Below are 70,880 nucleotides of genomic sequence, written 5' to 3' on the forward strand. Positions count from 1 at the left end.
CCCACATCAGTGGACCCCTGAGTCTTATCCACTCAGAGGTAGGTCACATTTCACGTGGTCATCACCTTCTATTTTGTAACTGAACCCCATCCCACCCCCACCCCACAAGCCACAGAGGAGCTACAAGGAACCTGAAAGAGTCTTCGTTCTGTGTCTAGAGGCTGCCCTGCTGCCCTCAACTCTCAGACAGCCTGGGTTCCAGGTGACACCGTGTTTCCCTAAGCCCCATGTCATAGATCTATCCGTGCAGAGCACATGGCTCTTGTGCCTTAGCAGTTCTCAACTTGTGGGTCTTGATGCCCAAAAGACCACTGGAAAACACAGATATTCACATTACAGTTCATAACAGTAGCAAAATTACAGTTATGAAGTAGCAACAAAAATAATTTTATGGTTGGAGGCCACCACGGCATGAGGAACTGTATTAAAAGGTCTTAGCGCCAGGAAGGTTGAGAACCACTGGCTTAGATGTTACAGGAGTTGGTTGGCTTGGATCCATGGCTTCCTTTTTAAATTATTTATTTATTTTGGTTTTTGGGTCTTTTGAGACAAGGCCTCTCCATAGTCCTGTCTGTCCTGGAACTTAAAATGTAGAGGATGTGACTGTCCTTGAACTCTTAGAGATCTGCCTGTCTCTGCTCTCTGAGTGCTGGGATTAATACATGTGCGTATTAACACATGTGTACACCATGTTTTTGTGCATGCGTGTGTGTGTGTGTGTGTGTGTGTGTGTGTGTGTGTGTGTGTGTGTGTGTAGTTGTTTCACCAGATCCATGTCATGCTTTGTCCCTGAACCTCAAAACAGCATGCTTGTGAGTTTCTCTCTAAACATTCCTCAGGAAAGATTGCTCCCACGGACTCCGTCAGTGGCTCCTCTTTCCTGTCTGAAGCTCTGACCCAGGCCCGGGAGCTAGGCTGGGAAAGGTCATGGTCTCCTCCATCCTCCTTCTGCCTCAGGCCCTTCTGTTGTCAATGACACGGGGGCGGGGGGGTGACATAGCTGACACAGTTACACTTTGAATCCTGATGCGGCTTCATCCAGAGAACCCTTTACCAGAAGTTCAATTCCCCTGAGAAGATGTCTGGGTCGGTTAGAGGAGACATGTGGCAGGCACTCCCCTTCCTCCACCATGAGTTCATTAGTGCCCTGTCACGGAGGTGGAGACCATCGGCCTTGCTGAGTCTGTAACTCCATGGGGTCCAGGGTTCCGGTCCTGGCTGGTGGTACCCGAGTGTCAGGCTAGAAAACAAGGGTTAGGGAGACTCATCACTGCAGAGACAGGGAGACCTTAGACTTAGAACAGACATAAGGCTAATGAGTGTGAGTGTCCCGAAAGGCAGTGTTTTACCTGGACAGTGGCTGTGTGTATGTGTGTGTACGTGTGTGTATGTGTGTGTGTGTGTGTCTACCCCCCTGAACATGAAAGCTCAACTTCCTCCCACAGGACTCCTACCACTCAGCCACTGCCATAGTTGCAACACTTGCTCTTGCCAGCAAGCCAAACAAATAGGGAAGTCTATCTCCCTATGTTGGGATATTTTGAGAATTTTCTTCCTGGGGGATGGAGGGACAGTAACATCCTCCTTTTCTTCTAAGGTCCCAGTGACAACCCATAGCTTGGTCCTTACTACAGTTCACCCTAGGGATGCAATGAGTTTATTAGGCTTACTGACAGGACAGTGGGTGACCCTAAACCTGCTTCACTAGAAGGTTTTCACACAGCATGGATGATGACTTCCCAAGGGTTGCACAGATGGACCCCCTTTTCTTCCAGTCTTTCCTGGCCATTGTACTCTACCTTCTCCCAGAGAACCCCAAGGCTGTATGCAGTTAGGGCAGAACTGCGTAAGGTTGGCTTGGGGGGGGCTGTATACTCAGATGAGGGGGGTGGTGACCCTTCCTGCCCCTCCTCCTATGAGGGAACCTCAACTAGTCCAGTGTGATGATTTATTGAAAACAGACACAGCTAGTGGCTGTTCTGCTAGAAGGATAGCGTTGGACAACATGAGGCGATGAAAAAGCAAACAAACAGGGCTGGAGAGATGGCTTGGAGGCTAAGAGCACTGACTGCTCTTCCAAAGGTCCTGAGTTCAATTCCCAGCAACCCACATGGTGGCTCACAACCACCTGTACTGGAATCTGGTGCCCTCTTCTGGCCTGCGGGTGTATGTGCAAGTATAATAAGTAAATCAATCTTTTTAAAACAAACAAACAAACAAACAAACAACCACTGCAACTACCAAACAGAAGTAGACCATGAACTGTCTAATGGTGAGATGGGTAGAGCAGGTTTAAAGACAAGTACTCTAAGCAGTGGCCATGGAGAGAGGGACAAGGACTGAGCAAGGGGAGGGAGGAAAGGCTAGCCTACGTCATGGTGAAAGTCACTTGGGGATGTTTGGACTCCTCCGAAAGGGACAACCTTCCAGGGTCACTGTCCCTGAATCCTCCCCCTTCCACTCCCACCCCGCTTCCTGGGAAAGGCCCTCAGTGAAAGTTCTGGCTGGTCACTGAGTCCTCCACCAAGTTGTTGGCACCCAAGGGAACACTCGAGGTGGTGTCTTGGGGGACCAGACACGGTAATAGGGGAGCAGTTGGAAGCTGCTCCAGCAACATTGAAGCTGAAGGGTTCCCAAGGGTGTGGGTGTTTGTGACACCAGTAGTCTCTCTACTTGTCTGTCACTCTAAGACAAGGAGGTGGCCAGCCGGTCTGGCTGTGTGTCTGTCCAGCTTTCGGTTCCCAGGGAAATGCACACAGAACCCAAGATTAGCCACACAGAGACGCGCCACCATTCCACCTCAACACAAACAGGAACGCTTGCGTCTACACACAGGCCTGGGCACAGACGTGCCACTCCCTCCCATCTTTGGCCACTTTGGTGTTGGAGAGAGTACAAGATGGCTTGTCCCCTCCTCCTCTGCCCTCACCCCCTCCCTCTGGCAGCCCCACCCCTGAGAAAGTACAGCTCAGGGGTCCCCAGGGCTGCACAGGAAATGCTTTGTATGCTCCGGGTCAGCCAGGCTATTTTCTGTCCTAGGACTGGCGGGAGGTTGGGCCAGGAACAGCCAGGACCGACATACTCAGCTGTTTTTTTTTTTTTTTTCTCCTCTACAGTTGGCAGTCAGTGTTACTTGGTCCTTCAGTGTCTCTCTCCTATCACTGTATTCCTCTTTGAGGTGTCAGGACAGTTCATTTGATGGCAGCTTCTAGATCTTCCAAAGTTCAGTTCAATGCCTTCTCTTCAGCGAGTTTCCCTCAGCCCTTCCTATCTGTTTTGTATTCCCCACCTCTGAGCACTGTGCTGATGTGGATGAATTGTCGGCCTGGCTTCCCCATAAAGCAGACCGCAGCCACCCTGATTTAATGATGTGTTTCTCCCCTTGGCCGAACACTGATGCTCACTGTGTTTTGGTTGAAGAATATTAGTTGTTGGGAGAAACACTTACGAGTGTTTGGAATCTCGTTTGTGTGGTGTTGCATCTCCTCTATGGAATCTTCAGAGCTCGGAGCATGGGGTTTGCTTTGGGGGAAAAGATGAATACATCAGATTTCCTTTAAGTGTCGGTAGAAGACAAAACCTGAGATTGCCGTCAGTGCGGAGAGATGAGAGCTGGGTTTCATATTTACGCTGTGCCAGGCTCTGCCACAGACGACGGTGTGTGTGTGTGTTGTGTGTGTATGTGTTTTGTGTGTGTGTGTGTTGTGTGTATGTGTTTTGTGTGTGTGTGTTGTGTGTATGTGTTTTGTGTGTGTGTGTTGTGTGTATGTGTTTTGTGTGTGTGTGTTGTGTGTGTGTTTTGTGTGTGTGTGTTGTGTGTATGTGTTTTGTGTGTGTGTGTTTTGTGTGTGTGTATGTGTTGTGTGTATGTGTTTTGTGTGTGTGTGTGTGTGTGTGTGTGTGGTATATGATCTACTTGAAAAATCTTTCAGGGTCTTAAGTAGGAAAAGAGATGTTTTTAAAAAAAATTTGATGTCTAGCTCTATCGGTGGCTTGTGATGGTCAAAATGTCTCACAAGAACTTCTCTGCTCCCAGGCATGAGTCCTTGGGCTTCTTACCTCAGAAGCGCAGCAGCCGGCATTGTGGGAATGTGTAGAGCTTTCCCAAGGATGACCCTTCCAAGCCGCTTCACCTCACAGCCTTTCTAGGCTCCAAGTCTGGCATGATCCGCATCGTCCGGGAAGTCGACAGGCCAGGATCTAAGGTGAACAAGAAAGAAGTCCTGGAGGCTGTAACCATTGTGGAAACCCCCACCCATGGTGGTTGTGGGCATTGTGGGATATGTAGAAACATCACAAGACCTCCGGGCCTTCAAGACAGTATTTTCTGAGCACATCAGCGATGAGTGTAAAAGGCGCTTCTATAAGAACTGGCACAAGTCTAAGAAGAAGGCCTTCACCAAATACTGTAAGAAATGGCAGGATGCGGGCTGGAGAGATAGCTCAGAGGTTAAGAGCACTGACTGCTCTGCTGTTCTTCCAAAGGTCCTGAGTTCAATTCCCAGCAACCACATGGTGGCTCATAACCATCTATAATGTGATCTAATGCCCTCTTCTGACCTTCAAGCACTGTATACATAAATAAATAAATAAATAAATAAATAATATAAAAGAAAGAAATGGCAGGACGACATGGGCAAGAAACAGCTGGAGGAGGACTTCAACAGCACGAAGTACTGCCAGGTCATCCGCGCAATTGTCCACACTCAGGTGCGCCTGCTTCCTCTGCGCCAGAAGAAGGCGCACTTGATGGAGATCCAGGGGAACGGGGGCACTGTGGCAGAAAAGCTAGACTGGGCCAGAGAGAGGCTGGAGCAGCAGGGTCCTGTGAACCAGATGTTTGGACAGGATGAAATGATTGATGTCATTGGGGTGACAAAAGGCAAAGGATATAAAGGGGTGACCAGTCGTTGGCATACAAAGAAACTACCGCGAAAGACCCACGGGGGGCTACGCAAAGTTGGCTGTTTCGGAGCCTGGCACCCTGCCCGTGTGGCCTTCTCTGTGGCTTGAGCTGGGCAGAAAGGCTACCACCATGGAACAGAGATTAACAAGAAGATTTACAAGATCGGTCAAGGCTACCTCATCAAGGATGGTAAGCTGATCAGGCACAATGCATCTACTGACTGTGACCTGTCTGACAAGAGCATCAACCCACTGGGTGGCTTTGCACATTACGGTGAGGTGACCAATGGCTTCGTCATGCTCAGAGGCTGTGTGGTGGGAACCAAGAAACGAGTGCTTACTCTCCACACGTCCTTGCTGGTGCAGACCAAATGGCAAGTTCTGGAGAAGACTGACCTGAAGTTCATCAACAACAACCTCCAAGTTTGGCCACGGTCGTTTCCAGACCATGGAGGAGAAGAAAACATTCGTCGGACCACTCAGGAAAGACCGCATGTCAAGGAGGAAGGTGTTTAATGCCAGAAGCAATTTGTGCAGCTGGTGGGGTCTCAATAAAAACTTTTCCTGTGGAAAAAAAAATTTGATGTCTAATATGATAATAACTTTACATCTAAAGAATGCTTGATACCACGCCGGGCGTGGTGGCGCACGCCTTTAATCCCAGTACTTGGGAGGCAGAGGCAAGCGGATCGCTGTGAGTTCAAGGCCACCTGGTCTACAAAGCGAGTCCAGGACAGTCAAGGCTACACAGAGAGACCCTGTCTTAAAAAACAAACAAACAACCCAAAACAAAATAAAAAAAGAATGCTTAATACTTTATTGGATTTTTATTTGAAATGAGTCAACTGATAGGCTATAGCTTTAAATTTTTTTTTTCCAGCTGAAGAAACTAAGGCTGAGAGAATGTAGCTTTCTCCGAGGTCACACAGATGTGTGTGTGTGTGTAAGGACTAACAGTAGGTGTCTGCAGTCCACGTCACATTGGGGACTGTGCACCTGCAAAATGCTGGGTCTCCTGTTCCTTCCTTTGGCCTTGGGGCAGCTGGACAGCTGGTCCAGTCTCCCAGTGTTTCTCATGGTGCTGTCCCTCAGTCGTGGTAGGGGTTTCCCTGAGGGTGGAAGTGAGACCTGCAGACACAGAATGTGCATTGTCCAGCTGCACCTGGAGGGTGCTTGTGTCAGCAGGCAGCATTGGGACGTGGTGCCAGGCTGGGGAGGGTCTGATTGGTCCCTTGGCCTAGGTCCTGACCTCCATCTCTCTGACTCCTGCTGGGAACTGGTCCTTTCCTGAGTCCTGGGTTGCCTGTCAGAGGCCATGAGAGCAGGAAAGCCCCTCACTTTCCCTGTCTGATAATGGAGGATAGATTTCTTGGGTTTAGTTCTACAGAACACTCTTCAAGAAAAGGGTTGCGTGACCACTAGAGGCAAGGATGTCATGGGTCCCTGGGTAGACACAGTGCACATCACACATTAGAAGCTCTGACAGCTCTTGAAGATTTTTAAAGCAGTGTTTCTCAAATGACCCCTTTGACCCCTGAACCCTCCTCATAGCCACCTGCCTACTGTTCCACTGATTACATTTTGGGAACTGTTCTAACAGGTGTTCGAGGCTCCTCCTCACTCTGCTCCAAAGCGTGAGCCATTGTTGACCTCAGCTGTGTAATACTGGCTGCCCAGTGCCCCGGCCACTTCCTCATTTTCACGGACTCTCCTTGAGTCTTATGGGGGAGGGGTGGAGAAGAACTGTGTCTCATTCCTTCAGAGGTCAGTGGAAGTAGGGTACTCAAGGACATGTGACCTAGGTTAGGACTTTGAACCCACAGAAACATCTAGGGCTTCAGAGAGGTCATTTAGAGAAGCCATGCCCATAGGCATGAGTGGACATCTGTGGTGTTATTCTGCATGGATTCTCTGCCTATAGGGTCAGCTCAGCTAGACCTCCAGCGGCCAAAGACTCCTCGGCGCCTACGTGTTCTAAGACTCACTTTGATCCTTCCCGCAGATACTGCACGCCCCTTCAGTGGGTTCCTACTGAATTGTTACTGTTGTTTGTAACGGGAGTCCTGACTGACTGACATGGGGTACTCAAGAAATGTCGCTTGAGTGGCACTGAGACGTGGCTGAGTTGGTTGAAAATTTGCCTTGCATGCACGAAGCTCTGGGCTTGAGCACCTCCCCCCTCCTCAGCCAAGTACTACAGAGGCTTGACTTGGTGGTGCACACTTGTAATGCCAGCACCCAGGAGATGAGGGCAGGAGGACTAGAAGTTCAAAGTTTGAGGTCAACCTGGGCTACACAAAGAGCTCTCTCTCTCTCTCCCTCTCCCCCCTCTCTTTCTCTCCCTCTCTCTCTCTCCCTCTCTCTCTCTCTCTGTCTCTGTCTGTCTCTCTGTCTGTCTCTCTCTGTCTCTCTCTCTGTCTCTCTCTCTCTCTCTCTCTCTCTGGTTGAATGAATCTAAATAACCAATTCTGGTCCCAAGATTGTGTCCACTGCCCTATTTTGTCAATATTATAGTCCGAGTTGTCCGGCCTCACTGATAACTGAGTGTTGGCCCTGTGTGGGGTGCAACATGGGTACCACCTCAATCTGTGTTTCTGCACACCTCTATATCTGAGGTGGGAGAGTGACTGGCCTGGGCCAGGGGAAGTCCTGCCAAAGTGCTGTGGGAACACAGGAGAGTCCCAGCAGAAGACTCCAGAGTGGGTCTGAAAGGGAGTGAGACATCCTCGATTAGAGAGCATCCAAGGCTCTGAATATAGGAAAGCCTGGAGAATGCTGGCTTGGTGTGAGCATAACAATAGGAGAGTCCTCAGACGCCATGCAAAAAAAGGATGCTTTTTATTCCATTGTTGGACTCGGGGGAGGTGTGTGACATCACAGAAATTTTGAATAGGAGAGGTCAAAGGCAATTTGGTGTACAGGGAGAGCCTGGGCTTTGGACTGATGTCTAGATGTTACTGTGTGTAAGCTATAACTTGGGTAAATCATGCGAACTTTGGGGGCCTCAGTGGTAGAACAGAGGACCTGATTAGTCATACACACACACACACACACACACACACACACACACACACACACAGGAAGGAAGGAAGGAAGAAGAAAAGATAATAAAACTTTAGCATTTGTGGCAAGAAGATACTACATGATATAAAGTATCTTGATGTAAAACAGTGCGTGATATAAAATATCTTGATATAAGACAGTGCACGATATAAAGTACATAGCACAGCAGCTGGTGAGGTAGCCCAGCGGGTAAAGGTGCTGGCCGCCAAGCCTGACCGTCTGAGTTCCAATCCTGCCTAGAATCCACATGGTAGAAAGGAGATACCTGACTTCTGCAAGTTGTCCTTTGACCTCTTGGTGCATGCTAAACAGAGAAATGTAAATAAACCACCTGGTATGTACAATGCATCCCACGAAGGACGTGTCATCACCACTGAGGTCCCTGAGTTAGATCATCAAACGCCTTCACTAGCTGTATTCCTGGAGAGCAGGGACTGCGCCCTTCATGTCCTTATTCTTGACACAGTTCCTGGATCAGAGCACACGCTCGGTGACACGCTGAACGGGCTGGGTGTTACGGTATTACAGCTGCTGTGGAGGAAGGAATAGAGAGGTGTGACTATTGGCAGAGAGGCAAGTGCTGGAGGGAGTCAGGCCAGAGATGTGGAGCCAGCCCTGGAGAGAGTGAGGTCTGACCCGGAGGAAATTCAATCTTCATCTTTTGGCAGCTTTTCAGTGTAGAGGACCAGGAAGAGGAAGGCTCCAGAGAGCCAAGGGGTTATTGTCTTATACAAAGTAAGAGAGAAAACAGCCTTTCTTTGGGGGTCTTTTTAAACTCAAAGGGCCCAGTAAACATGAAAATAGACTTGGATAGACTGGGTAGGTTGACCAGTTCATCCTCAATGTTGGAGTACACAGACAGAGGCTTTAAACTCAAAATATAGACACTGTTTTTGAAATGGGCTGCCTATAGAGGTAATAAGGTTCCTGTTGGTAGAGAAGGTATGAGTAGATGATGGGCCGCTGTGAGGAAAGAAGCTAAAACAAATTAACCCAAGAGCTGCCTGGAGAGTGCACGCATTAGCTTCCGCTGTGTGAGGAGCACAAAACCTCAGTAGTACACATCAGAAAAGATGTATGGCTCCCAGGCCTGGAGGGAGTTAGTTGAGCTTGGCTGAATGGCCCTGTTGACTTTGGATGGGACCTTTAGTATGGAAGTTATTTGGTTGTTGACTCATCTAGACTATTTTGGCCAGGGAGATGGCATGGTCACTTATCTTGCTTCTTGCAAGTGGACCCAAGCTTGTGGTCTTGGTGGGATTGGAAGTAGGACAGACAGACACATGAAGGCCTCTGAAGGTCTTGACTCAGAACTAGTACCTAATTATCTCTGTTTCATTTTGTTGGGCAGAGCAGACCTCAAGAGGAGGGTGGACAGATGGCACCTTGTAAGTGGGAAATGCTACAAGGTCATATGACAAAGGCTGTGTATGGGTAAGGGTAAGGAATTAGGGTCATTAGCACGATGAGTGGTGGCTAGGACAGCATTTCTCAGCCTGTGTAGACCTAAGTTCTGTTTATTTTCCTCTAGATCTTTGCGAGGCTTGGAGTGAGCCTGAGCAGGCTGGGATTGTTTTCCCAGACAATTGTCAAAAATCCTCTTAATATACACTTAGTTTTTAAATCACATTTTATTTATTTATTTACTTATGTGTGTGCGTGTGCATATGCATGTCATGTTGCACTTGTGGAGGTCAGAGGGCAACTTTCAAGGGTCAGTTCTCTCCTTCTACCATGTGGGTCCTGAGATCAAACGCAGGCCTGGTGTTTGATGTCAGGTTTGGCAGCAAGTGCCTTTGACTTCTGAGTCCTCTTTCTCTTCCCCAGATAGACCATTTAAAAAAGTATGGAAAGCTCCGTGAATTTGCATATCAGTCATTCTCGCATATCGGCCATGCTAATGTTCTCTGTACTGTTCCAACTTTGGTATATGTGCTGCCAATGCGAGCACCAAATAGGCTAACTTTAATCTGCTCTTCTATACATATTTATTTGCTTATGAAATGAAGATAACACTCAAGCTGGGTGGTGGTGGCGCATGCCTTTTATCCTAGCACTCGGGAGGCAGAGCAGGAGGATCTCTGTGAGTTCAAGCCCAGCCTGGTCTACAAAGAGAGTCCAGGACAGCCAGGGCTCTGTTACACAGAGAAACCCTGTCTCAAAACAAACAAACAAACAAACAAACAAAATAACATATCAAAACTTTCTTTTTACTGAAAAAAAATCAAAGTCAGAAAATCTAATTCCATACCTCAATTACCACAACCTAATTATCACCACCTAATATCTCCTGCACGTGTCTTCAAAGTTGTTGTATTTGATCTCCAGGCTTCTGAGGGTCCACGTCTTGAGACTTACTGGTGCTTCTTTTGGGTCAAATCCAAAAGTAGAAATACATCAGAGTTGTTCATGCACCTGCAAGTCATATCAATGGCTAGTGACAAGGCAAGCGAACTTAGATATTCCGGAAGGGAACTGCATCCTGAGCCTGCATTGTCATTCTAATCCTATTCAAACTCAGTGTTCCCCCCCCCCCCCCCCCGCTCCCCGCCCCCGGCCTTGTAGGGGACAGGCTATATGGCCAATGTTCAGCCATCTTGTCAGAGCCTAGGTTCCTATTTCTCCAGCAGTCTGCCATTTACCAGAAACCAGCTGACCCTGTCATGGTTCTGCAGTTAGACTAAAGATAAGATTTAGATGGAGCCACCCTGTTGTAGTTTAGCAGTTAGATTAGATAAAGATAGCGAAATATTCGGTATGGCAGAAGGTTGTGACCTGCTTGGGATTCCTGAGATAGCCTGCAGCTGGGTTGCCATAGCAATATGCTTCCCTGCCCCTTGCCTTATAAAAACGCTGTGAAATTTCTCAATAAACGGGGTTTGATCAGAATCCAGACTTGCCCTCATTTCTTTGTGTCTCCTGTCCCCCCACTTGTCTGCCCCCTCCACAGGTACCCATTGAAGACCCCAAACGGATGGAACACTGCCTTTCACAGTTCTCTCTCTCTCACTGCAACAAATCATCGTCAGGAAAGAACAGGGCGAGAGTTTCGCCTCAATCAGCTCTACCACAGTGGACTCTACTCTAGCATGCGCAGGAAGGTCCCATCTGTGACATACGTAAAAGCTACCGGTACAGCTGAAGAATACTGTTCTTGCTTTCCTCTGCTCTCCTCTGAGGCCATCATCACTCTTACCTTTTTTTTTTTTTTTTCAAGATGAGGTCTTGTGTAGCCCAGGTTGGCCTTGAATTACGTATCTGAGGATGACCCTAAACCCCTGATCCTCCTGCCTCGACCGCTCCAATGCAGGGATTACAGGTGTGTGCTCCGTGCTTGACAAGCAGAATTTCTTTAAAGCTGGTAATATGAGTGCTTATTGATCTTGCGGAGGGCTAGGATTTGGTTTCTAGCTCCCACACTGAGTGACTCACAAATGCTACAATTCCAGGCCCAGGGAATTCAATGCTCTCTTCTGGACTCCAAGAGCAGCTGTGATTATGTGCACACACCTACACCTACACACACACACACACACACACACACACACACACACACGCCCTTAAGAATAATTTTTTTCCTGGGGTAGTGGGCCAGCTGGAGAGGTGGCTCAGCAGCTAAGGGTGCTTGCTGCTCTTACAGAGGACCCAAGTTCCATTTCCATCTCCTGCTCAATAATCATCTGTAACTTTACTTCCAGGCGATCCAATACCCTCTTCTTGCCCATGTGGGCACCAGACACACACATGGTATATAGACATATGTGCAGGGAAAGACAAACAAACAAACAAAAAACACTCAAACTCATAAAATAAAAATAAAAAATATTTTTAAATAAAGTAATTAAAATTGACACCTGTTTTGTGTGTGTGTGTGTGTGTGTGTGTGTGTGTGTGTGTGTGTGAATGGACAACAATATTGGGGCTCTTGTCCATCTATCCCCTGTCACATGACTACTACTGACCTGAAACTTATTTCCAGCTGAGGAGGGGGGCAGACACTAAACCTACAAGCCAGGCCACGATATAACACCAAAGGCTAGGTCCCCCAGCTGGGGATTTCCTCGCAGGTTTGAGGCCGGATTGATGGCATGCAGCACAGGTGAGAAGTCACCCTTCCAGGACTCCCTTGGGGGCTGTGCTGGCTGACAAAAAACGGGGAGCTCAACCCACAGCTAGACCGGCAGGAGGCCAGGCCTCTTTGGACTGGATTCTCAGGCCAGGACCTCAGGGACAGGAAGCAGGTGTGTAGATGGATAAGCATAGAACAAAAATAGAGCTCTGGACAGTAAGGGAAGATGAGTGAGGGCTGTGGAATTGGAGGGCTGGGCTGGGTAGGTTTGTTCAGTTTGAAAGCATGAGATTCATGCTAGACACCTCCAGGCCAGAGAGCAGTCCACGAAACAGATCTCAAACATGGCCCGGCTAAGACCCGTGGTCCTGGGATCTTAGGTTCCAGGACTCCTGTGCGTGGTGATGGGTTTTTATTTCTGCTTTCAGTACTGAGGCCTGAACCCAGGGCCTTCCTTATACATAGTAAATTCTTTACCACAGCTATGTTCCCAGACCTCTTCAGTGTTTTTCACTTCGAGATAGGTTCTTGATTAAGTTTCCTAGGCCGGCCTTGGAGTCAGTCTATAGCCCAGGCAGGCCTTGAATTTAACAATCGTTCTATCTCAGCCTCCCAAGTAGCCGAGATTACCAGCATGCACTGCCAGACTTAGACATAGAATCGGTTCTTTTCTATTTTTTTTTTTTTTTTTACAATTTAATTTTTATTTGCTATTAAGATGTCAGGGCCCGGGGGAAGGTGTGCTTGTGTCGCAGCAGGAGTGTGGAGGTCAGAGGACAACTTTGTGGAGTTGGTTCTCACCTTCTCTCTCTAGGTGAGTTCTGAGGCTCAAGATCAGGCCATCAAGCCTGTATGGCAAGCTTTTGACTCATTGGGCCATCTTGCCAGCCCTGGGGATCAGTTCTGATGTCAGCTCAGAATGTGGGTGCTTTAGAGAAATGTGTGGAGGCAGATTTTGAGGCAAGGCATCCTACTTTGGGACGGTCCAGGGCTGAGCTGAGGGGTGTGGTGGGACAGCCCACAGGAGTGGGGGGGGGGGAGCGCACATGTTTTATCACCAGGGTTCTCTCTGTGTGTGGTGAGAAGCTGACTGAATCAGTCTTCTCATTCTTCCCAAAGTGTCTCATTGTGGCGTCCCCTCATTGCCCACATCTGGGCAGCACAACTCCCGCCCTCACTGCAGTATGTATGTACTCCAGCACCTCTGTGAGTGGTGGCCCACAGGCAGACGAGAGCCTCCCACTTAGCTTCTGCTAGAAGCCTCCACCAGTGCGGATGCTCACTCTCTTTTTCCCCCACAAAAAAGTGAAATCAACAGACAGTTTGCTCTGTCAAGTTGACTGGTAGAGCTGTTCTGGGTTCGTGCACTGACACGCAGGAGTGGCCTCGGTTGAGCACTCTCAGTACTTGGGTGCACAGCAAGTACTGAGCTGGTAGCTACTGGGCCTCTAGTTTACCCTGTGGTCCCCGACTTGGAGGGAGAGGTGGCAGAGGGCGTTTGCACACTGAATGCACATCTTCTAGATATTATATGAACACCCGCCCTCAGGGTCTGGGGACATAGCTTAGTTGGTGGAGTGCTTGCCTAGCATGCTGAGGTCCTTGATTTGGTTCCAGCAATGTATACACTGAGCATGGAGGTGTATGTTTATAACCCCAGCACCGATGGAGGCAGAAGGATCAGTTGCAAAGGCAGTTTGAGTCCAGCCTGGACTACATAAGATCCTGTCTTGGGGGGGGGAAGCATCTTTCCCCAGAGGGACATAAAAAAAAAAATTGTGCATGGGGTTGGAAGACAGAGGGGGACCCAAAGGATGTGAGTACTTTCTGGATAGGGTCAGAACTGACAGACATAATGGACAGTGAATTTGTAGTCCCACTGCCACATGTCTGTGAGTAAGTGATGTAGTCTCTCTGAACCTGGTTCTTTGAAGACAATGGGCACCAGTCTTTGTTTCTCCAGAAGCACTGAGGGAGGCTCTGCTGGTAAGCAGGAGGCAGAGGGGTGACACAGAGAAGGGGGAGGGAACAGCAGGTGCCAGGTAGAACATCCCAGCTCTCAGAGCTCGCTGGGGTCTTCATCTCAGTAAAGGAGAACTTCCGTTACTTGGTCAGGAAGTCTCTGTTAGATTGTCCAGACTCCTAGACCTGGCAGGCTGGTCTGAGTGACCCTCAGGGTCAACCTGGCTCTGCCCAGGAATGCAGCCCTAGCTGCTAGCCTGCCAACCCCAGTCGGTCCCTTGCACTTATCAGCACCATATTTGCTCAGGATGGGTACCAGCCACCCCTGCCCCCTCAGAAAACAAGAAAACTTGTTTTGTCAGTGGCAGGGTGGAGTGGGGTGGCCTCTCTGGCTCCAGGCTTGCCATCACCCTCGCCCCCCCCCAACCACCAGTGCACCTACCAGTGGGGCAGGCAGCCTGTTATTGTTGGAATGGAGAGCTGGCTCGCTGGTCGCCTGTTTCCTCCAGCTGTCCAAGCAGGGAGCACTGGGGAGGAAACCCTCAGTCCTGTTCATGGGCCTCAGACAAACCCCCTGTCACAACAAGCGAACAATGGCCTGGATGGGCTGGTGGGTGGATGGAAGGGTAGCCTCTCTGCTCTCTGTTTCCACCACCTAGAGACAGGTTGTAGAGGTGGGAGCAGGGGCTGCTCTCCCCTCGCCTCCCCCATCCCACGCCTTGTTTTCCACCCTGTTGGGCACACTGTCTCCCATCTCAGGGGCCAAGGAAAACAGCAGCCTCAGGAAGCGTGTCTGGTCTGGGGTTCTGCAGCCTGGAGCAGCAGCAGGGCTGGGGGGAGGGGAGTCGAGCAGGCCTGGGACTGCAAGGCTTCCATCTGCAGGGGGTTGGAGCCCAGGCGGTCACAGGTCTATTTCTCCCTTGGAAGCCCCAAGGACTTTGTCCTCCTGTGTCTCTGGGCCTTCAGTCCTAGCATGTGGCTAAGCCTGGAACAGGTGTCTGGAACAACTTGTTCAGTAAATCAGGGATAGGTCAGACAGAAGAAGTGCATCATCTCGCGCTGCTGCCTGGCAACTGTGTGACATTCAGCAGGTCACTTAGCCTGTCTAGTTTAAACTTTGCTTTTCTATTCTATAGACTATGCAATTCATGGAACTGCAGTGCAAGTGGAATGTTTTTGGGCATCTTGACTTTGTCTTGGGGAGTAGATGACACGTCATAAACCCAACAGATTGTTCATGAGGGTCAGTATGCAGTTGTCAATGTTGGTGGTGTCATTGACAACATGTGTTTTGGACCAAGCGGCCATAGTACTTCCTAGACTTTTGTTTTGTTTGTTTTTGTTTTTCGAGACAGGGTCTCTCCACATAACCTTGGCTGTCCTGGACTCACTTTGTAGACCAGGCTGGCCTCAAATTTTGGGAACCCTTGGGAATAAGGAAGACGGTTTGGGGTCTACTGAAATGTTCATGTGCGTCAGAGGCTCTGTGGGCTAATACATTTACTGTCTATCTTAGTCTTCACAGAAGCACATTCTTACCCTGTCTTAGAGAAGGCGACACATTCTTACCCTGTCTTAGAGAAGGCGACATTAAGCTATAGAGATGGATTCACCTGGGCAATGCCACAGAACTGAGAATTCTAATCTTATCACGTATGCGTGTATGTCTCTATGTGCATATGCCACATGTGTATGGATTCTCACAGAGGCCAGAAGAGGGCCTTGGATCCCCTGGAATTGGGATTACAGTGTGTTGTTGCCTGACACAGGTGTTGGGAGCTGAACTTGGGTTCTTTGTCCCATAGGTGAGATTACGTTCAGGACTGTGGCAGGAAGTCCAATCATAAGGCCAACTATGGAAAGAGAAGGGTTGGACAGTGGGTCTGACCTGCACGAGGGCATTGGGGCATAGTGCTCCGAGAAGGGAAAGACAGAAAGCAGCATCGTGTGTGGTGAGCATGCTCGTGGGTCTACGGGGCTGGTTATACCAACGCAAGAGCGACAAAAGCCCAGCCCTTGTCACAGTGGACCAAAACACAGAGAGGCTGCATGATGCCCAGTCCCAATGGATCCCTCTACACACAACTCCTGTACATAAGCTTCGGGGATCATTGTGGGAGAAGGGGGTGGGCAGAAGAAGTTTGCTGTGAGATTGTGTCTCCTAGAAATGTCAGAGAAGCTACGGCCATGAAGTCTCATCAACATGGCCACCTACACAAAACCTGAACAAGGGTGACACCGGTAGCCATGGTAACATGGAAGGGGAAAGTTTACAAGGCCTCAACCTTAGACAAAGAATTACGGGCAACCAGGGAATGCTGAAAAGGGGAGAAATAGAAACAGTTTTCCCCGGGAAGGGCCTACCCAATTGGCCAGTCCTGAATCACACACATACAAGTAACATTATATGGACTGAGGTTGTATTTATATATTAGAGGAGAGAAAGAGAGAGAGAGAGAGAGAGAGAGTGAGTGATTAAAGAAAAAAGGCTCATGGATTTGAGAAAGCAATGGGAGGGGTTGGAGGGAGGAGGGGGAAAAAGGAGGAAATTACATAATTACATTTATTTTTAAAAGTTGTTTTAAAAAATCAAACAGCCCTCCAAGACCACATGATATAGACTTGGTTTTGGCACATTTCTTTGTGCAGGGCACTGGTGATAGCCATGCTCCGTGTTCAGGTACCCAGGTTCTGCCATCCTCTTCTAGGGTCTCAGATCCTTCAGTCAGGCCTCTCCATCCGCCAGCAAACAAAGGGAACACTGAGAAGGCAGGACACCCTCACCTGCTCTGTCCAGGGGTCACACATCACACCCAGCTCTACCGTCACACGAGCTGCAAGGCATATAGAAGCAGAGTCCAGCTGTGTGTCCAGGAGAACGGGAAACAATGGCATGAAGTCATAGAGGACCTCCCAGACTCCGTCACAATAGCAAGGCTTGAAAAACAGATAGCATGGGGCTTGAGAGATGATGGCTCAGCGGTTAAGAGCACTGACTGCTCTTCTGGAGGACCCAGGTCCAGTTACTACCTAGCACCCACATGGCATCTCACAATTGTCTGTAATTCCTGTTCCAGGAGACCTGACACCGTCACACAGACATACATGCAGCCAAAACACCAATGCACACGACATAAAAAATTAATTAAAAAAAAAGAAAAGAAAAGAAAAACAAAACAACTAGCACTTACTGAACTGGGATGCAAACAGCATACTCCATGGAAGTGATTGAGTCTCCGGAATATTTACTGAATCCAACGACAACCTCATGAAGTAGATAGGCCCCAGGGACATGACCACCCACCCCCACACATGTTCTGTCACCAAAGTGTTATCTTCATAGATCCCAAAATAAAATCACAGGGTGTCTTGCCTTTTGCGCCAGGCTTTTTCCCACTTAGCATGCCTTTGAAGCGCAGGCCAGCACTTGCTAAGATGACTCCTCTCAACCCTTCGAGAAGATTTTGTGGAGGATCTTCTTTGTAAGTTAGCCTTTCCTCCGTGTCTTTCAGTTTACTTCTGTGAGGTCCCACCTGCTCTGTCCCTGCCTCTCCAGCCCCTCACAGGCTTATGTTGTTGTGTTATGTGAACCCAAGGTCACATGTCTTTACCTCACTCAAGAATTTCTCTTGCCTCTATTTCAGCAAGGTTTTCTCTGGTCGGCAGCGTTTGTGAGTAGGGTTCTGGGGCTTAACTTTTGGGTGAGGTATGAAGTGGGGCCCAGGGTTCACACTTTTCCTTGTTCGACCATCTCTGTGCCATGTAAAACAGAAGATCTTTTCCCATTGATGAACTTTGGTGACCTTGTTTCCAGAGTCTATTGTTGTGTGTGTGTGTGTGTGTACACACATGCTCCTGTAGAGGTCAGAGGACAACTTGAAAGGCTCTGTTTGCTCTTTTTATCTCATGGGATCTGGTATAAGGATCTTGTCCACCTGGCTCACTAGCTCTGGCCTTGTTCTTTTTCTAGGTCAACTTCTTTGTTTCTCTCTTTTTGGAGACAGGGTCTCAGGTAGCCTAGCCTGTGACTGAACTCACCACACAGCTGAGGTAACCTTGAATGGCTAACACAGATGGGTCAGTTTCTATCTGAAAGCTTGCTGAGGTAAGCTTTGGGGTTGCTTTTAATCTATAAACCAGCTTCAGGGGGAATCGGTATCATAAGATGTCGCATCATCTTATCTCTGAACATTGTATGGCTCTCACTTGTTTAGTGCCCACACTAAGGCTTTTTCTACCATGGGTTGTATATCTCATGGTAGAGAGCATACATTTGATTAAATTGATTCCTATTTCCCTTTTTGCAATTATCTTTAATGGTATTTTTTTTTTTTTTTTTTTTTTTTTTGGTTTTTTTCGAGACAGGGCTTCTCTGTGTAGCCTTGGCCATCCTGGACTCTCTTTGTAGACCAGGCTGGCCTCGAACTCACAGCGATCCGCCTGCCTCTGCCTCCCGAGTGCTGGGATTAAAGGCATGCGCCACCACGCCCGGCTTTAATGGTATTTTAAAATGTTAAGTTGCAAGTGTTTTTTTTTTTTTTTTTCTTTTTTTTTGTTTTTTTTTGTGACAGGGTTTCTCTGTGTAGCCTCGACTGTCCTGGACTTGCTTTTGTAAACTAGGCTGGTCTTGAACTCACAGCGATCCGCCTGCCTCTGTCTCCCAAGTGCTAGGATTAAAGGCGTGCGCCACCACCCGGCTGCAAGTGTTCTTTCTATGCTATGTAAAAATAGTTAATTTGTGGACGCTGACCTTGTAAGCTATAACCATGCACTGGTGCTAGCTATACCTCAGTGACAGAGTGCTGCCTAGCATGCATGAAGCCTAGTACTGCAAACAAAACAGAACAACCTTCCTTGCTTTCCTGGACCTAAGACGGCAGGACTGGAAACACAGCTGTAATAGTTGGAAGGCTGAGGCAGGAGGATGGAAAGTTCATGATCTGTCTGGGATACAGAATGCATTCAAATCCAGCCTGGGCAACCTTGTGAGACTCTGTTTTAAAATAAACATTACAGAAAGAGCCAGGCATGGTGGCACGCATATATTTAATCACTGTGCTCAGCAGACAGAGACAGAGGCAGAGGCAGGCAGATCTCTATGAGTTCAAAGCCACCCTGGTTTACATGGTAAGTTTCAGGACAGACAGGGCTACACATCGAGACTCTGTCTCTAACTAACTAACTAACTAACTAACTAACTAACTAACTAACCAGCTAACTAACTGACTAAAATAAGAACTGTGAACAATACAGAAGGGCTGGGAAGATCGCTCAGTGGTAGAGGTAGAGTTCTTGCCATGTGAGATCCTGCATTCATTCTCCAATTAAAAAGGAAGGAAGGAAGAAAATGTCTTTGTGTTGCTTTCTCACTGTGCCTAAGGTAATAATTCAGGCACCACACAATGCACTCACGGACAGTGCACCCGCTACAATGGTTCCCGCAGCCCACCCATGCTCTGCTCAATTGCTTTGACTGCTTTTCTTTTTGTAATTTATTTAAAATAGTCTCTAATAGCATTTAAAAAAAACTTTATCTGTTAATATTATTGTGCATGTAAGTGTGCACCACAGTGAGTGTGTGGGGGCCAGAGGGCAACCATGGGGAGCTGGCTCTCTCTGTCCTTCTCTTAAGTGGGTTCTGGATCGGACTTGGGTCTTCTGGCGCTCAGGGCAAGAGCTTCACTGGCTGAGCCATCCTGTTGGTCCTTGACCGATAATCTGCAGTAATTTTTTCCTGCAGCATAGTCATGTTTTTTTTTTTTTAAATATATTCTCAAGAAGATACTTTATATTTCTTTTTTTTTTTTTTTTGGTTTTTCGAGACAGGGTTTCTCTGTGTAGCCTTGGCCATCCTAGACTCACTTTGTAGACCAGGCTGGCCTCGAACTCACAGCGATCCGCCTGCCTCTGCCTCCTGAGTGCCGAGATTAAAGGCGTGTGCCACCAAGCCCGGCTGATACTTTATATTTCTAAAGCAACTTTTTTGTGTGCGTGTGGCCCTGGCATGGAGCCCAGGGTCCAGTTCACACTCAGCGCTGGTCTACCTCTAAGCCAGTCCATCAGCCCCGAGAAAGAAACGTTTTAGAATCCACTCATCTGATGACTCCATCATCTTGATCACTGTGGGATTCTATTACTTTTTTCCCTGCTTCTTTGCATGTATGTTGAGTCTTTTTTTTTTTAATCAAGTGTGTGTCATAATAAGTTGACATTTTAGGGTTCTAGATTTTTTTATTGTATTCTTTAAAAATGTTGGAATTGTGAACCACCCAGTTGAGTTACATGGGGTGTTAGAGACATAAAAAAAAAGTCTTTGATATGATTTTACTTTCTCTCTTTGCCCTGATTAGTTTTTAAAACGTATTTATTTATGTCAATGTGCGCCCGTGTCTGTGTTTGTTCATCTGTGTGTGTACCACATGTGTTTAGTGCCTTCAGAGACCAGAAGACGGCATTAGAGTCTAAATTGGGGTTACAGACAGTTGTGACCTGCCCAGTGTGGGTGCTGGGAACTGAACCCTGGCCCTCTGCAAAAGAACAGCAAGTGCTCTTAACCTTGAGGCATCTTTCTAGGATCCACCCCCAATTAGTTTTTATTGTCAACTCAACACAACCTGTGGTTACCTGAGAAGATCGAATCTCAGCTGGACAATTGTCTTGATCAGATTGGCCTGTGGCCATGCCTGTGTAAGTCCCTTGGCTGGTGATTGTGGGTGGGTGGCATCATCCTTAGGCAGGGAGGCCTGGGCTGACTAGTAAATGTCCATTCCTCTATGGTTCCTGCCTTGAGTTCCATACTTGACCTCTGTCAATGACAGATTGTGACCTAAGCCCTGTCCTCTCCAAGTTGCTTTGGGTCATGGGGTTCATCCCAGCCCAAGAGATCAAACTAGAATATCTTCTGACCATGATACATGTATCCAAAAATTGTCTTAACTGGAGGGTCTGAAGACAGAGGCATGCCCATCCTACTTACAGGCAAGGCGAAGGTTTTCTGTAATGTGCCCACTCTGGTCATGTGACTCAAGCTACCGCCTTGTTTGGCTCTATCATCACTGTATTGTGTAGTTACAGTCACTAAGGCTCATCCCAGACTTTGACTTTTCCATGTCTTCTATGATATTTCAGTCCTTTCCACACAGACTGTGACTGCCATCTTTGAGGGTCCCGGGCCTTCTTTTCAGCACCATCCCTCCCAGAGGCTGCATCCTCTTCCTTCCTATTCCAGAACCACTTTCTACTTTGGGCAGCATATTCTAAACCTTCCTCCTCCCCGCCCCTTCCCTCCCTTCCCTCTCTCCCCTCCTTGCCGCCCTCCCCTCCTCCACCCCCCCATCCTTCTTGACAGAGTCAAAAATTAGCTGAGATAACTGTTGGAAGGTTCCTTGGGAGCATGAGCTGTTAGACTCACTCCAAAGGCTGTAGACTCAGCAGGCTGACTATGTGGCTGAGGATGACCTTGAACTTCTGCTCTTCCTGCCTTCACCTCCTGAGTGCTGGGGTTATAAGCATCCCAGGAAGCTCAGCTACGATGTGCTGGGGATTGAACCTCAGGCCTTCTGCCTGCTCAGCAAGCACTGTATGGACTGAGCTCCATCTCTAGTTAGTAGTTGGTTTTGGTTTTGTTGGGCAACTCCAGAGCATCCTTTGGTTCGAGGCGAACAGCTCAGTGCCACGCGACGCTCTCACGGGGGGGGGGGGGGGGGGGTGTCGCGGAGTTCATCTAATCCCCAGGGATTATCAGAATTCCCACGCTGGAAGGTGAGGACATGAACTATGTCTGACCCCCTAGGGCACTAGGATTTGTTCAGCTACATCTAGTCATGGAGTTTCATCTCCCACCTGTAATGATCATTTAGCTACATGATTCCAGGGAGCCTTATGGCAATATCTTAACCTATGATCATCATGTTGGACAGAATGGCATCAGGCAGGCATGGCACTGGAGCAGTAGCTAAGAGCTTATCTACTAATCCACAACCATGAAGGAGAGAGAGAGAGAGAGAGAGAGAGAGAGAGAGAGAGAGAGAGAGAGAGAGAGAGAGAGAGAGAGAGAGAGAGCGCTAACTGGGAATGGCATAGGCTCTTGGCATAGCCCACCCCCCAGTAACACACCTCCTCCACACTCCTAATCCTTCCCAAACAGCTACACCAACTAGGGACCAAGCACCAAAACATATGAGTCTATGGGGGGCCAGCCTCATCTAACCACCACAGAGTCTCCAGAGCTGTGGACATGTGTGCGTGCATTTGTATGTGTGTGCAGCTCCATCTTCTGCACTAGTGTTCCACAAGATCTAGACATTTTCTTTCTCTTTTCTTTTTTAAATTTCATGACATAAGCTTTTTTTTTTTTTTTTTTTTTTTTTAGATTTATTTAGTGTCATGTGTATAGTGTCGTGCCTGCCTGTGCATGTGTGCCTGGTGCCCACAGAGATCAAGATAGGTCACTGGCTCCCCTGGAACTGGGGTTACAGCCAGTTGTGAGCTGCCAAGCGGGTGCTGGGTATTTGACCTGGGACCTCTGGAAGAGCAGCCAGAGGTCTAACTGCTGAGCCACCTCTCCAGCCCTGGCTAGGCATTTTCAACCCTAACTCTGAGCTCTTTCCATTCCACAGCAGATCCCTTGGTCTACATTTGGGTCTTCTAATGCTCTGCAGACGGGGACTATTTCCATGTGGTGAAATAGCAAGATGGTGGAGCCAGGTCAAGGATATGTGTGTGTGTGTGTGTGTGTGTGTGTGTGTGTGTGTGTGTGTGTGTGTGTGTATTATCTGAAGAGAAGTTTTCACAGTAGTTAGTTGTTTGTGAGTTAAAGCACAGGTCTTTGTCAGTTTTATATTCCAATAACTCCTAAAAACTATGACTATTTTCCTTACAAGTGTTTTTTTTTTCCATTTCTTTCCTTCTTACTTCCTTCTCTCTTATTTCCTTTTTTGGTGGCTTGAACCCAGGACCTTGCACTTACTAGCAGATGCTCTACCACTGACCTATATCCTCCAGCCCTACTTTTGCTTCTTTTTGGTTATTTTCCTACTCATTTTAAACATGCTTGTTCATAGCTATGGCTTTTTCCACAACAGTGTAACACCCTACCCCACCCCTCCAAACAACCCGTGGCCTAAAAGAGAAACCACCTGTTCCCCAAGTCTGGGAATTAGCTAGAACAGCTGCAGTGAGCACCGGCCATCTCGGCTTAACACTGTGTGAGCATGTCTCCTTCTCCCTGCTGGTCTGCAGTCGGCTCAGCAGCTCACTTCTGGAGGAGTCTTTGCAAGATTGCCGAGGCACAAAAGGACAAACTGAGGCACCTGAGGTGGCTCCTCCTTTTTCTTTTTCTTTTCCTTTCTTTTCTTTTTTCTTTCTTTTTTTTTTTTTGGTTTTTTGAGACAGGGTTTCTCTGTGTAGCCTTGGCCATCCTGGACTCGCTTTGTAGACCAGGCTGGCCTCGAACTCACAGCGATCCGCCTGCCTCTGCCTCCCGAGTGCGGGGATTAAAGGCGTGCGCCACCACGCCCGGCTCCCTTTCTTTTTCTTTCTTTTTTCTTTCTTTCTTTCTTTCTTTCTTTCTTTCTTTCTTTCTTTCTTTCTTTCTTTCTTTCTTTTGGGACAATGTGTTGATATATAGCCTCAAAGTCATGGTGTCACCACATTGGCACCCTCAGTCCTGGGCTCCAGGCGAATGAGTGCTACTTGCTCATCTGCGGCCGTGATTCTCAACTCGTGGGTCTCGACCCCCCCACGGGGTCCCATATCAGATATCCTGCATTTCGGACATTTATATCATGATTCATAACAATAGCAAAGTTACAGTAGCGACAAAATAGTTTTATTGCTGGGGTCACCACAGCATGAGGAGCTATATTAAAGGGTGGCAGCGTCAGGAAGGTTGAGAGCCACCGCTCTAGAGGCTTGTTACAGCTTAGTCTAGGAGAGGCTCTTGGTCACTTTCTCCCGGTGTCTTTGGCCTCAAGCCTTCCTGCACTGGAATTCATGAGTGTAAGCAGCCAGGTGTGGTGGTACATGCTTTTAATTCCAACACTCTGAACAGAGACAGGTGAATCTTGGTGAGTTTGATGAAAACCCGGTCTACGTGGGGGAGTTCTAAGACATCCAAGGGCTACACAGTGAGACCCTGTCTCAAAACAAGAACAACAACCAAACAAACAGTGTGACCGTACAGTCAAGCAGAGAGTGGTGTACATGTTTGTAACCCTTGTGCTCTGGAGGTGGAGGCAGAAGGATCAGGAGGTCCAGGCCATTCTCACATTGTAAAGAGCGCCAGGTAGGTCTTGGCTACAGGAGACCTTGGCCAAAAGCAACAACAAGAACAGAAAAGCAACAATACCTTGGCATATTCTGGCACGTGGGAGGCAGGGCTGACTATCTCTGTTGAGTTCAAGGTCAGACTGCTCTACACTGGTTTACATAAAAGCAGGAGGATTTGGGGTCCTGTCGCTAGCTGTTACATCACTGCCCCCCTTTTCTGAATCTCTCTTTTTTCCTATCTCAGAATCACCATATATATCAGTCTTCATTTCTTAAAAAAAAAAAAAAACAAACAATAAATCTAATAACCCTGTTTCTGTCTCCTTTGAAAGATTAATTTGAGGGGCTGGAGAAATGACTATCACTGTTCTGTCCTGCTGTGTTCCTGGAGTCTGTAGTTCCTGGCCGTGCGCCATCATATTCCTGACCTCTCTACCTGCTCTGTGCTTTTGCACTTCCTGGATAGTCTAGGTGTGGACGTACTGATTGGCTGAGCAGAAGTCATAGTCACACCTAGTTTGCTAGGTTCCAGGGAAAAGGTACGATTTTTGGCTTCTGTCAGAGGAGGTCTACCCTGTCTTCAACTTCTTTCAGAACCACCTCCCCGACAGGAAGGAGCTTAGATGTCTCACTGACAACTGCCACCCCTGGGATGGTAATTCTCTTGTGTGGGATGGCCCCCTGTCTGCCCCCCCTTCCTTCCCCGACCCATTTCCTGTGTCCCTGGCCTGTGCCTCCTGCAGTGCCTTGAAGCTCTGGTCTAAACTGGCCGGGGATAGAGTAGGGCTCATCTGTCCTCTCCTTCTCTCTAGTCTGCAGAGCCAAGCTCACAGACTTCATTCTTTTGCAAGGCTTTCCCCTGGGCTCTGTCAGAATCTAAAGCCCAATTCACTTAAATTCTACTAACTTTAATGGACTCACGTTCTTGGGTCAGAAGATGTTGCCCCTGTAGGGATTGATTCTAAGTATTTGAGATGCACAGTGGGCTCCTTAGGGGTCTTCAGGGAATTCCTGGACTAGAAAACAAGGCCTGGACACCTAGGACATCAAAGTCTTGTTTGCAGGCTCCTTTCAAAGACTTTTAGCTGCCGAGAAACCCAAGCGACTTGCATTTTTTGCGGCTTGTGGCACAGTAAATAGCAAAGAATTGGTAGGGTTGCAAAAAGGCTAAGGAGTGTGTGTGTTAGGCCTTGCACTTGCAGAGCAAGAACTCTGTATCACTAAGGGATATCTCTAACCCTGTGGAATTCTTTTTTTTTTTAATTAAAGATTTTATTTCATTTTAAAATTGTGTGTGTGTGTGTGTGTGTGTGTGTGTGTGTGTGTGTGTGTGTACATGCATATGAGTGCAGTGCCCAAAGAGGCCAGAAGGCCAGAAGAGGGCTCATATCTTCTGGAGCTGAAGCTTAAATTGTGAGCTGTCCAATGCACATGCTGGGAACCAAACTTGGGTCCTCTCTTAACCACTGAGCCATCTCTCCAGCTCCTGAATGCCTTTTTGCTAAACCAAGCATGGTGTCATATACCTATCATCTTAGTGCTTGAACGATAGAGGCAGAAGGACCAGACATTCAAGGCCACCCTTGGCTACACAGCAAGTTTCAAGTCAGCCCGGGCTATATGAGCTTCCATCTCCACAAACATGCAAATACTCCCCCACCCCCAATACATACTGAAATCTGAGTGTTCTTTACACCACTGTGAAATGACGTCCAGAGATCTTCGGAGGCCACAACTGTGTTGGTAGAGTTTGCAGTCTGGAAAGCTTGTCCTCTCTACTCTAGGCAGCTCTGGCTCTGAGAAACTCTGCTGTCGGCTTCTCTGAGCTTTATTAGTCTTATTGGCTCAATGCTCTGCCTTTGGCAGAGATCAGCCGCCATGGGCTGAAGCGGCTCTTTCAGTGGTTAGAGCCTGGCTTTTTGCACGCATAATCTTAGTGTGGTCCCTGGGCAGCCCCACTGAGGCCGCTTTATGAGTTTTGCTTCATGGGCTTGGCTTCCTGTCTATGGTCCTCACTCCCCCTCCTGAGAGTCATCCCCTGGCCTCTGGAGAGTTCCTGTTTCTGGTTTTAGAGATTCCTTGGGTCATGGCCAAGCTGAATTGATTGAGGTTCCTGAAGTTCAGCACACAGGCCAGTTACCCAGGTCCCTACACCCTCAGCTCAGCACACAGGCCAGTTACCCAGGCCCTACACCCTCAGCTCAGCACACAGGCCAGTTACCCAGGCCCCTACACCCTCGGCTCAGCACACAGGCCAGTTACCCAGGCCCTACACCCTCGGCTCAGCACATAGGCCAGTTACCCAGGCCCTACACCCTCGGCTCAGCACACAGGCCAGTTACCCAGATCCCTACACCCCCAGCTCTACCAGTGCTGGCTTTTCTGCTTTCCATTCTGTGACGTGATAAAAGGACGACATGTTTTACTTTTGGTCTGTTTTGGTTTTTTATTTTTGAGACAAGGTTTCTTCGTGTAGCTTTGATTGTCCTGGAACTCCATCTGTAGAGCAGGCTGGCCTTGAACTCACAGAGATCTGCCTGCCTCTGCCTCTTGAGTGCAGGGATTAAAGGCATGAGACACCACCGACCAGTGCTTTACTGCTGTTATTTCATTTATATGTCCGTGATTCTGGGGACCAAATTCAGGGCCTTGCACATGCTGGGTCACCACGCTGCCAACCCCTATAGTCTTTTTGACATAGGTATCTCCCCCTCCAGGAGGACCTACCTCAGTGTGATGCTGAGTTCCTACAGTTCTGGCATTTACAAGGCTAAGGCAGGAGGCTTGAGAGTTCAAGGCCGTACTGAACTACATTTTGAGATTCTGTCTCAAAAGAGAAAGCCAGGGCTGGGCACATAGATCAACTGGTGGAGTGCTTGCCTAACATCTGTGAAGACTCTGGGTCCCATTGTCAACCCCACTTAAACTAGGCAATGTGGTCCACACTTAATCTTGGCACTCGGGAGGCACAGGCAGGAGGATCAGAAATTCAAGGTCAGCCTCAGTGAGTTGGAGACCCTGTTTTCTTTGTTTGTTTGGTTTTTATTTTTTATTTTATTTATTTAATTGCTTTTGGTTTTGCTTTTGTTTTTTGAGACAAGTTTTTCCTGTAGCCTTGGCTGTCCTGAACTTACTTTGTAGACCAGGCTAGCCTCTAACTCACATCAATGCACCTGCCTCTGCCTCCCAAGTGCTGGGATTAAAGGCCTTTCTTTCTTTCTTTTTTTCTGTTTTGGTTTTTCAAGACAGGGTTTTTCTGTGTTGCCCTGGCTGTCTGGACTCACTTTGTAGACCAGGCTGGCCTAGAAATCACAGAGCTCCACCTGCCTCTGCCTCTCAAGTGCTGGGATTAAAGGCCTGTGCCACAATGCCTGGCTTAATTTTTTTTTTTTTTTTTTTTTTTGAGTCAGGGTTTCTCTGTGTAGCCCTGGCTGTCTTGGAACTCGATCTGTAGATCACACTGGCCTTGAGCCCAGAGATCCACCTGCCTCTGCTTCCTGTGTGCTGGGATTAAGAGCATGTGCCACCACCGCCAAGCCTTTTTTAACTTTTTTACTCTGAGATAACATGTGTCTAAGTTGCCCAAGCTGCTCTTGAAGTTACTATCCTCCTCCCTCAGCCTTTAGAGCAGCTGGTGTGGCAGTCCTGTACCGCCAGGCCCCAATAAATCACTTTAAATTTAATGAAGGTATATTTCACAATTTTTTTTCCCAGAAGACTTGTTTTAATGTAAAATGAAATCTCTGCCTAATCCAAGATCACAACAAAATTAATGTCTCTTGAATTTTAATTTAGGCATATGATCCATTGTGAGGGTCTTTTTTGGGGGGTGGGGAGGGAGGGCATGTGACATTTGCTTTTCATTTTTTTTTTTTTTTTTTTTGGTTTTTCGAGACAGGGTTTCTCTGTGTAGCCTTGGCCATCCTGGACTCACTTTGTAGACCAGGCTGGCCTCGAACTCACAGCGATCCGCCTGCCTGTGCCTCCCGAGTGCTGGGATTAAAGGCGTGCGCCACCATCGCCCGGCTTGCTTTTCATTTTTTGAGATAGGGTCTCATGTAGCTGAGGATGATCTTGAACTGCTGACCCTCCTGCTTCTGCCCTGAGTGCTAGGATGACAGGCCTGTACCAGTGTGCCTGGTTTATGCAGTCCTACGGATGGAGCCCCGGGCTTCATGTATGCCAGGAAGGCACTCTATGGATGAGCAGACTCCCAGCCCCTTGTTAGTTTTTACGCTATTACTCCAAAGTTATATATTTTCCTGTCTCCTGTCCTTTTCCAGATCATTACAGCTGTTTATATTAATTATTTCCTCCCAAGTGCTGGGATAAAAGGCATGCATCACCACAGCTTGATTGAGACCCTGTCTTACACAAAACACACACACACACACACACACACACACACACACACACACACACACACACACACACCTACTTTCCCCTTCCTCTGAGAAGATCAGCCCTCAGAGACTCTACCTTGCAGGCTAAGAGCTCAGAACCAGCTCCTCCAGGGATGACACACAACTGATGAAGCTCCTTGGACCCATCAGATGCAGAGTCCATCTGACTTAGCTAAGGTAGGCTTAGCTCATTCTCTGGATGACAGGCTCCGCATCCAAGAGGACAGCGTTTGCCAGCAGCATCTGTGAGCTGAAGTGAATGAAGGTGATAATGCTTAATTGCTGTAGGTGTTGCCGCTTTTATTGCTCATATTTCAGATTTTACCCGATCCATACTGTATGACGGGTTACTTGTGAGAACCTCAGGGATTTCAGCTGGAAACTAGCTGAGGCCCTGGTTACAGAGGCTCCCCACAGGGCACACCAGAAGCCGGGGAACAGCTCTATTTGGGGCTTTTAGTTGAATCTGAACTAAACAAGGATATATGGTGTGATGAAATAAGGCCGTCTTACAGCCCGAATCCAATTGGCATTTTATTTGTTCTGGAGATTTAAATGACTCAGCTGAAGCCTGCTGTTTATTAGATGCTCCAACACCTCACACTGAAGGGACCAAAAGTGGAGAATACAATGCCAGGCCAGTGAGGCAGAGTGCTTGTTTATATATACAATATAGACCGATGGCTGGCCTGATGGGTCAAAGGGGAAAGGGGCTTGCCACCGAGTCTGATGAGTTGAGTCCACATGGTGGAAGGAGAGAGCCCAACTCTCATGAAGTTGTCCTTTGACAAACACATGCATGTTCTGGTGTGACTGCCCTCCCCACTTGTACATGTGCATGTGGGTGTACACACACACACACACACACACACACACACACACACACTGCTGATATCACATGTCAGTGTGGGAAGGTTACCCAGTAACTAGTTCTGGGACTCTGAGTTATTTAGAGACAAAAGTAGCATTTCACCCACTATTTCATACCAAGATGTCAGATGAATTGTTAAGGCATAAAGTTATTGAAAAATAGCCCCTCAGGAGCCTTCCACACCCTCTCACCTAGGTCAGCTTGTCTACTTTTAGCCTCTGGGCTCTGTGATCAAGAGAGTGGTGGCATTTCCCCATTTGGCACACTGTCACCTCATGTCCCCATGGGCATATTGTTTGGGCGTGCTGTTTCTCCTGGCTTTCTTCTCCTTAGAGAATGAATGTCCAGCTTTCCTTAGGGTGAGGGAGGGGTAGGCATTCCTGCTCCATAGAGGAGGGGACGCCTGGATCTGGCTCCCTCAGCTTCCTCTCCTCTGGGGGGCAGCACCATCTCCATGTGCTGCTGTGTGGAGGTCGCTGTTGTGGAGGTCGCTGTTGTGGAGGTCACTGTTGTGGCTTCTTGTAATTAGGGCGTGCCCATATTTCTGGATCATCTACAATGACTTACTTTCATTACCGGAGAGAAAGCCCCTAACTTTCTTTTAGTTTACAGTTTTCTAGCTTTTGACCCTTTTTTTTTTTCCCACTTCTTCACTTCTTGGAATATCTTTCTTTCAAAGAAATAGGAATTGGGAAAACATGTCCGTGCGGCGTTTATCTCACAGTGTCATTTGCCGTAGAATAGCATGAGTTGGGAGCAGCAGAAGTCCAATACTGGAGTCCTGGTTAGGAGCTACTGCCACAGCCCATGACCTCAGCTGTTTCTCCAAAGGCATTTGATGATGTGAGGGAAAAGGTTATGATTCGGTGGAAAACGGAAAAGGCAGAACGCAGACTCATGGCCTCAGTGTTATTCTGATCTTATTTGACCACAGCATGAAAGAATATAGAAAGGGATGGTTTTAAAATATGTTTTATTTGTTTATTTAGCGTGCGTGCGTGCGTGCGTGCGTGCGTGCGTGCGTGTGTGTGTGTGTGTGTGTATACTTGCTTGTCAGTGCCTGTGGAGGCCAGAGAAGATGTCAGATCTCCTGGAATTGAAGTCAGACACAGTTGAGAGCCGCCTGATGTGGGTGCTGGGGGCTGAACCTGGCTGGCCTGGAACTCACTATGTAGACAAGGCTGGCCTAGAACTCAGAGATCTGCCTGCCTCTGCCAGGAGAGTGCAGACTAAAGGCATTGTATTACCATGTCCAGCCATATCTTTTATTTTCCAAGTTAACATACAAAATAATGGGTTTTATTGTGGCACTTTTACACACAGTGTTTCTTTACACTTAGTTTTAACCGGGTCAGCCTGGATTAGGGAGTGAACCATTCTCAAGAAAAAAATCAAAGCAAACTAACAACAAAAAATCAATGAAAAGCAAGAAAAAGAGCCATGAGGTCAGCAACCTAGTGGCCAGTCAGGCAGCACAGTTAGATCAGGAGGAAGTTTTGGTTATCACCCGGCTTGACACAGCCCCTGCTTTGTTAACATGTTCTCTGTATAACTCCGCCCTTCTTTTGCCTACCCAGGAAGGCAGTGCTGAATCGAAGGGACTGGAATTCCCTTTGAATAAAATAACCTTGAGTCTATTCTGATTCACCAAAAATACTAACAGATCACTCATGAGCTCCAGGCCAGGCGCCGTGACGCATTCCTCCAGGCAATGTTCATCACGTCTGATTATCCTGTTTCTCACCCAACCCAGTCACTTCACAGGGGAGAAACTGAGGCCGAGAGAATGCACAGAACCATAGACAAGTGAGTGTGAGAGAGGGAGGTAGTCTCCTAACCCTAGATGGTGCTCTTCCTGGGACGGAGAGCTTATGTGGGTCTTGGGGGGACTCTGAGGAGGGCTGGGTAGGAAGGAAGAGGGAGCGAAGGGTCTATTGTAAAGTTACTACCCAGCCTCACCCTCAATCAAGACCACTGAGTTTTGCATATGCTAGTAAATTCTCCCAGCCTTATAGGCCCTTGTTTGGAGCTGAGGGGGATCAGCAGGGGATCAGCGAGAGTCAAATTATGTACTCTTTCAAAGACATGCTCGTGTCCTGACCCCCAGCTTCCAAAATGTAAACTTATTTGGGAATAGGGTCTTTCCCAGAAAATAATCAAATTGAAATGATATGTTTGGATTGAATCCAATATGAGCATACTCATGCCCACACATGATGGGGAGGGGGCTGGAAAGGTGGGGAGGAAAAAGAGGTGGGGGATATGCTTCTAGAATCCTAAAAGAGTAGAAAGATGTTAAAAACAAAACAAAACAAAACCCTACTAGGAACCAGGAGAAACATGTGAGGGGATTCTCACCCACCCCCTCAGGAACCTTGAGCTTGGCTCTCTAGGGTCCAGCTCAGAGGATATGTTTGTATTCTCAGCCACCCTTTCATCAGTATTTGGTTGCCATGGTTACTACTTTGACAACTGAAGGCAGGTGGAGCCCTCCAAGATCTTCACTGCAGACGTCTTCCTGCACACGGCCCCTCCCCAAACCAAGGTCCCATCACTGCACCATCACCCTCACTCTCAGCTCCTTTGCCCTGGTGTTTGTGTAGCTTACCCATTCCCCATTTGGGGGGGTCCCAAATCCCCAGCTTCCCCAAGGCCCAGCTTCACCCAAACCCCCACATCAAGTTCAGAGAAAGCGACTCAAGGCCAGGATGCTCACCTTCATTAAACCTCTGGCACGACCTTTGCAAGGCCAGGGAGACGATTTGGAAATCAGGTTTCCAAGGGCCTCAGACAGAGATGGCTCTGAAAGCCTGTATGTAGAGCCTTTGACTTCTCAACTGAGAAGGGACTCCGCCTTCTAGGTGGGGGGCCCTCTAAGAGAGACCCTGCTTCTTTGTATCTAGCTTGACTCCATCTGGGCCTCTGGGGGAGTACAAGTGTCTCCATGGCAACATTTAAGGACTCACTGGCATAGATGGGTTCTGAGCAGTGGTCCAGACCCTGAGAGGTAGTGGCTGTTTGCTGGTGAAATCAGGGAAGACTTTCTGGAGGAGGACAGTTGCTATGTTCCAGGTCTTACTGGAGAACGTGAGATGGATTTCATTGCTTGACTCTGATAAGCCAGGCTGCCATATGCTTTCGCTTATTGTATTTCATATCCTTCGTGAGGAAAGTGAGGCTGGCCTCAAGCTCACTATAGAGCCAAAGATGACTTGACCCTGCCTTTACCTCACAAGTGCTGAGTGAGATGATAGGTCTCCATCACCGTGCCAGGGTTATAAGATGTGGAAGTCCAATTGCTCTTGGTAGGCGGGAGCTCTGTCAGCTGAGCCCCATCCTCACCCTGGTTATGTTGTTTTTAGAGATGAGAAAAACTGTGACTTGGACTTGATCGACTTTAGGCTGCAAGGCTGCCGGTACAGGTGGGAGCAATATTTAAACTTAGGGACCAGGTAGCAATGCTCTGACCTTTCCAGGTCTATAGGCACCTAGAGGCTCATGGGAGCTGCAGAGTAGGAAGGGGACCGTCTGTTCTGCATTGTCTATTCTCCCCCATCTGAGTTGTGGATACATAGATGGGAGCTAAGATGTAGGCCCATAGGTTGCTCCTTCTCATAGGCTGACTAGAAATGGTTTAGGAAACACACAAAACTTACCCTTAACCCTGCCCCCCCCCTTTAGAGGTCCTTGGGCACCCATGGTGTGGTTGGATGGACATGTGGGACAAATTTGAGTTATAATATGATGGCCTTGGTGACAGGCATGCCCAGGAGCAAATTGTTTAGTCAGGAGGCACAGTGGAGGGGACAGTAGTCTGGGGCACAAGGTGGGCATGGGACAGGCTGGGAAAAGACACTGATTGTCTTGGCCACTAACTAATGGGCAGCTGGCTAACAGGACACTGGGTAGGATGTGAGAATGAAGTGAAAAGATGCCAGTACCTGAGGGGGTTTCAACTGGCAGAGTGGGGAGGACTTGGTGGGGAGGGGAAAGACTGAGTCTGAGGGTTTAGGGTGCTAACTGGAGCTGGGCTGCAGAGATGAAAGACATGATAGAAGACTAAAATGGAGAGGCAGAGGCAGGTGGATCTCTGAGTTCGAGGCCAGCCTGGTCTACAAAGTGAGTCCAGGACAGCCAAGGTTGCACAGAGAAACCATGTCTCAACAAGCAAGCAAACAAACAAACAAGTCTGGGTAAAATAACTGCCTCTCCCCCGCTGCCCCCGGCCCCAGGTACCCAGACAACATCAGTGCACACCTAACTTATGATGGAGTCCTGTTTATTTTAGAAGCATAAACAGTGGAACTAGAAGCGACAGAAACAAGACACCAACCAGTTCCCCTGGAAAGAGCTAGTTCCAGCGCAGGCTGTGTCTGTCCAGTTGATGAAGCTGAGCCAGCAGCCTGCATCCGCGTTTTCCCAGGAGGAGAGGGTGTGATGAAAACCCAAGGTTCCGTGATTCCTCTGATAGGGGAGGCCTAAGAGGCAAGTTGGCTCTGGGTCCCTCTGGATCAGGTGAAAAGGATCAGAGGCCCCACAGCACCCCCACCTGCTGTGACCGAGTCCGGTTCGAATCATATTTTGCAAAGCCGCCACAGTGTCTTTTGGTCATCATAAAGGCTCCAGCTATCCCAGAACCACCTGAAATCAGTTCCCGCGAGTGCTTACCTCCTGCCCCAGCCATCTCCAAAGTGCTTTTGAGGAGAGGGCCCCCTGGGAGGCATCCTCAGGGCTGCTCTGTTGAATGACATAAGCCCCCAGATCCCTATACATATTGCTTCTTGGATGCAGAGCTGTTGGGGCGGCTAGGGGGTTTTCGGCCACCCTCAGGGGCTGGATTTACGAAGGGGGGAGGTCTGGAAGAGGCCAGTCTCTCCTCTGTGGTCAAGTTGGCCCAGTTTTGCTCAGTGGACGAGAGCCCGTTGTAGGTGGGACATGGTGGGGATGAGGGTCCCTCGCCCATGGGGAGGTAGAAGAAAACCTGTTCAGGGTAAGGGTCTGAGGCACTGCCCTGGGCTGGGGGGGAGGCGCGGTCCTTGCGTGCCTTTATCTCCCGGCTGGCGCATCGGCACAGCAGGTGCACCAGCTCTAGCAGGTTGAGCACCAAGGAAATGACTCCGACTACCAGCATGAAGACGATGAAGATAGTCTTTTCCGTGGGTCGAGAGACGTAGCAGTTCACGAGGTGGGGGCAGGGGTCACGCTGGCACACAAACACGGGCTCCATAGTCCAGCCGTAGAGGCGCCACTGGCCATAGAGGAAGCCTGCCTCCAGCAAGCTCTTGCACAGTACACTGACCACATAGGTACCCATGAGTGCCCCACGAATCCGAAGACGCCCGTCCTCTGCCACCGAGATCTTGGCCATCTGATGTTCTATGGCAGCCAGTGCTCGCTCTACGTGTAGGTCCTTGGACGGCAGTGCCCGAAGCTCTCCCTCTTTCTGCCGCAATCGCTCTTCGCGCCGAGACAGGTAAATGACGTGGCCCAGGTAGATCAGGGTGGGTGTGCTGACGAAGAGGAACTGTAGCACCCAGTATCGGATGTGGGAGATGGGGAAAGCCTGGTCGTAGCAGACGTTGGTGCAGCCTGGCTGGGCTGTGTTACACTCAAAATCCGACTGCTCATCACCCCACACCGACTCACCAGCGAGGCCCAGGATGAGGATGCGGAAGATGAAGAGCACAGTCAGCCAGATCTTGCCCACCACGGTCGAGTGCTCCTGGACCTGGTCTAGCAGTTTCTCCAAGAAGCCCCAGTCACCCATGTTTCCGGGGCCTCTCTCTGCAGGGAGACAGGGGTCAGGCCAGCCATCAGCAGGGCAGCAATACAATGCCTTTCTTACCTCCTCTTAGACGGAAGCCCATGGGAGGTCTGCCAGCGCTAGTGCTCCTATCTAATCACACTTTGTGCTTTCTGTCACAGGACAGTGCCCCAGGAAGACCACAGCCCAAAGAGGTCTGGGTTCCTATGGAAACTTATCCAAGGTCATACAGTGGTACATGCCCTTCCTCCTTTTTGTTCTGGGCTGGCTACCTCAAGACAGCAAGGGTGGGGAGAGAGATGTCACCCTCAGGCTATTGGGGGGGGGGTCCCTATGTTCACCTTCCATGCCTTACTTAAAACGAGAGGGCCTCATTTTAATCTCAGCACTTGCCTTTGGGGGCGAGGGAAGATGGGGAAAGAGGCTTGGAAGACCAAGTCATTTGGTCCACCTCTCAACAAAAGGGACCACCTGTGATTTTAGTGAATACACCTGGTCCTGTCCTGTGCCTCCAACTCACTTCTTTCCAAAGCTGTTGCAGCCATTCTAGACCTTTGAAAGGAACGGCCTTTGGTGGGTGGAGGCCCCAACTTTCCCAGAACATTTTGTGGTGTGTGTGTGTGTGTGTGTGTGTGTGTGTGTGTGTGTGTGTGTGTGTGCTTTTTGTAGAAGTAAAGCAGGTACTACCAGACCTACGTTCAAATTTTGCTTTCTTCTCATTATCTGGGGATTTGAGTAAGTAATCTTCTGGCGCTTCAGTCTCTCCTTAAGGGTTCAATGAAAGAAGAGGGAAGGGCGCTGAGCACAGAGCCTGGCTTTTAAAAGGCCAGCTTGGTGAGAGACGCTGGTGGGTTAAGTCCTGTCTGACGCCCCAGGGCAAGCTAGCCTCAGCCCCCAGCAGTGGAGAGATCTGTATTCCCTGCTCCCGAAACTCACCGCCTGCTTGCCGGGCTGGCCCAGGTAGAGGGGACGACCGTGGCCAAAGCTGTGCCTGCGGGAATCCTGCAGGACCGTGCCTCCCATAGGACGCCTTAAATAGAGTGCAGTAGAGAGCTAAAGGCAGGAAACGCCAGCCAGAGGGCTCTGGGGAGCAGGGAGGCGGGGACTGGGAGGGACAGACTGCCAGGACCCGCCCACATTGTGCTTCTTGGGTTGCGGGAGGTGGAAACCCTCCCGTTTCTCCGCGTTGACCCTTCAGTATTCCAGACTGTACTCTCCCGCGTGGTGCAGTCCCCGCCCTTTGTAGACAGCAGCATTTGAAAGGGTTTTTAGTGAGAGCGGGCAGATCTGGCACCTGTTTCAGAGGCTGTGAGGAGTGGGTGGGGTCAGAGGCGCGACTCATCAGTGTTCCAAGGCGTATTAAGACGTTGGACCCACATTGGAGAGGGGTGAGACTTTTCCCTTCCTAGAATGCAGTGGATCTAGGGGTCTCTACTTCGCCAATGCTGGGCGGGTTCATACCATCTGAAGTCACCTAGACACTCCCTAGGGTCCTTTGAGACCTGGGGTGGAGGGAAGCTTGTGTCTGTTAGCTGGATTTCCAGCTGATGCCTCTAAAATGGAGAGGGAGGGATCTTCTAAGGGATTTGGAGATAGGCTGAGCTCTGACGTTTCCTTAGGCTTCACTGTGAACAAAGAGCTTGGAATTAAGAGGACCCAGCCTGCAGCTGGGAAACCCACAAGAAACCAGGCAGGCCTGATTTCCTACCCACCTGTTACTAGGAGCAGAAATTAAGCCTGGTAACTCCTCGGGTAACAGTAAAAGTGTGAATGTAGGGTCTTCCGTGGTAGAACAGGGGCATCACAGGGTGTGGTTAGCGGCCGAGTAAGCCAGGCAATGCAGAACAGCCCCACCCTGCAGCTACCAGGTCTGGTGCCACCCAGAAGAGGCTTGGAGACCCAGCCATGAGGCTTGTCAGGGTAAAGAGTCAGACTATGGGGCCCGGAGAGACGGCTCAGAGGTTAAGAGCACTGCCTGCTCATCCAAAGGTCCTGAGTTCAATTCCCAGCAACCACATGGTGGCTCACAAGCAGCTATAATGAGATCTGGTGCCCTCTTCTGGTGTGCAGGTGTACATGCAAGCAAAACACTGTATACTTAATAAATAAATAATCTTTAAAAAAAAAAAAAAGTCAGACTGTGTTGCTGCCTCTGCCCGTAGGCACGTCTCCATCCCTCCCCTACAGAATAAAGTTAGAAATATACTTGCCTTGGAGGGCTGATGGGTAATTCAGCCAAAGCACTTAGTGTGCTGTTGTTCAGGTGAGCACCTGAAGACGTTGTGATGTAAGCCCTGAATTTGGGAGACTAGATAGGCAGAATAAGAGTTCAAGGCCAACCTGGGATACATAGTGGGGACCTGTTTAAACAAACAAACAACCCAACCAACCCAACAAACCCACATACCTACTACCCCCCCCCCCCCAACCAAAGGAAATACGCAGGCATGGTGGAACAGGTACCCTGTAATCCTAGCTACTTGGGAAGCTGAGGGATTAAAATTTCAATGCCATGGGATAGCTCACTTGGTACAGCGCCTGCCTAGGAAGCACTGGGTTCTGGCCAGAGCATGTACGTCAGGTGTGGTGGCCTGAGCCTGTAACCTCTCAAGAGATGGAGGCAGGAGGGTCAGAAGTTCAAGGCCACTCTAACCCTGAGGCCAGTCTGGGAAACTCCAGACCTTGTCAGGGAGAGAGACAGGGAGGGAGGGAGGGAGAGAAAGAGTTAGTTCAAGGCCAGTCTGAGCAACTTAGCAAGACTCCTGTCTTGAAAAGTGGAGAGAGGGAAATCTGACAGTGTAGTTCAGTACAAGCCCTTGCCTAGCATGTGCAAGGCACAACCAACCCAAACCACCACAAAACCCGGCAGGAAAAAAAAAATCTGTGTTGTTCTAGGAGAGGGCAGAAAGGCCGAAGGAGGGCAGAGCTAGAGGATTGGTGGGTCTAGGGCAGCCAAGGGAAAGGAAGATGGCAGGTGGGTGTGTAGCCTAAGGCTGGTAGAAGTCCAAACAGGAGTCTATCCTTGTTCCCAGGGCCTCTTGGGATGGGGCAGCCAGTGGGTGGGCTCAGACTGCAGCCCAGCCCAGTGTGGTTGTTGCCTGAGGATCAGGCTGAACTGGCTTTCCCTTCTAGAACCCTCCCTCCCTCCCTTTCTCTTCGTCCCCTTCTCTCTCTCTCTAAGGGCTGGGCTAGGCAGGCTAAACCAAGCCTCCTGGGATTCCAAAGGGGACAACTGTTCCGACTTGGTTCTGACCCTTGAGGGCATGGGAACCCGGGCCTGGCCAGCTCTTGCCACGCCCCCAAGGCAGCGTTTGCTCCAGTAGCTGCTTGCTTGAGTTGCCTTTGAGGTTAGGTCTATCTCTGTTGGAAGGTTTTGCTCCCATCCTGTTCCCTGGGAAGGAGGGCAGGGAGCTAGCTAGTTGAAGACCATAGAGGCGACTTTAGAGACCTAGAGAAGATCTTAGCTGCGTCCAACCCCTTCCTTATGGACTCTGAGATCAGGTTTCATGGAGGGCAAAGGAGTAGGGGCCAGCCAACGCAATGTTCAAAAGCCAACCATTCTGAGGGAAAATGTCCCCACGTCCTCATTCTCCTTTCCCTTTTGTCTTTACCCTCTTCGGGTTGCTGCCAGTCCAGTGGCCCCAGTTGGTCTCCTCGCCTGCAGGCCCTTGCTCCACTCGGCCCCCACATTTTCATAGAAACCTGGCGTCCAGGTTGCCCTGTTTCAAACCCCGCTATGGCCCTTCCTGCCTTCAAGGCAAGGTCCGTATTTTTTACTTTCCTGGCCTTGGCCACTGCCTGTAGCTTTAGCATTCTGTCACCATCCCTGTCCAGTTACTGTAACCATGTGGTCTCTGGGTGCTCTTGGCCTTGGTATATGGCATTGTGTCTTCCTGGAGCACCCTCACGTGCAGATCCTTCCAGTCTCTCAGGTCTTTGCTCAGATGTCACCTTCCCCAGAAGTCCCCTTGCTGGTCTCCACTAGGTTAGGTGTGCCTCTGCCCTGCAATTCATTGTTGAAAGCTTTTTAGTTGTAGTTAATATATGTAATAATATATGATATGTAAATATGTATTTATAACATATGTGATTTAATCTATACCTAAACACACACACACACACACACACACACACACACACACACACACACGAGACTAGGCAGCATAGACCAGTGGTCCCAGCTTTTACGAGGAGGGTTGCCAGTCACAGGCTAGCCTACAGTATACAAGATCTTGTTCAATCAAAACACAGCTCTTATATCAAAGGAAATAAGAGATAGTTTATTCTGGAAACAAATATGAGTGAGCATGGCCTGAGAACCCATATTTAGGTCACCCCAAATATCATGTTTCAATATGGAAACTGCTTCATGAAGTTTTTATAGTAACAGAACACGGTGTCTTAAGAATACACAGCGTTTTTAGAACCATCACATAGCCAAGAGTCTTGGCAAAGCAGGGAAGTCTCTACTGCACGCCTCAGATGCAATTAGGGTGTGCCTAGCCTTTGGGTTGGTGGAAACTAGGAATCTGTATAACCCAATGATATGACTTGACTGTCACAGGGATGTTAGCTCAAATGCAGAAGTGGGCAATACGTGACTTGTGGGGTGGGGGGGGGGGGGAGGTTAGGCTAAAGATAAGATAATTTGACTTGAGACCATTTTAGCTTCCTACAATTGCAGTTCTAACCAATCAGTCAGCTTGTTAGGACCTTTAAGACAGAAGCAACGTATGAGTCGGAGGGCCTCATTTTACACACACACACACACACACACACACACACACACACACACTATCACCATAAAACCTGCCATCTCTACTGAGTTAGCGTCAACATGGATCAAGTGTATTCATGTTGCTGTGCAACAGATCTCTAGAACTTTTCATATTGCCAGGCGGAAGTGGTATCCATTGAATGCTTTTTTTCCCCCCCTGCCCCATGACATGGGGAGCTTCTTAGGGGCAGGCAACCAGCACAAAGCAGGATGTCAGGCCTATAGATGAATTTACCAATTCCACATAGGCTTACTGACTACCTTCTCACGCCGTGCCACTGTGCAGATGCTGCCAGCAACCACAGAGCACAAGACATTCCTGGCCTCTTGTGTTTTACTTTCCAGCTGTGGGAAGACAGAAAAGACAGTAAAATAAAAGATGAGTTGGTGACTTATGCAAATACGGCAGGCACAGAGCACAGAGCATCCCAGTTCAAGAAATTTGCACCAAACAGCTGCCATCGGGGCTGAGCCTTGAATGAAGAGGAAGGAAGCCCCGTGGCTGCCTAGGCATTCCGAGCTGAGGGAACCTGGGTGTGAAGTTCCTCAGGCAGGAGTGCCTGGTCTTTCCTCCCTGAGGTGCAGCAGGAGGTCCGCTGGGCTGGGACAGGTGATTGGAGAAGAGTTGAGGAAGGTGAAAGGTAAGTTGGGGGGTGCGGCAGATACACAGGCCCTGCCACAGGTGACTGATGCTTTGGGACAGAGGAGTGCTGTTGGCTTTGCAGCATGCCCCCCACGCTCCCAGGATGTGTTGGGAATAAACTGTGGGTGTGACACATTTGGGCACATGCAGACTGCCCACCTGAGCTGTGTAGAGTCTGGGCAGGTGGCAGGCCAGCTGGCAGCAACAACAGGCCTGTTTCTGCTGCCCAGGTGTTCACGTCCCTCCCAGGGTGATATCCCCACCCCCACCCCTACCCCCTGCAGTGAGTAACTAAGGGTGGAAAGGGTCTAACGGGTTCTGCACAGCTCCTGGCCAGTCTACAGCAGGGTGCTCTGTGAGGGACCTGGTGGCTCCACTGTGTTTTCTCCCCTTCTCAGCTGCGAGTGCAACTCCCAGTGTTCCTTTGTTTCAGTTTTTCTTCAGCCGGCCTCCCAGGGCTAGGAGCAGCAGACGAGGGGGCGTCTTACACATTCCGGGATGCTGCAAACAATGCCTGAGCCTCAGCGGCTTAAACCAAAATGTTCCTTCCGTGAGGATCCGGAACCTGGAAGTGATTGATCGCCATGCAGTGTGACTAGGGTCTTGGTAAAGGACAATTGACTTATATATTCATATGATACGTGATCCCCCCCCCATGGGGCCATGCTGTCCTCAAACTCCATATATAGCTGAGGATGACCTGATACTTCTGATCCTCTGTCTCTTCCTACTGAGTGCTAGCATGAAGAGTGTATGCCACTAGGGGCTGGAGAGATGGCTCAGAGGTTAAGAGCACTGACTGCTCTTCCAAAGGTCCTGAGTTCAATGCCCAGCAACCACATGGTGGCTCACAGCCATCTACGCTGTGAACTGATGCCCTCTTCTGGCCTGGAGGTGTAAACGCAGACCGAGCACCATATACAATACATCTTTAAAAAAAAAGGGGGGGGGGTGCATATGCCACTATACTCAGTTTTGTGGCGTGTTGGAGACTAAGTTCAGGCTTCATGCATGCTAGGCAAGCTCTATAATGACTAGAGTCTCATCTCATTACGTGAACCAAACTGTCCTCAAACTGACGATCCCCTGCCTCAGACTCTCAAATACTGGGTTTCTCCTGACTCTTTTTTATAAGGACGCTAATCCCACATGACAGGTCTCTACCCTCATGACCCAAACATTTCCCCAAAGGCCTACTACCTAATACCATCACCCTGGGGGTAGGATTTCAATATATGACAACACAAAGTCAGTCCACATACAACGCAGGGGTTTGTCCTAGAATGAATGAAGACAAAAAGACATCTCACTCACCTGGGGCTGTAGGGTGTGGTGACCATAGCTGATTTAGAGACTACACGGAATCTCAATGTATTCCGAGCAGGAATGAAGAAGGGAAGGTAGGGAAGAGGTGCGTTCCGAGGGGGTGTGAGCGCCACCTGGTGGTGATAGTGATTATCGCGGGGAACTTAATTCTGAGCAGCAGCAGCTAGACAAAAACTCAGGGTGGATCAGCATGCTGAACGGCTCAGAACACTTTTGTCAAAGTCTCAGTGCACAGGGCTGGGCAAAAAATCAGTAGGCACCTTATCTGTTCTGTGTCTGGAAGCACTACCATCGATTAGCCAGTGCCAAAAATCATGCCAGCATAAAAATCACTTTGCCTATGCTGACCGTTACACGTCGGTCCATTATGGACACCGCTTTGTCTATGCTGCCTTGGGTGATTCATGGCTGCTTCCTGGCCTCTGCTACTCTGGGCTCAGTTAGGCTTTGCACAACGTAAACTCCCCTAGCACTGCAGTTTCCCTAACATCTCTTCATCACTGCCAAGCCAAGGGATACCAGACACCTTCAACTCCTTTTCAGTAGGCCATCTTCCAATGAATGCTTTATCTAACCATTCAAACGAACTTTTGATACCTTAAAAACAAAACAAAACAAAACTGTGCAAGCTTTCATATTAAACCTACAATCTCCACTTCTGGGGCCCATATCAATAAACTCAGCCCTGTCCAGTTTTACATCCCTCCCCACTATTATCCCGCACCCTGAAAATCCATTCCCACACATATACCCCAGATTTCTGCAGCATACATCCTTGTGGACTGAACTTCCTCCCTCCTCCTCTAGGAGCCTGCTTAAGCTTTAGTCTGGTTAAAGGTCTACAGGCAACTGCTGGTGCGCCCTGAGGGACATCTCCTCCATGCTGGTGTGCCCTGAGGGACATCTCCTCCATGCTGGTGTTCCCTGAGGGACATCTCATCTCCTCCAAAGAAGACAAGGAAAGACTCATTTTCCTCAGTCCAAGGCAGAAAAGGCAATATTTCAGGGTGTGGGAGTTCATCTTCTGTTGAAGGTGGAGCGACTTCTTTCCCAGGTGAAGCAAACCTTTGAAAATCTGAGGGCTCAGCATTCTCAGCCTCAATAGACACCCCCTCCCACCCCAATCCATTCCAAGTTACAGGATTCCATTCTTTACCAATTAAGGCCCTGTAACACCCTCTGAGGCTGGGGCTTGAATTTTCTTTATAATTCAGCCAGTCTCATAATGAAGGCTTGGGCTTGATTTTCCAAACCTTGAGCTCTGTGGCTGCTGGCTAGGCGGCGCTCTTCCAGGGCACCTCGGAGCAGTCCACCAACTGGGAACCAAACAATACATGGGCCTAGGAGGGCTATTTTCAGTCAAACCACTACACTTCGCATGTGCAAAGACCTCAGTTTGATCCTCAGCATTTCATAAAATTTGCCACAATAGTGCACACCTGTAACCCAGCACTAAAGGAGGCAGGAGGATCAGGAGTTCAAAGTCACGTTCAAGACCAGCCTGGGTGGCATGACACTGTTTTTAAATTTATTTTTATTATTTTTTCACATAATGTATTGATCATGTTCTTTTTTCCTCCCCCAACACCTCCCAGATCTTCCCCATCTCTCTGCCCACCCAACATCATGTTCTTTCTCAAAATAATAAGTAAAAAACAAAAAACAAGCAACAAACAAAATTCAAGACAAACTTAAAGCATTAAGATAAAAATACCAAAACAAAGCAAAAAGGACAGATAAACCATGGAGTTTGTTTTGTATTGGCCAACTGCTCCCGGGCTTGGAGCCTGCTATGGAGTATGGTGGGTATCTGTGCAGAAGAGGATGAGGGAAGGGTGCGGGACTCCAAAGGAAACAGTATCATCCAGACAGGACTGGTACACATGGGACAGCACTTCCAAGCCCTACACATGTTCAAATAGACAAAATCCCATTGCTGAGAAAGGAAGTGGATACCAGGGCCCACCTCTAGCCAAGAAGCTATTTGAAACTTAATATATATATATAATTTTTTAAAGTAGTGATGTGTGGCTGGAGAGATGGCTCAGCGGTTAAGAGCACTCACTGCTCTTGCAGAGGACTCGGGGTTTTGACCCCAGCATCCTCATGAGGAGGCTCACAGCCACTTGCAGCTCCAACTCCAAGGGAGCTGAGACTCCAAGAGCACCTGCACACACAGGAACAAACATACTCCACACAGACGTATATACACATGACAAAAAAAAAAGTTTTAGAAAAGGACAGCTCTGAAATATGTAGTATCAAACAGGTAGAGATCCCTCCTCCCTGGGACCTTTGTAAACACCCAGCCCAAGCAGAGAACTACGTGGATGCCCAAGCACCGGGGCACAGTCACACCTAGGTATTTCTTGGCACAGTCACAACACCACAGTGCTAATGTTTTACCCGAAGTGTTTCCTTTGATCTCTGGACTAGTCCTTCCAGAAGGAACTGTCTGAATGCTGAGGAGAGAGAGAGAGAGAGAGAGAGAGAGAGAGAGAGAGAGACCTTCTGCTACCCCTCAGCCCCAGAGCTGCTCTCCACCTTACCCGACCCTGCTCTCTGCTTTGGGAGACTCCACCCTCACTCCTTAGCACCAGCTCACCATGAAGCCAGCGCTGCCCTCACTTAATTTGAATATGTTGTGCTTTTTCTACGGAGCCTTTGACTGACTCAGGTCCCCGCTGTTGTGTTGAGGATGAGGCAGAGGTTCTTAAGAGTTTAGTCGGAAGTGGTCGAGTGGCCAGACTGTGTCGTAAAATGACTGTCAGCCTAGCCCAGAGCCCGTTAAGCCCTGTTGACTCACCCACCCCCTTGATGGCCACAGAGAGCAAAGGTGAACCACAGCGTGTTGTTTGCGAGGTGCCCTGACCCCTCTTTGCCCTCGCTGGCTGTCAGCCCACTGGCTCTCGGCATCAGTTTTAATGGTCACTAAATGTTCCTGAGGGTTAGGTCTACGCTTGTGCAAAGCTCAGCGTCGCGTTCAGGGCTGGCTTCGGATACCTGTTTCCCTTAAACTTGCAGGCCATGATCGCACTCGGTGTAGCGCTGTGAGCAGAGCTGGAATGCAGTCTGTGCGTCTGTCTCCCCTGGGCTAGCAGCTTGGGTTTTGGTCCACGTAGGCAGTGCCAGCTTTTCTTAGGGCTGTGGTGAAGAAGTTGGGGCGGGGATGGACGGAATGTCTGGGCGAGGCTGGGATATGAGCAGCCTCGAGAGAAGGCTACGTACTTACTCTAGTATGAGTGTACATAAGTGAGGGTATGAGTAGCAAGGATCGTGTGGACAGAGGGTGAGGATATGGGCTGAGGAACAGGAAGGGAGTATGATTTGTCTGTAATGAGAGTTAACTGTAGCTGCTCAGATTAGCCTAGTTTAGGAAGGCTGGAGGCGCCCCCTGCTGGCCAGGACCAGAACTGCCACCAGCAACTCCACCCTCTCCCAGGCCCATCTTCAGCCTGGCTTTCAGCTCCAGGGCTCTTCCCTTTTCCCAGGGATTCTTCCTTTGACTTCCGGGAGCTGTGGGCGGAAGTCGGGGGGCGGAGGGGGGGGGGGAGAATGGACGAGAGAACCAAACTGTATAAAACACAACTTTATTGCTTTTAAGAAAACTGACTTGGATACATTTCTCTTTCCATGCATGCCCCCAAGGTCCTGGCTACACAGGGTGCAGCGGGCTGAGCACCCTGGGAGAAGAATATTGCTGCCTGAAGGTAGAGGTTGGCAACGGAAGATCCATGGGTGTCACCAGCTGCTGCTGGCATGACAAGACCTCTTCCCCTACTCTGCACTCGCTCTTTGGTCTCCAGAACATTCCTCCAGGAACCTTCCCGGCTTCTCATGGTTGTGTAGTAACAGACTCCCTCTGGCTGGCTGTCCCCAGTCCAGGGCCAGCATCTCTCTACTGAGAGCCCCAGTTCCTTTTGCCGCCGTTAATCTCATTTCTCTCTCCCACTTTGTTTTCCTGAGAGGGTGCCTGACCCCGTAGTCCCCTGCAGGGGGTGGGGGCACGGGGGGAGGGAAGGTGGAAGCCCTGATTGCCAGCCCGGTGCTAAGTGGGGCCTTGCATGCATGCATGTAGTCAATTCGCTAATTAAATGTTTCTCTGGAGCTGGGTTTGCCATGCTCCCTATACCAGGTAGCCGGCGCAGAGCCCAGCACCCACACATGTCTCCTTCAAATAGAATTGGCTAGCTTAGTGAATTCAAAGTGGGGGAGGGGACACTCAGCTCCCCCCCCCACCCCTCCACCTGCAGCCCCCTCCCTGCCTTGCCTCTCCTTCAGCACGTGGTGGTTCAAATGGGGGTCAGGTTGGGTGCGGAAGCCTGCACCTTAGCGCTGGCTGGGTCTGGTTGGAGATCCTCACTCTCCAGCAGCTTGTGGTGACAGCGGCAGGTGGAGGCCTGGCTGGAGGACTTTGGGGGGCTGACGCTCTTCGAAGCCCTGCCCTTACTCAAGCCTCGCATGACCCTGTGGAAGATGAGGTAGAAGAGCTCACAGATGGTGAGAATAACGCACAGGGCGGAGGCCCCAACCATGAAGTAGGTGAAGACTTTTTTCTCCGTGGGCCGCGCGATGTAGCAGTCCACGGTGTTGGGGCAGGGCATCACATTGGTACACTGTACCAGACGTGGCATGGCAAAGCCATGCCAGAGCTTGTGCAGGACATACAGGAAGACCACTTCAATGACAAGCTTGAAGATGAGACTAAACAGGTAGGTCCACCACAGGCCGCCGTGCTTCTTGCCCGGATGGCTGTACAGCTTGGCGCAGTGCTCGCCGTGTTTCTGGCGGTGCTTCCGTTCCCGCTCCTCGCGGTAGGCTACGTGCAGGATGACCAGCAGAGAGGGGCACGTGACGAAGATGAGCTGCAGGGCCCAGAGGCGGATGTTGGAGATGGGGAAGAAGTTGTCATAGCACACGTTGGTACAACCAGGCTGCTTGGTGTTACAGTCGAAGTCTTTTTGCTCGTCGCCCCACACACGCTCAGCCGCCACCACATACACCAGCACGCGGAAGACGAACACTACTGACAGCCAGATGCGCCCGAACGCCGTGGAGTACTGGTTCACACCGCTCAATAGGTCCTGCAGCTTTTTCCAGTCCATGGTGCCTGCTCAGGGGTTTTGGAGGACCGTGCCCACCTGAGGGAACAATGGAGAAAACCGTTATGCTAATGATTCATCGGTGACCACTTATCAAATTAAAAAAATATTTTCTTTGTCTATGTATGTGTGTCCTTGTTCATGTATGTGCACATGCCTCAGAGTCCGAAGAGGGTGTGGGAGTCTCTGAAGCTGGAATTAACAGGTCCTTGATAGAGTTCTTGACTGTTCAGCCATTTCTCCAGCCCAGTCTTTTATTTACAGAAAAAGCAAAGCACACACCTTTAATCCCAGCACTGGGGAGGAAGAGGCAGATGGGTCTTTGTGAGTTGGAGGCCAACATGGTCTACATAGTAAGTTTCGGGACAGCCAGAGCTATATCATGAACTAAATAACATAAAATAAAATAAAACAAAACAAGCAAACAAACAATTTTATGATGCAGCTCAGGCTCAGCCATCTTTCTAGCTCTCCTTTAAAAAAAAAATGCAAAACAAGTTTCACAATGTAGCCCAGGCTAGCCTGGAACTGGTGATGCTGCCACTGCCTTCTGAGAGCTGTCGTTAAAGGTGTGCACCACCACACCCAACACTTACTCATCTGGGTGGACTTGGTCAGTCATCACAAGGACCCTAAGAATTGAGGACTTTCATTGTTCCCAAGCTGCAGACATAGCAGCTCATGGAGAATAGGTAACCCACCCAAAGTCACAGAGCCAGAGTGCGGTGGCAGACGATGATGACCCATAACTGTGAGCCACACACTCAATATTCAGACTCTCACTTAACCCACTGTAAGGGCACCATGAAGTGGCCCCTGCTCTGCTCTGATAATCAATGGTCAGTAAAGCACACCGAGTGCATGGTAAGTGGTGAGTGCTGGCACAGCGAAGCCAGGGACTCCCTGCCGAAGAGATCAGATTTAGGCCGGTGCTCTCCAGCACCTCCCATCCCTCCCTGATGCCCACCACAGACCACTGGGTTTTGTTTTTGTTTTGTTTTGTTTTGTTTTTCCTTCTATCTCCTTTTCAGAGAGCATCTCGGACTGGCTTTGAACTCTCTGTGTAGCCAAGGCAAGGATACCTTTGATTGTCTAACCTGCCCCCCATCCTTTGTTTCCTGAATGCTGGTTTTGCAGGAGTGCAACACCATGTCCACTTTAATGTGGCATTGAGAACCGAACCCCAGGGTGTGGTGCATGCCTTTAATCCCAGCACTCGGGAGGCAGAGGCAGGGGGATTGCTGTGAGTTTGAGGCTAGCCAGGTCTACCAAGCAAGTCCAGGACAGCCAAGGCTACACAGAGAAACCCTATCTCGAAAAATCGAGAGGGGGAGGGGGGGGGAACAAGGCCCTAGGCATAGCAGACAAGTACTGAACCACAACCTGAGCTACAAGCCACAATTTTTGAAAATTGTTTCCTCATCAACATCTCAACAGCATCCTGTGACATTGGGGTTTTGAGCCTGAGAAGACTGAGACTGGAAGAGGAGAAAAGACCTTTTAATTAAAAAAAAAAAATTTTTTTTTTAATGTGTATGTGTTTTACCTGCATGTATTTCTATGCACCACCCATGTGCCTGGTGCTGATGGAGGCAGGAACAGGGCATCGGATCCCCCCTGGAACTGCAGTTACAGACAGTTGTGAGTGGCCACGTGGATGCCGGGAATCAAACCTAGGCGCTTTGGCAGAGCAGCCAGGGCACTTAAATGTTTAGTCAGCTCCCCAGCTCCAAGACCTGCTAATGCTGCACAGTCAGGGGTAGTAAAGACAGGGGGGAGATGGGTTTAGATCTGTGTCCTGGGAGAGCATTAATTTCAGATGATATGCAGAGGCAGCGGGGGCGGGGGTGGGGGTGGGGGATTCTAGCCACCCTTAGCCATGCTGTTAGCCAGGGCTTTGTTAGGGCCGATGGGTCAGGCCTTCTCATCTCCCTCCTGGTTCTGGATGACTCAGAGGGTGTGGACAGGTGGGTCGGCTGAGTGTACCTGGAATTGGCATGCTGATCAGGGTGTGAGAAAATGCATCCCTCCCCAAGCCTGTGTGGGCCTGAGTGTGCACGTGAGTGCTTCCGAGGCTGTTTGGGGTGACTGCAGTACCACCACCTTGGCCCAAGCTGTCATCATCCTTGTCCATATTCCTGCCACAGCGCCCCCTTCTTCGCTTTTGAGTTTTCTCTGCATCCTGCAGCCCTTTAAATCATGATTATATCCTTCCCTTCTCACAACTCTTTGCTAGCTCTCACCATGCTAACTCCCAAACCCAGCTACAGCACCCCGCGCTCCCCTCCCACCTTCACCTCTTACCTTGCCTCTCTCTGCTCGGACCTCACCTTGATTCCTTCTGCCTGGAACGCTCTTCCTCTAGAGTCCTAAATGGCCAGACCCTACTCATTAAGAGCTATCTCTGTTCCAACATCCCCTTAGGGGCTGCTCTCAAATTACTTCAGGTCTGAACCCGCCCCGGCCAGTCTGTTCCTGTTTCTTTTTGTTTTAGTAGCCTCCCAGTCTCAATTTGAAATTTACATCTTGATCATTTGTTTGTTTGTTTTTTGTTTTGTTTTGGTTTTTTTTTTTTTTTTTGTTATCATTTATCATCTGTCCGTCCAATTAGCATGCCTACTTGCTGGCTGCTTCAAGTTTGACATCGCTTTGTTTGCTCAGCATACAGTGGGCACTCAATTCAACAGGCAAAAGCTGAGTTCTCAAAGAGGCAGTGGGAAGGCTGAGCAAGACCGCAGCGGGCCAGGAGCTAGGGCCAGGAGCTAGATTGCGCTATAATTCCTCAGTACTGCTGCCCCCCACAGTGCCTGGTTTTGGAGAATCTCAGTTCTGGACAAGAGGTGGCTACCTGGGACGATCTAGTCTGGGAAGCCCCTCATGGGTTTGGTCCTCGCATTTTCGGAAACCCCCTACGAAGGGCCAACGGTTAGCACCTGAATTCTGACCTAGGTACTGCCACTTACCAGCTGGGGGACATCCGAGCTCACTGCAATGTTGCCAACCCTGTTCCTTATCTCTTATCTTGGATTGCTGCAAAAAATCCACGACTGTTCCCTCCCCAGCCTGCTCTTCCTGGGAGTGCTCGAGGGGAGTGAGGGGGAGGAGAGGGGTTCTTGCTACCTGGTACCCTCTAAAGATGTCCCCTCTAGGGCTCCCCATTCTTGGTACAGGCTGCCTAGTCCCTCCTAAGACACACCCCGGGACAGACTCATCTGCAAAGAATTTCCCGCCTAGTCCGCGCTGGAGACTGGTGGAGCCAGTTCTGAATCCCCTGTTGACCCCCCAACTCCAGCTGCCAGATCGACCGTTTTTTTTTTTTTTTTACCCAGCTGCAGAACCAGGAACAAACTGCTCCATCTCTTTCTTTCTACCCCCAACTGTGGCTGATCCTAAAGGTACAGCTCCCCTCTTGGGCCCCGGGCCCCCATGCACCTAAGTTTCCTTCCATTCCGGGCAGCTTGGGAGCTTGTGGACTGAGGGTTCAGGGAGGGATTGGGAGGGTCAGGGAGTAGGGGCATTCTTCTGTGAACCTTCCAGTGTCCGGAATCAAATGGCCCAAAATGCTGGTGTGTGTGAGCGTGCGTGTGTGCGTGCGTGTGTGCGTGTGTGTGTGTGTGTGTGTGTGTGTGTGTGTGTGTGTGTGTGTGTGTGTGTGTAGCCTCAGAGTTGGGTTAGGTTGCCCCTCTACTACCCTTCTGCAGCACCCAATCCCTAGCCTGGCCGCTTGGGCAGGCTCCAGTCCAGCCCACTAAGGGATCACCATAGAGAGAGGCGCTCAGATATCCAGGGTTGTCGCCGGTTCCCGGTACTTACAGTCAGAGCCGCCGCCACCGTGGGGGCCTGGCCACGTGCCCAAGATCCACAGCAGAGAAGGAAAGAGGCCGGAACCAAACCGAGCTCTGTAGCCTCGGTGAGGCTCCTGGCCAGCACAGCCAGAGGCGGCGTGGAGGAGGGGCGGCCAGGGGAGGAGCCCGGAGCTGCCTCAGGGATACAAGTTCTAATCCGGCAGCCAGCAGCTGCGTGGACCTGGGAGCAGGAGGCTGCTTTGTGGAGCCTCTGCTTGCTTGTGCGTAAAATGGAGGCATTGGTGGCCACTGGCAGGGCTGTTGCAAAGGTTGCAATGACATTAGGGCGTGAAACACCTTTCAAACTGTTAAGTGCCATGGCAGTAGGGATTGCAATAAATGACTCGCCTACCTGGTTACTACGTTACCCTGAGCCCCGCCCATCTAGATCCAGGCCTGCTGCAAGGTTTCAACCCTGAGTGCTTTGGGACACTCTTGGGGCTCCTCCTGCCCCGTTTGTGTCCTTGATGGCATTCTCCAGGGCGCCAGGTGTATCTTTGTCACAGTCCTGCAGGGCTCACACTTTGTGCAGGCCGCCAGAAGGGACACAACCCGGAAAAGAAATCTTCAGGGGCAAGGGTGGTGCTTGGAGCGATTTCAGCGGACCCAGTCTGTCCAGGCTGTCTAGAGCAGTGTGAAGGCAGAGCTTGTGAAGGGTGGAGGCCTGTGGTTGAGAGGCTCCTAGGCTGGGCTCTGGGGACTAGGACACTTAGTCCTTTTTCTTTCCCTGCCCCCCCCACCCCCAACCCCTACACAGGGTTTCCCTGTGTAGTCTTGGCTGCCCTGGACTCGCTTTGTAGACCTGGCTGGCCTCAATCCGCCCGCTGCTAGTGCTGGGATTACAGGCGTAAACAACCTACCACGCCCCGGCTAGAGCGTCTAGTCTTATGTGTGTACCAGGACTGGGATCCTGAAAATCCCTAGGAGCCCTGGAACAGAAACCCAGGGTTTCCTGGGGATTCCCAGATCTTAGTCACAACCTTGCCGGAGGCTTCGTTGTTTGGACAGAGAAGATGGTTGCCCGACCCTGGTGACTATTCATTTCACTTGCTGGGACTGTATCCATTGGTGCCCGGCTTCTAATCTACAAAAGGCACCCAGCCTTAGGAGGCTCCTTTACTGTCACCCAGAGGGATTACTGTGTACCTAAGCTGCTTCCCCTGTGTGCTTCATATCAGTTATACGGCATGCAAACGCAAGTGTCTGCTCCTTTCTACACTTAAAGGAGAAAAAGGAGGCCAGAGTGAGGTGCTCAGGGCCACATGGAAGAAGTAACCAAGCCAGCTCCGAGGACCTAGTGAAGTTGGCTTTGGATAAGGCAAAGCCGTATGGAAGAGGCTACCTTGTACTTGCTAATGGGCACAGCCTTTATTAGCGCTGTCGGCTGCGCAGTGCAGGGGTTTTCTGGATGATCCTGTTAAGGTGCCTGTGTGATGCTGGTGGGGGGGACCCTGGCCCTGCTACCTGCTGCTTATTGCCTGGTACTCCCCTAGACTTCAGAGAAAAGCTGCTGGCCCCATTTCCTCACCTCCTGCTTACTCTTCAATCCATCAGAACATCTCTGTCCCCGCTGTGTCATAAGAAAAAGGCTCATCAAGGCCACTCTGATCCCCAGGATGCTAAGTCCTGTCATAAATCCTTGACCTTCTGAAGCAGCTGTCACAGCCTCTCGAAACACCTTCCACCCCCAGCTTCCTTGAGCACCCTCTCCATTTCCAGGTCCTTGGGATGCCTTCTGTCAGGTCTGTACTGTGGGTGCTCTGGGCCAGGCCCAGCATCTCCTCTCCCAGGTGAGCTCACCCAGTCCTAGAGCCCTACCACCCATTCACAGACAGGCTCACATGTTCATGGCTGCCACTAACAAACACCAGATTGCGCAACCAGGACTGCCTACACGTCCACCAGGCTAATAGGTTCTGGTTTTTCCTTCCGGAATAACCAGTACATGTTCAACTCTAGAGAAGACTTCCTAGAACTCATGGAGGTGCTGTGTGTGCTACCGTGTGCTTTGATGGGCTGTTTTAAAGAGATGTGTGGTCCGTATACTGTAATATGTTCTAAGTCTGTCCCACACGGATGCAAGTTAAGTCCTTCCTTTCAGGGCTAGGCACCTGTGCCTCAGGTTACAGAGCACTCACTGGTTCTTTCTTCCTTTGCTCCCTCCTTCTGCCCCCCCCAACCTATCCCTTCCCTCTCTCTCTCTTTCCATTGCAACACATTTCCTTGAACAAATATTCTTTGACCTATCTTCTTCGTGTGTGTGTGTGTGTGTGTGTGTGTGTGTGTGTGTGTGTGTGTGTGTGTTTGGGAAACTGCATGCCCTCATATGAGTTAAGGCCAGAAGACGACCTTGAGTGTCATCCTCGACTTCTTCCTTGTTTGAGACAGGGTCTCTTGTTCCCTCCTTTGTATATCAGGCTGGCTGGTCTGTGAGCTCCTGGATAGTCCCCCGTCTCCACCCTTCTCTCACTGTAGGAGCGCTGGGATTCCAGGTGTCTGACTGTGTGGGTCAGATCCTTCTGCTTGCTCTGCAAATGCCTTCCACACGGAGCATGCCCTCAGCCCTAGCTCATTCAAAATGGTGTCAGTAGGTTCTACTGGCCAAGGCGGAGCTTGTGAGTTAAGGCGATGTGCTGTCTAGTGTTCTGACAGATACTGTCAAGTCCCCTCCTTGGATGCATCCATGGGCATCACCATGATACGTCAAAGTTTGGTTTCCTCATCCCTTGTCACCAGAGAGCACTACCAAATTTTATGATTATTGCTCTGCTGTATTTCTATTTTGTATTTCTCTTAAGAGATTCTAGTCTTTGAATTTGTTGAAGAGGTATTCTATTTTTAGGTGTTTTTGTTTGTTTGTTTGTGTTTTGTTTTTTTCCCCTACAAACTTTCCTTTGCTTTTGTCCATTTCCTACAGGTAACTGGATATTTTGTTATTTATTTATTGGGAATTCCTTACATATCAAGTAAATAATCATGGTGTCTGTGATACAAATAGAATTTCCCTTTCCACTTGAAAATTGTGTTTTGCTTTGTATATGCATTTTTAATGTAAAAATTATGTGATATATTTTGATCATGCTTTTCCCCTTCCCCAACTCTTCCCAGATCCTCCCCACTTCTTTACACTCTCAACTTAATGTTCTTTCCTTTTCTCTCTTTCTTTCAAAAAACCAAACCAAACCAAACCAACAACCAAGTCCCATAAAAATACACACACACAAAAAAGAAAATCAGCCGGGCGTGGTGGCGCACGCCTTTAATCCCAGCACTCGGGAGGCAGAAGCAGGCGGATCGCTGTGAGTTCGAGGCCAGCCTGGTCTACAAAGTGAGTCCAGGATGGCCAAGGCTACACAGAGAAACCCTGTCTCGAAAAAACAAAAACAAAAACAAAAAAAGAAGAAAATCAAAACAAATAAGCAAAACCCCAATAAGACAAAAGATGGCAAAACAAAACATGAAATACACACACACACACACACACACACACACACACACACCAAGTTTGTTGGCAAACTGCTCCTGGGCATGGGTTCTACCCTTTGGAGAAGTTTTGCCAGTGGGTATCAATTGCATATGTAGTTTTTTTTTGCCATGCAGAATTAAACATTTTTAAAAATATAGTCAGATGTAGTGATCTTAGTTTTTAATGTTCTTTGGGTTGGGTCATAATTAGAAATGTTTTTGTCTCTCTGAGAACTGACATAAAGACTCCTGCCATGGTTTCCCCAAGTTAGTGAGCTAATGACATAAATTAGACCTCCCCACTAAAGCCATGCAGTGACTGTCATTAACTTTAGACTAATACCCACTCTCCTGAGGTTGGCCTCCAAGGCCACAAATAAGCTCTGTCTCCTGTCCCACACTGCCTCTTTGATCATGTCTCTTCAGTCACACTGTTGGGACCCTGTGATACAGAGATTCCTCAACTCTGGCACTCACATCCACCTTCTGCCTTTCTCACTTGCTGCTCACAGCTCTGCACGGGATGCTGTCTTCCGCTTTCTTTGAGAGTCGCCTTTCTCTAGAGGGTCCTTGCTTTCCTCGGCAGGCACTCTTTATAAGCTGCTCTGGGGTTATCTTCAGAAACAGGGAGCTCCTGGGCCGCATCGCTGCCACTTGTATCTCCAGACACTTGGTTACTGCTTGTAAATGACATGCTTGGGGCACACTGGGTGTACACACAACACTTGGTACCTGTTCTTGGGTATAATCTGGGCTGTTTATGAGGGTAGGCTTTTGTTTATTTTGTTATGCTCGAGACAGGGTCTCACTCCGTAGTGCAGGTGCACTGTGACTCCTGGCAATCCTCCTGCCTCAGCCTCCAGCGCTGAGAATGCCACCACGCCTAAGCTGTGAACGTGAGTTTGGCTGTGTGGAAAAGTGTGGTCCGGAGCTTGTGTGCCGGCATGGCCACTTGAGATGGTGGTGCAGGATCCTGTCGGTGGTACAGCTGGCTATTCTTTGGTGATCAAGTGTTTTGCCACATAGGCTCTGTCATTTCTGACCCCACTAAGGCTACCCCTTCTTCCTGACACCAGCAGTGCCCTTCCCCCACCCAGCTGGCCTTTGTTTCCTCTAGAATAAGCTGGAAAATTTCACCAATCCGAAGGAGAAACTCTGAGGCCTTGCAGCCCCACCCTATATACTTTTTTCTCTGCTTCTTGAGTTGGGTACTGTGTGGGAGGCCATCTAGGCCATGCCCCTGCCTTAGGGCAAGACTGGGTTGCGCCAGGGCTTGGTCGCCACCTTCTGCCACCTCCATAACCCCTCAGGCCTTCCACCTGGCATCTGGGGGTGGCAGGCTCAAAGCCACTGCTCTGATTGTGGACCAGGGCCTGTCTGGTCTCACTCTCAGTCTACTCCCTCGGTCTAGAGCTGTGTCCAAGCCTCAAGCAGGGGCTTCTCAGGCCGGTCCCGGCCTCCTTTCCCAGCCTGGGGATGCTGTGGTGTTGGCATCTGCTCAGAAATGTTCTCCTCCCTTCAACAGAAAGGTGGGGCTGGGAAGCAGGTTCTCTTGAGGACTTTCCAGCTGTGTTTGAGCTGGCTAGAGGCTGCAGCCAGGCAAGAAGCAACACCCCTCAAGCCAGCTGGGGTTCCATATTGCTTCTGAGACACGTGGAGTTGCTCAGGCCTTCTGCACATATCCTTTTACTTTCCAGTAGGGTGAATGCTTGCCTTCCTCGTTTAGCTGTGAGGATTCAGCCGCTCTGTGTAAACATTTCTGCCTACCTCTTCAGGATCTGGCTCCACCTCCTCTCTCATCAACTTAAAAAACAAACAAACAAACAACTACCTCACCATGTAGTCCTGGCTGGTCTGGAACTTACCATGTAGCCCAGGCTAGCCTCACACTCACAGAGATCTGTCTGCCTCCTGTGTGTTGGATTAAAGGCATGGGCCACTATTCCAGGCCTTAATCTTTGCTTCCTTTTGCCTGTTTGTTTTGAGACAGAATCTCCCCACAGAGCCCAGATATGCCTTGAGTTCACAACTCTCCTTTCTCTGCTCCATAAACATTGCGATTTTAGGCGTGCCAACATATCCAATAGCCCTTCTCCATTGCAACATAGTATTTCTACAACTTAAACACACACACACACACACACACACACACACACACACACACACACACACGTATGTGCTCATGAATGTAGATATCCTGGGAGGCCAGAAGAGGGCACTGGCTACCCTGGAGCGGGACTTAGAGGTGGCTCTGAGATAATTGGTGCTAGGACTCAAATTCTGGTCTCTTTAACCACCAAGCCGTCTCTCAAGTTCCTCACCAGTTTTAAATGTTAAAAATTACATTCATTCATTCGTTCATTCATTCATATGTGTGTATGATTATGGGTGCACATGCTACTATGTGCATTCAAAGGTTGGAGGACAACCCAGGAGAGTCAGTTCTCTCCTTCCATCATGTAGGTCCCAGGGTTTGAACTCAGTAGGACAGGCTTGGTTGCAAGCACTCTTACCTTCTCAGCCGTTTCACTGGTTCTCCAGTGCTACAGAGCTGGGTAGAGGTGCTAGCTCCACAAGCTTGGCCATCTGAGGTTGGTTCCAGAAACCCATGTAAAGTCAGAAGACAAGAATTCACTTCATAACGTTGTCTTCAGACCTCTAATTGTGTTTTGTGATGTGTATACACACACACACACACACACACACACACACACACACAAACTAAAAAGAACACATCTTGGCTAGTAATCCTTTGAATATTTGCTTAATTTCTTTTCACTCTTTTATGGAATTTTTTTTTTTTTTTTTTTTTTTTTTTTTTTTTGTGTGTGTGTGTGTGTGTGGGAGGCCAAAGCTGGAGACCAGCCTGGGTTACATAGTGAGTTCCACTGGGTTATACAGAGTGACATTCTATCTCAGAAATGGCATAATTCAATATAACACAATAAGGTTAAAAGAACAAAGAAAATTGCCTTAAAGAATCACAGACATTCATTATCTCCATTTTTCTTTTTCCTTTTTATTCTCTCTTAAAATTATCCTAGTCGGCTTCTGTTGCAACATTATACCTGAACAGCCCTTGTCCAGGTCTCTATACTACATTCCACGGCCAGAACTCCCTCCCCACGGCACCTCTCTCCTTGAGAAACTTCCAGGATGTCACGCTCCCCTAACTTTCTCCTTCTTGTCTGGACACTCTTTCTTGGCCTCCTTTGTGATCCCCCAGCTGTCCCTGAGATGTTGAGGTGCCTCAGGGTCATTCCCCAGACTCCTCATCTTGCTTGGTGAAGCCATCTAGGCCACCTGGTGTCGTTAAAATACAGAAATTAGGGCCTAGGCGACAGCTCAGTTGGTAAAGCCCTTGCTTGGCAAGCACGAGGATCTGAGGTTGGTCCCCAGATTGGGTACAGAATCTGGGTGTGGGGCCCGTAAAATGGTTCAACAGTAAAAGCACTTGGCACATCAGCCTGCAGAGGCTATGTCAAAACACGGTGGTGTAACCCTAAAACTTGCAGGGCAAGATGGGAGGTGAAGGCAGTAGAATCACCCAGAATCTTGAGGCCAGCTTGCCTGCAGTACACTGTGCCCCAGAAACAAGAGACTCCTGAAAGCTGTCCTCTGACCTCTACATGTGCACCATGACACACACAGACACACGCAGAGACAAACACAGACTCGTACACACAGACACACACACATACATACACACACACACAGACACACACAGAAGATGATGATGATGATGCTACTGCTGATGACAGTAATGTCAACCATAGCAAGGCCCAGATGTGGCAGTGTGCACTTGTACTCTCAACCCTGTAGAGACAGAGACTGGTGCATCCCTGGGGCAACCCAGTCAAATTAGTGAGTTCCAGGACAGTGAGAGACCCTGTCTCAAAACACAAGGGTCCTGAAGAATGACATCCATGGTTGACCTCTGGCCTCCACGTGTGCCCGCGCGTGTGTGTCTGTGTGTGCGCGCGCGCGCACGTGCGCCTGTGCCCGCGCGCACATGTGCACCCACCCACACTCACCCACACTCATACAAAATCTGAAGATCAAGCTGGGTGTGGTGGCTGGTGTGTGTGTTTTCCTAGCTCCTGGGATGTGGGAACAAGAGGATTTAGATTTTAACCCCAGTCCCTGGCCTGGGCAATGCACAAGACTTTATATTAAGGTAAGAAGAAAAGAATTCTTTGCCCAGCCCAGACTATTTACCTGTGCCTATGTACCCAGTTGGCAGCCAGCTGTCCCTTATGGCTGCTTAGAAATCTCAAACCCACTATGTCCCAAGTTAAGCACCCCCACCCCCCACCCCATGACAGGGTCTCACTATGCAGCTCTTGCTTTCCAGGAACTCTCTATGTAGAGACTGGCCTCAGATTCACAGTGATCTGTGTGTTTCTGCTTGCCACGTACTGGGGATCGAGCTGTGTGTCACTATGTCTGGTTCAGCCCTTTATGTATTAAGGTCGCCAGACTTAGAAGCAAAGGAAAATCAGGAACAGGCAAAAATCAAGAAGTCAAGAAGACATCTAAGTAAAGATGAAGTTTAGCCAGGCCATGGAACATACCTGTATATATATATAAAAAAAAAACCTGATAGCATTGGTGGCTAGGGAGATGGCCTAACGGGTAAGGGCGCATGCTGCTCAGGAGTGATAACCTGAGTTTGGACCACAACACCCATGGGGCATTGGGATGGTCTGCTGTAGCCTTGAAAAGACCCCTTTGGTTAATGATGCCGACACACAAGAGACACTTCACCCTGCTGCTGAATTTGAGTTCTCTGCAGGACCCCTGTGTGGGCACATTCAGAGGCAGCTGCCGAGGGTCGGGGGGAGGCCTCTGGGTGGGAAAACAGAAAAGAACTGGAGCCCTCCTGCCTAACTAGTAAGAATATAAAATGCTGTAGTGTTTTGTGGAGGATAATTTGGCAGCACCTCAAAAGGTAAGCAGGCTGCCCACGTGACACAGCAAATCCACTCCTAGCCATTCGCCCCAGAGCGTGGACCCCAGGGATGCGAACCAACCCTGCGATGTGAGTCTTCACAGCAGTGCTGCTCACGGTAGCCAGACAGGGCATACTTGTTTGTACACATGAGCACACATGCATGTTTAGAAGACAGTCTGATGACTCTCACCCATAGCATCTCTTTCTCCTCCTCCATCCCTGCCAGTCTCCTTATCCCCTACAAATCTCTTTTCCATATTCATGACTTGTTGTTTTATTTTGTGTCCCACAGAGTTTGACTAAGGGCCCTCTGTGTGCTCTTGGGTTTGGAAATATTCATTAGACCCAGAAGGCTCAGTAGTGGGTACACTATGGGATACCATGTCTCCACCTGTCCTATATAGATCAATAGATCAAGTCAGTGATAGTGCCCTGTGGGCCCTTTCCCCCCAGCCATGGCTGACTGGTGGGTGGGCCTGGCTTCTGTAGGTCCAGTGCTGGTAGGCGTGGTTGTGAGTTCATCATTATTGCACGGCCATACCATGCCTGGAGGGTGGCATTTTACAGCCTTTCATCCCGTCTTCCAGCTCTTACAGTCTCTCTGGACCCTCATCTGAAGAATTCCGTGAGCCTTGCAGGGGGATGGTTTAAATGTCTCACTTAGGGCTGAGCCCTCAACCGTCCTTTATTCTCAGCATCTTGTGCAGCCCCGGGTTCTGCACTTCCATTCACTCCCTGATTAAAGCTGTGACCAGCCTTTGTTTGTGGGCATAATCATAGATATTTAGAAGATGGTGTGATGCTATGCCAATTTAGGTTAAGCAGAAGTAGTAGGTTCCTCCCTAGGGCCTAAGATCCCTGTAGTCATAGACTTTTGTCAGGGCCCATGCAGGAGGAACATTAAAAATAGCTCTAGAACTCTTGGAATGCAGCCTGCCACTTAGCACAACCAGGGTAGGCCTGTCTCGGTGAGGCATAACTCCGAAGACTTCATGCTGTTATGGAGCATAGCTCTCCTTGTTGCCCTTGTGGTCCTTAAAGTCCTCTTAATGTATGAATTGTGTGAGCACTATGAAGGGGGCTTCCAGCCCCTCCCTGGGCAGCATCATTGGTACACGCAATAACAAGGCTTGATCTCTTTCAGGCACTGCTGCTGGAGCAGATTGATGATTCAACCCCCCCCCCCCCCCCCGAAAAGAACCTGCAGATGTAGATTGCTAGCAATGACCACTACCCTTAGAAGGAATTTGGAAAAAGAGATTGTTCAGCAAGGTTGGGTAAAGATGTTTTTTGCTAGTGGCTCCGACGTAGATAATCTTAAGAGAACTAGGTTGTGCAGCAAGGTTAGGTGAAGATGTTTTTGCTAGTGGCTCCGACGTAGATAATCTTAAGAGAACTAGGTTGTGCAGCAAGGTTAGGTAATGATATTTTTTGCTAGTGGCTCTGATGCAGAAAATCTCAGGGAACAATGCGAAATTAAGAAAAAGTACACTCTTGATAGTAAAGCTAGGGACTTTTGGAAGTTGGCAAGCAAGAACAATACCCCAATTAGCACTAGCTGACTCACTGAAGCGGACTTTCAGGTGACTAATTCCTTATACTTATTTTTGCCCGCCCTCAGCTTCCTGATATGATTTGATAAAAAATTATTAACAAGTAGATAAGCACTTTTAGGATTTAAAGTAGAAATGACTGATTGTTTTTATATAGAAGTTTAGATTTGTGATTCTTTTAAGATTTTTTTTATAAGATTACTTTTTAAAAAGATTTATTTATTTATTATTATGTATACAGTACTCTGCCTGCATGTACACCTGCAGACCAGAAGAGGGCATAAGATCCCATTATAGATGGTTGTGAGCCAACGTGTGGTTGCTGGGAATTGAACTCAGGACCTCTGCAGGAGCAGTCAGTGCTCTTAACCACTGAGCCATCTCTCCAGCCCCAAGATTAGTTTTTAAGATAATTGATTCTTTCTTCATAACCATAAACCGCAGCCTACCAGTAAAGAAAAGCTGGCTGAGAAATCACCTTGCTGGCTTATAATCTGTTAATATATAACAAATTGCTTAGTTGAAAATGTGTATGGTTCTTGGAAATAACTTATTTTTCCTAGTTTTTTCTCACCTACAATACGTAAGACATTTGATCATGTGAAGGTATTGGAGGACATGTTTTTCCTTATGTATATTCATTGTATTTTTGTCCACTTAAAGAAAAATAGAATGTAACCCCACTGTGATTTTCGTACTGCTTGAAAGATTTTGTTGGGATATACAAGCTGTGGGAAGAAAAATCAAGTTATTGGAATCTTTTCCCTCCACAAAGATGTGTGTATGTGTATGTGTGTAAGGTTGTTCAAATCTCTTTCCATGCACCTAATATGTGAATGTGTGTGTGTGTGCATGTATATATATGTGTGTTTGTATGTGTACATGTGTGTATGTATGTATGTATGTATGTATGTATGTTATGTATGTATGTATGTATGTATGTGAATATATAAAGTAAGAGACGCTTGAAAGAAGAAGCTCGTTGGAACCTACCTCCTAGAGTCTTGTCTTACTTCATCATCGTGTGTGTGTGTGTGTGTGTGTGTGTGTGTTTTCTGTCCTCCTTTCCTTTCTTTTTCAGATGTTTTGCCACTAGCAGTGGAAAGTCTCCACTAGGAGCCATCAGCCCTACTCCCCACTTACATGGTAGCTGTAAAGCCCCCGCCAGGAAGCTATCAGCACTGGCCCACCAAAAGCCATTTAATTCTGGCTCCTCAGTTCACCATTATCAGTGGAAAACATTGCTGGTAACAATCAGTTTCAGCCTGGAAAGTTGTCCTCAGAGAAAGTCTGCAGGGTAACCTAACCAGCCAGTCAAGGGAATCTACGCCTGCCTCAGTTTCTCTAGTTGATGTTGAAGCTTGTCGTTGATAGATGTTTGACGGGGTTTACAGTAGTAGGCAAGGATTTCTTCTTGTGGAGTAGGTTTCAGATCCAATCATGGAAGTGGTTGGTTACCCCTACAGCACTCATTTGGCTGTTGGGCCGATGTGCTCGGCAGGTTGGTGCACCTCACAGACTTTCACAGCTGCGTTGGGCTGTTGGCACCTCTGTCTCCCAGCATCCCACACAGCACTGGCTGACAGCATGAAAGCTATCCAGCAGCCGGAAGCTCCCAGCTCAGTTCCAGCCATTTCTTTGTGTCTTGCACCTGACATGGCGTCAGACATAGGGTCTTATCAAACAAGCAATAAACCATTGCTCTGGCAGGTAACCAGGAGCAATGGCAAGAGACTGGTCTGTTTTTGGAGGCTTTTGGGGTTTCCCTGACCGACAACTCCTACGCAAGTACCCCACATTTGGCGTTGGAGGTTTTGTTTCGTGATCCATTACTTCATGCCTGGGTTCATGTGGGTACCGGAGCCCAAACTCCAGTGTTCATGTTTGTGTAGCAAGCCGTCTTGCCTAAGGAGCCATCTTTCCAACTTCCCTTTTTTATTATTCCAGGTTGGCCTTGAACTCAATATGTAATTGAGAATGACCTTAAACGCCTAGTCTCCCTGCCTCCATCTCCTTCTAAGTGCTGAGAGATTACAGTTGTCCAAAACCATGCTGGTTTATGTGGTGGTGAGGACTGAACTCGGGGCTCTGTGTAGGCTACGCAAGTGCTCTACCAACTGGCATATGACTCACAGCCCTAGCAAGAACCTTAAAAAAAAAAGATACCATTTTTAGTATTTATTTGCTTATTTATTTGTGTGTGCACATGTGAAGGGAGGGACCAAGAGAGGACTGAAAAAAACATCAGATCCCCTGGAACTAGAGTTGCAGGTAGTTGTGAGCTGTCTGATGTGGGTGCTGGGAACTGAAATCAGGTCTTCTGCAGGAGCAGCCAGTGCTCTTAATCACGGAGCCATCCTTCTAGCCACCCCCCCCCCAAGTCAAGACAGGTGATTACAAACAACAGATAGGACTTGGATGTGTTTGGCGTGAAGGAGGATTTATTGGTTTGTTAAAGCAGACGAAGGCTAGGGTACCTCGGGGTCACAGTGGTATCTGACTCAGGTCTGGGAACTGTCCAGGACCTCTCTTCTGCTTGCTGCTGGCCTCTGCTCTTCTATGTAGAACTGTTGCTGCCTCTCATCTCTTCTGTTACCCAGGAGATTTTGCATGAGGCTTTCACACAGTAGCTTTTTAACCAGCATCTCCCATCGCCCTGAGCCTTGCCGTCACACACGCTTCTTAGAAACCATTGAGAACATGGCTGAGACCTGATTGCCTCTGTCTGAAGACAAGGAGCCAGGTGATGGCAGCCATCAACGACCTTTAGAACCTCAGTCTAAAGGGATGGAAACACTGCTGGGTGGATCAAACAAAGAAAGGATCCATGGCGTGAACAAGAATTTCCAGAAGAAAGGCCATGTGTTCTTCAATGTTCCACCAGGCAAGTCAGGGCCTGCAGAGCCTCCACTGGGCTGAGTGATGAAGAGTAGGTGGAATTGGCATTGGCAGGGAGGTTGAGAGACACAATGGAACTGAGACAGATCGTAGGTAGTAGATGAGGGAGCGGAGGTGAGGAAGGATGAGGGGTTGTGAAAGCCAGTAAAGGTAGGGAGGTAGCTGCTGGGAACATGGGGTCAAGGAAGGACCAGGTGGGCAGAGAGAAGTAGGGGTCAAAGAGTCCAGAGAAATAGCCCTAAGAAGTGGGAAACTTGTGCCTGGCGGTGGTGGCGGCACACGCCTTTAATCCTAGCACTCGGGAGGCAGAGGCAGGTGGATCTCTGTGAGTTCAAGGCCAGCCTGGTCTACAAAATGAGTCCAGGACAGTCAAGGCTACATAGAGAAACCCTGTCTCGAAAAACAAAAACAAACAAACAAAAAAGACATAGGGAATTTGGACAATTAGCAGGTGTAGGCCCAGCCCTTTCCCCGTACAAAGGAAGGCACAGAGGGAGACGGGGTGGTCTGTAGGCTTGGAGGTCTTTGCAAGAAGAGTTTTTACTTGTGAAAAACCAGATGTAAATACATGGAATAGGCTAGAGAAATGAGGAAACGGGAAAGGCTGCCACCATGGCCAACAGCCCGAGGAGATCAAGGTGGGGTGAAGAGCAGGAGTCCACAATGGCCTCCCTCTGGCTATGGGGGTTGCTCCCACAGAGCCAGCAGGCACAAGTGTAGACATGGGTCTGTCCAGCAGGACTGAATTCTGGAGTTCTGCCCAAACAGTAGGGGCAGGAGAACGGTAGGGCTGTTGGGGGTGGGGGTCAGCAATTCTTTGTGGTGATCATCTCAGTGAGAATTTATTTTCCTCTTACTGTATATGCGGTGTGGGGTGGCGCTGCTCCTGCCTTGCGAGGGTCTGCCCTTCTGGGGGGATGATGGGCATCAGTTGGCAAGTCCCACGTGAGGTGAGGACGATGTTGGTGATGCTTGGAGCTCCGGCCTAGGTAGAACACAGAAGAAAGAGAAGAGAGGAGGGGCTGGGGGGTCTGAGAGGAGCTCAAGGTACCCATGAGGGCTAGGGGAAGATGAAGGATGAGCTTACAAGTGAGAGGGCTGGGGCAACTGTCATCACCTGTACCTTTCTCCTTTCTCTCACTGCCATAGTTAACCAGACTCTCTCTGGGCCCTTGGCCTTCCCCTATTGGAGTCTTTCCATCACAATTTGATTATTTTCAAGTCTATCCCATCCACACAAAACTTTGCCTGACTGCCTCATTCCCGTGACCCCTTGTTCTCTTGCAGTGAGCACCTCTTCTCTCCGCGTCCTTCTGGAAGCCACGCCTCTCTAGCTCATTGCTAGAGCTGCCTGCTTGGCTCTCACTTCATCCGTTTGGGGTTTGGGTTCTGTCATCTCCGTCTACGCTCAGCTGGGCTCGGCTCGGCTGGGCTCGGTTTGCACGCCTGCCTCAGCCTCAGCGACCACGCTGTGACTCCGTCATCGAGCTCGTTTTGGTCCTTGCTCAACTCCACCCACAGCAGGAGTTTGACGACAGCTTTCTGCTTCCAGACTCGGTCTTCTTGTGCTTCCCATGCCTTTTCTTCCTCCTCAGTGACATCGTCTTCCCTAGGTTCGATGACCACACCACCCACTCCCACCCCCCCGCGCCCCCAGCTAGCTTTCCTGTGTGGCTTGGCCACTGTGAGCATCTCTTCTCAGGCCTCCCTTCAGTCTTTGTACAGATCTGTCTCACCAGCCTCAATCAACATCAACCCCCCCCCCCCCACACCGAGGCTCAGGTAAACCATCCTTCCTACGCCCAGTGAGGCACTTTGTTAACTGAGTTTGTTATAATAATAATAATAATAATAATAATAATAATAATAATAATTATTATTATTATTATTATTATTATTATTATTATTATTATTATTATTATTAATGTGTGAAGGTGTGTGTGCCACTGTGCATGTGTGGAGGTCAGTGGACAACCTGCACGGGTCAGTTCTCCTTACACCATGTGTGTCCTGGGGATTAAATTCAAGTCATCAGAATCAGCAGCTGGTCCCTTTTTACCCACCTGGTTATCTTACTGGCCTATGCTATATACTTTTTTAAAAAACCATATATTGTATAAGATATATTAAGAATTATCCTTTTTCCGTACATATATATTTAATTTATATTTTTATTTTTTTATGTGTATGGGTGTTTTACCTGCATGGATATGTGCACCACATGGGTGCCTGTTGCCCACAGAGGCCAGAAGAGGGTGTCATATCCCCTGGAACTGGAGTTACAGATGGTTGTGAGCTGCCGCGTGGGTGCTGGAAATTAAACACTGGCCCTTTGCAAGACTGCTGAGTCATCCCCCTTTCTATTTTATAAACACATTTTAGTTAAACTGTTTACACTTTGAACACTTTGGCTGATCTGATTAGAGTTTTGTCACCATCAAAACTTTATGTAGTGCGTGTACATGTTAGTCTGGGTGTATATGTATGTGCTCGGGCACATGCATGTGTGTGTGCATGTGTGTGGAGGCCAGAGGTCAACTACAGGTATCTACCTTTTTATTTCTTTTTGTTGTTGTTGTTCTTTTTGTTTTTATCGAGACAGGGTTTCTCTGTGTACCCTTGGCTGTTCTAGACTCACTTTGTAGACCAGCTGGCCTCGAACTCACAGAGATCCGCTTGCCTCTGCCCCTCGAGTGCTGGGATTAAAGGCATGTGCCACCACGCCCGGCCTACCTTTTTATTTCTTTGAGACAAGTTTTCTTCATTGGTCTGGAGCTTAGCAAGTAGGCAAGCTTGGCTGGCCAGCTGGCCCCTGGGTCTACTTGTCTCTACATGTTCAATGCTATGTTTGTTAGTGTGACTGCTTTGCCCAGCCTTTTCACATCTGGGGACTGAACTCATATCTTCAGGCTTGTGTGATGAACATTTCACTGACTGAGCCATTTCTTCTACCCGACAAAACTTTGCCCAAATTGTCTGTGACATAGTTATTATAACCCCACCAAAAAACCCCAGATCAACTAACCAACCAACCAACCAACCAAACAAAAAAACAAAACCCAAAAAGCTCTTTAAGTCAGAGTCTCACTAAGCAGCCCCAGGGTAGAGTGAACTGCATTTTCCTGCCTCAGTCTTCCAGATTCTGGGATAACAAGGGTGAGTCACCATATTCAACAACTCAAGAATTTTTGAATTAGTATAAGAAGCTTGAACTTTTATTCTTTGTTTCAAAACCCTACCTTCATTTAAAAATTATTATTATTATTATTATTATTATTATTATTATTATTATTATTATTATTATTATTGGTTTTTGAGATAAGGTTTCTCTGTGTAATAGTCCTGGCTGTCCTGGAACTCCCTTTAGAGACCAGGCTGGCCTTACACTCACAGACATCCTCTTGCCTCTGCCTTCCTGAGTGCTGGAACTAAAGGTGTGTGCCACCATGTCTGACTAACTACCTGCATAATTTAAGGAAAAAAGTATCCAGTATGTGTCCTCTTTATGACAGAAACACTTCCTTTGTTTATACACACACACACACATGCACACACACACACACACACACACACACACATATAAACAAAAGAGTGTGCTTACAGAGACAACACTTACAACTCTAAGCCCTACCCTCAGGAATTATTATTAAATCTATGCCAAATGTCTTTGCTCCCAATTTTTTTCTTCTGATTCTGCCAAGCAACCTCTGTGAACATTGATTAAGGTTCTTTCAGGCTAATGAGTTTTCCCTTAAAGAACAGTTTGTTGTTTAAAAACGCAGTAACCGAGAGAGTGGCCCATAATTCAGGGACTTTTGTAAAGACTTCACTACAGAAAACCCCTCCCTAGGGGCGGGCAACTATGGAGCAAAGCCTCGTCTTACATTTAGCCAGTTTTACGGAATGCCTTCCAGATCACCGTCTCCAGGCTAGTCCTTCCCTCCTTGTGCCAACAGGCCGCCAGCCGGCTCCACCCTGCACGCTGTTCAGGCAGTCAGTTGACCCACTTTTATTGAGTTTCTGCTAAATGTGGAGGGCTAGTCCAGGTGATGGGAGTGGGGAGGGGCAAGGGACAGACAGACAGATCGTAGCCATGGTTCTCCAGCGCTCCTCTCAGTGACACCATGATCACAAAGATTATTATTATTTTTTCAAAGCCAGCTAAATGCTCAAAGGAAGACAGAACAAGGCCATCTGATAGAGTGAGCCATGGTGCGAGCTTCCAGGGAGGGTGTGGGAGAGCCTCCTGGAATGGAACTGCTTTGAGTTTTTTGCTGAGGAGACAGATGGGTGATGTTCTGGGAGAAGGGTGTGGCCAGGAAAAAGCAGACGCAAAGACCCTGAAGTGGTGAGGACAGGGGGTGGCCAATTGGTAGAAAGGGGGCGGAGGAGAGAGCTGGAGGAGAGAAGTAATCCATACTACAGGGGCCTGCAGACCGCGGCAAAGAGTCTGACCTGGTTTAATTGTTTTGGTCACAAGGGGAAGCTGCTTCAAGATGGCTTTAACGAAAGCTTTTTGGTTGTTGTCATTTCGAAACAGGGTGGTCTTGAACTTCTCATCCCCCTTCTACCTCTTTGAATGAGATCACAGGTGCCGGGGAGCCACACCTGGTTTTATGCGGTGGCGGGAAGTGAATCTAGGCAAGGGCTGTACCGACAGAGCTACATCCATAGCTCCAATGGTAATCAAAAGTGGGCTAATTAGAGTTGACTCTCATGTCAGAAAGATCTTTTGGGTCACTGTGAGGAAGAGGAAGAGTTCAGGCAGGGAGGCAGCTGCTGCAAGGGTCCAGATGTTGAACCTAGGTGTATTGGCCGCTGATTAAAAGGTTTAGAGATAGCAGGAAGCTTTTGAATATATGTTGAAATTACTGAAAATATGACTTGCTAATGCTGTGGGTGTGATTATGAAGAAAGAGGCTTCTAGGTGTTTTTTTTCCCCTGTCTTCTAGGAATATGTGTGTGTGTGTTTCTATGTGTTGTGACGCATGTGTGTACGTGTATTTGTGTGCACTTATGCATGTATGTGTGGAGGTCAAAGGAAGACTTCCCATGTCCTGTTCTATCATGCTTGGCTCTGTTCCTTTGAGACAGGGTCTCTCATTGAATCTGGGGCTAGGCTGGTGGCCAGCAAGTCCCAAAAAAATCTTCCTGCCTCCATTCCTGGGGCTATGGGCATGGGAGGCCATGCCCAGCTTTGTGTGGGTGCTGGGATTTGAACTCAGTCCTTGCACTGGCATTGGAGGCACACTCTTAGCATCAGAGCCACCTTCCCAAGCTCCCCAGGTTTGACCGTGTAGGTAGACAGATGGGGAGGTCACCTTCCACTGGGGACAAGATAAGAGAATGTGCGCCTGGTTTTAGTCAGATCCATAGGAGGTTGGAGATGTGACTGTGTCCCTCGTGGAAGAAGTTAGCGATGAATACACAAGCCACTGGCAGATAGATGGTTTATATTGATGGTACTGACCAAGATAACTGTCTGGACACTAATAAAGACCTGTGAGTGAGATAGAACACAGAGGAGGGTGTTGCTTGAAGGCCAATAGAAGATGAGATTTAGGGAGGGCACTCTCAGTGGCCAGATGCTGCTGAGGGAATGAGATGGGGTGGAAGGACTGACTGGCAAATTGGGGACTACTAGGATGAGAAAGGGGAGACAGATGTACAGAGCTCTTACAGAACTTTGCTTTTTGTCAATGGTAGGTAGCTGGAGCAGGGGGTGGTATTGAGAAAGAAAGAAAAAGAGAGATAAGGGGAAGAGAGAAACCAAGTATTATAGCATATTTTCAGAAAGGGCATTTGTGGAGGAGAGAGCAAAGCCTGGACTAGAGGCCGGGTGATGGAGTCTGCTGGTCAGGTGGGAAAGGCATGCCAGGCATGAGGATTCTTCATTCGTGTTGAAGAGGAGAAGGCAGAGGGGCAGGGTACGCATGCTAAGAAGATGGTAGCTGTGTCGGGGTGACCTGGAAGTTGCTTCCTGTTCTTGCTCCCCAGGGACACGGGATGTCTGTCAGTCACGCTCTAGGATTGGGAGACTGGGGCCTGGAGCATGAGGAAAGAAATGGTGTGCTCTGACCATCTTGGAGAATTGGGTCAAAGTTTTAGGGAAATCTAGGATTGCTTAGAAATGTTGGCTATTCCACTTGAGTTTCGTAGTCAGACGTTTACATTGAGATCAGTTGGTCCAGGGGTGTGATTTCTCAGACAGCCCAGCTACAGAAGCATCTTGGAGAAGTCTCAGAGGCAAAACTCTAAAGAGACATATTCAAAAGCAAAGGGTGGCGAGCACCTAAGAGTTGGTGATTTCAGGGGCTGGGGAGTGTACGCTAGAAAGGAGAGAAGGGGGCTAAGAAGGGGGGCAATGGGCAGTGAACGGGGGTGGTGGTGGGGGTCAAGGGATGGGGAAGAGGAACTGCTGTGGTGAGAACCACACTGAGTGGTCTCGTGAGACAGGAGACGAGGCTGTTCTTGGTACAGACAAGGTGTGGGAGGTCAGGAGGTAAGGTTTCGTGGGCAGGGACGAAGCTTGCTGGAAGTAAGGCGGGGTCAGAGAACTGAGAGGCCAGATGTGTTACCTATGAAGATGTCAAGAACCATAACAAAAGGTCCAGGGTGGGGGTGGGTGGTGGAGAAAGAGAGAGAGAGAGAGAGAGAGAGAGAGAGAGAGAGAGAGAGAGAGAGAGAGAGAGAGAGAGAGAGAAGGGGGGCTAGGGATCACAATGGCCCAGGAAGGATGGGGGGAATAACCAGGTATCGTATTTATATCTCAGACTAACATGTTTGAGACGGAAATCATTTTGGCTCCCTCAAAGCTGCACATCCACGTGGCTCTGGACTTACTAAGCAACATCGCCATTCAGAGCTAGAGGACAGAGGGTCACTTAGATTCTTCCCCATGCTTGGTCCCCAAACCCAACCGAATCACCAACTCCTTCTGGTTCTATCTTGTAAAACCCAGCTACTTCTTTCCATGCCTACTGAGCACACTCTGCCCTCACTTCAGGTCAC

General features: G+C 48.9%; 2 protein-coding genes, 1 non-coding gene and 1 pseudogene across 3 annotated transcripts; 1 reads left to right on the forward strand and 3 right to left on the reverse strand.

Moving 5' to 3' along the window:
- Nucleotides 1-4,007: 4,007 nt before the first annotated feature.
- Nucleotides 4,008-5,530, forward strand: LOC127211966 (60S ribosomal protein L3-like; annotated as a pseudogene).
- A 4,278-nt stretch (nucleotides 5,531-9,808) lies between these two features.
- LOC127212145 (U6 spliceosomal RNA) lies at nucleotides 9,809-9,919 on the reverse strand. The gene has a single exon (XR_007833522.1). It is a non-coding gene; the product is annotated as a U6 spliceosomal RNA (small nuclear RNA).
- A 23,864-nt stretch (nucleotides 9,920-33,783) lies between these two features.
- Nucleotides 33,784-36,404, reverse strand: Gja4 (gap junction protein alpha 4). Its single transcript, XM_051171177.1, has 2 exons — nucleotides 36,243-36,404; nucleotides 33,784-35,326 (listed from the first exon to the last, which is right to left on the reverse strand). Exon 2 carries the CDS (start codon nucleotides 35,307-35,309, stop codon nucleotides 34,308-34,310), a length of 1,002 nt encoding a protein of 333 aa, XP_051027134.1. The 5' UTR covers nucleotides 35,310-35,326; nucleotides 36,243-36,404; the 3' UTR covers nucleotides 33,784-34,307.
- Nucleotides 36,405-46,287: 9,883 nt separating this feature from the next.
- Nucleotides 46,288-51,333, reverse strand: Gjb3 (gap junction protein beta 3). The gene is made up of 2 exons (XM_051171179.1): nucleotides 50,968-51,333; nucleotides 46,288-47,193 (listed from the first exon to the last, which is right to left on the reverse strand). Exon 2 carries the CDS (start codon nucleotides 47,155-47,157, stop codon nucleotides 46,345-46,347), a length of 813 nt encoding a protein of 270 aa, XP_051027136.1. The 5' UTR covers nucleotides 47,158-47,193; nucleotides 50,968-51,333; the 3' UTR covers nucleotides 46,288-46,344.
- Between the last annotated feature and the right edge of the window lie 19,547 nt (nucleotides 51,334-70,880).

This window comes from Acomys russatus, chromosome 29, assembly GCF_903995435.1.
Source record: "Acomys russatus chromosome 29, mAcoRus1.1, whole genome shotgun sequence".
Lineage (NCBI taxonomy): Eukaryota > Metazoa > Chordata > Mammalia > Rodentia > Muridae > Acomys > Acomys russatus.

Coding starts and splice junctions, on each gene's coding strand:
- Gja4 (XM_051171177.1), bottom strand. CDS start 35,309: ATGGGTGACTGGGGCTTCTTGGAGAAACTGCTAGACCAGGTCCAGGAG.
- Gjb3 (XM_051171179.1), bottom strand. CDS start 47,157: ATGGACTGGAAAAAGCTGCAGGACCTATTGAGCGGTGTGAACCAGTAC.